General features: G+C 31.3%; 3 protein-coding genes and 1 non-coding gene across 8 annotated transcripts; 1 reads left to right on the top strand and 3 right to left on the bottom strand.

The window, feature by feature from the left end:
- Positions 1-9,251: 9,251 nt before the first annotated feature.
- Positions 9,252-11,761, bottom strand: LOC125874851 (cyclin-D4-1-like). The gene is made up of 6 exons (XM_049555886.1): positions 11,329-11,761; positions 10,796-10,882; positions 10,472-10,570; positions 10,036-10,237; positions 9,807-9,928; positions 9,252-9,590 (listed from the first exon to the last, which is right to left on the bottom strand). The coding sequence occupies exons 1-6, from the start codon at positions 11,623-11,625 to the stop codon at positions 9,360-9,362; spliced, it is 1,038 nt and encodes a 345-aa protein (XP_049411843.1). The 5' UTR covers positions 11,626-11,761; the 3' UTR covers positions 9,252-9,359.
- A 13,485-nt stretch (positions 11,762-25,246) lies between these two features.
- On the top strand, positions 25,247-25,328 carry TRNAS-CGA (transfer RNA serine (anticodon CGA)). Its single transcript has one exon. It is a non-coding gene; the product is annotated as a tRNA-Ser (tRNA).
- A 4,445-nt stretch (positions 25,329-29,773) lies between these two features.
- LOC125875046 (protein LIGHT-DEPENDENT SHORT HYPOCOTYLS 5) lies at positions 29,774-31,256 on the bottom strand. The gene is made up of 2 exons (XM_049556112.1): positions 31,010-31,256; positions 29,774-30,667 (listed from the first exon to the last, which is right to left on the bottom strand). The coding sequence occupies exon 2, from the start codon at positions 30,612-30,614 to the stop codon at positions 29,937-29,939; it is 678 nt and encodes a 225-aa protein (XP_049412069.1). The 5' UTR covers positions 30,615-30,667; positions 31,010-31,256; the 3' UTR covers positions 29,774-29,936.
- Positions 31,257-41,990: 10,734 nt separating this feature from the next.
- Positions 41,991-59,555, bottom strand: LOC125873043 (uncharacterized). Of its 5 annotated transcripts, XM_049553890.1 has the most exons (23): positions 59,209-59,555; positions 58,551-58,594; positions 58,371-58,434; positions 56,937-57,051; positions 56,780-56,856; positions 56,556-56,653; positions 54,806-54,977; positions 53,929-54,151; positions 53,365-53,491; positions 52,007-52,116; positions 51,784-51,876; positions 50,977-51,108; positions 50,720-50,853; positions 50,014-50,103; positions 49,820-49,893; positions 48,554-48,740; positions 48,365-48,436; positions 47,240-47,279; positions 45,345-45,622; positions 44,603-44,780; positions 44,306-44,517; positions 43,739-44,056; positions 41,991-42,104 (listed from the first exon to the last, which is right to left on the bottom strand). In XM_049553890.1, the coding sequence occupies exons 1-22, from the start codon at positions 59,263-59,265 to the stop codon at positions 43,760-43,762; spliced, it is 2,874 nt and encodes a 957-aa protein (XP_049409847.1). In that variant the 5' UTR covers positions 59,266-59,555; the 3' UTR covers positions 41,991-42,104; positions 43,739-43,759. The 5 variants fall into 5 exon arrangements, with proteins under 5 accessions (XP_049409847.1, XP_049409848.1, XP_049409849.1 ...); XM_049553891.1 differs by lacking the exon at positions 41,991-42,104 and having other exon boundaries at positions 43,575-44,056; positions 51,784-51,873; XM_049553892.1 differs by lacking the exon at positions 41,991-42,104 and having other exon boundaries at positions 43,575-44,056; positions 50,053-50,103.
- Between the last annotated feature and the right edge of the window lie 1,393 nt (positions 59,556-60,948).

The raw sequence follows: 60,948 nt of genomic DNA on the forward strand, positions 1-60,948 counted from the left end.
ATGCAAAAATAAATCAAAATGACTTTATATTATTTCTTGGCCCATGCTTAGTTGTTGTTTCTGATAAGTCAACCATTTAGCTATTGAACTCTTTTCTCTGTTTGTTTTGTTTGCTAAGAGAGAGCGTTAAAATCCTTATTTAGGGTCGTTTCGATATGTGAGATGGAATCCTGATTAAAAACTAGATTGATTTAGAGTTAACGTTCTGTTTGGACATACAATTTGGATCTTTAAATTGTATTTTCTCTCATAGACATGAAAATCTCACACAAGTTGTGAAAACTATCAAAGTTTCTTCGGTTCTTATATAATCTTATCAAATAAGCAAATTACAATTCATAAACAAAATATTGAATATCCTAAGGCGCCACAATAATACATAGCTGTAACGATCCGAAAGATCATCTTTGGAAATTTTCGTAAAAATTACCGTTTTACTCCTCCTTACATTTGCCCCAAGTCAATTCAAATCAGTTTGTGAAGTTGGTTTCGAAATTTGAGTAAAAGGTTGAGATTTTTTGGAAGTTTTAGTTCTGAAAAGCTTAAGTTGGTTAAAAATGGTTTTTGGTTTTAGTTTCGAACCTCAGAATGAAATTTCACCAGTTCCGAAATGTGGAATTTGGTCTAGGAGAGTTGTCGGTTACGGATTTGGAGTTGTTTTGCGAATTTGAGGTCTTAAGTTGCTAGTTTATGGAATTTTTGCCTTTGAGTTAACTTTGATCAATATTCGAAGTTCGGATGCTCGGATCGGATTTTCGAAGGTTCCATTGGATTTAGAAGATGATTTTAGGTTCAAAAGAGGTCTTGGTTGAATTTTCAGAAGTTCCGAGCTTGGTTTGGTCTTTTTAGGCGTTATGTTAGTCTTTTTCAAGTTTCACAAGTGGTCAAAGAGACCTCAAATTTGTGTTTCGATGGTTTCATTGAGTTCGGAACATTGAATTTAGTTGGGTAGCATATCTGGTTTGTGTACTCGGACTTCCGAAAGAATTCTGAGGATCCATTCGGTGAATTTTATGTCTTGGGAGAATTGCTGGTTTTCTAATTCTGGTAAAATGATATTTGTTCATCGCAATCACGTGGATTTGCTCGCGATCGCGAGCTTGTGTGTTGTTGTGCATCGTGATGTGTGGATGACCATTACGATCGTGAAGCACTATTTTGTTGATCATCGTGATCGTGTGGTTGGTTATCGCGATCACGATAGTCAAATTAAATGAGTGGATCAGTTTTAACTCAACTCGATCGTGAGATCTTGTCACTGCGATCGCGAAGAGCAATTTTTGAATGAACAAAAACTTTCCTCAAAATCGGGATTTCTTCATATTCTCCCCATTGTTCAACCCGAGCAGCTCATTGTAGCAGATTTCAAAAGGAATTTTTTATTTTCTTCGATTAGGTAACTTCTTTTAACCATAAATCCTCATTTTTCGGTCATTATATAAGTCTTTAAATCTTGCTTTTGAGTTATAAATTGCAATTTTTTAAAAGAACTCAATCCTTTATGAAAAATGGTGATTTAAGGCTTGTTTGAACTCCATTTTTTGAATAATTATTAAATATTTTGGGTAATATATTTATGTAATAATTTCTAGATTTACCCTTCATTTTATGAATCAGATTTTTTGGGTCGATTTGACCCTGTTTAGAAAAAATATTGATATGGGTGTTGATAGTTCCAAATTCTTATTGTGATTTTGTATTTGAGTAGCTTGTGTTAATTTGGAGACTCAAAGAAGAGGGAAAGCTCAAGTTTTGGAGTGATTGATTAAATTGTGGCAAATGCATGGACTAGAATGTCCTCCATGGATTCTGGACTGAAATTCAGTGGATGTGTATCGTAGGACAGACATGCAACACTTAACTTGACATTGCATTGCATTATACCTCATTTATCATTTGTGAACTTGTGTATACTTCTTTGGTAACCTTATGATTGATGGACTTGGTGTTGATGTTGATAATTGTATTGTTGAACGGTTATTATTGAACTATGTGCTACTTGAATTGTGAATTGTTAGGTTTGACTGATTTATGTGTGGGTTGTAGTTTGTAGTGGTTGGGTGTGAAATGAGTACTTGTATTCTATTTTTGTAACGACATGTTCCTGTCGCTATAGAAAAGCCAACAGGGGAAAATTTGGGGCCGGAAAACTTTTTCGTAGTATTTGGATTTTTCCAACCTTATCCAAATTTGGACGAAATCAGAGTCCTTGAGGTGTAGGAAAATCTGGTAACAATTGGGTGAAGTAATTATGATTTTGATTAAATGAGTAGTTAGATAACTCGATAAGGAATCCGTACGACTTTACGAAATTGAATTCGGGCAAGTAGAACTCTTGAAATCGATCTTAGCATAAAGGGTATTTACTGAGCGTCGTGGGATAGAGGTGTGTTGTGAAATGGGGATTTTGAAATTCTTTAAATAGCTCATTGGTTCGAGAATGCCGTCTTGGCGCCGCTTTGCCTCTTTGGCGAGACCGTTATGGCGGGTTAGTGGTCGTAGTGACAAGCCCGACGCGACTTAAGGTCGTTAATAAATCCCTAAACGACCTTATTTGACACTTTTTGATTTTTAGAGCTAAGGAACGAACTCAGGCGACTCCTATTCATTTTTCACCATTCTTGAGGATAAATGTAAGCTTTTTACTCCCCGAATCCATTTTTTGATCCGTAGAACGTAATAGAATGGGTGAATATTGATAGGGGAGGGTTTTGTTATAGATTCTAAGGTGGAAACAACCCTAATTTGGATAATTGGGATCATGGATTTGATCTAGGGTTCATAAAATTGTTAGTAATCCAGGTAATTAATGATGATATTGTATATGTTGATATATATGCATGTGATTATAATGTTGTTTGACTTGTTTATGTTGCACTAGTGGGATAGCCGCGTGATCCTACCAGTACATTGTAGTTGTGTACTAATTTTGAACTTGATATTATTTTTGTTGAGTACAGGACATCTTCAAGCGGCTATTGAATGACCTCGCTTAGTAGATCAGTGATCGTCGTTTCAAATTCAAGGGTGAGCCAATTCTTCTGAGCTGCCATGGAATTCTCTTTTGTCTATGTCCACCATTTCCGGACTTAGACATTTGTTTTAGCTAGTTGATTAGTTCATTAGTTAGGGTTGCATCCCTTCTTGTTTAGACTTGGTTCATTGTTAAATGTTTTGGTACATTGACTTTCAGGTTCTAGGTTATTCTTCCGCATTGTTAGTTATTATTGTTAGACTTTTGTTAGAGTTTATGGGAACTCTATTTTTATTTTTCCTTAGTGTTTGACTTAAATGTCTTAGTTAATGATTTAGTTGCTTGGTTTGGGTTGTAGTAGTGGTTCTCCCACCGGAGAGTTAGTGTAGGTGTCAATCACGACGATCTGGGTCGTGACAATTTTGCTTTACTCTGTATTATTAGTTTGCTTGTTGAGTATCGTGTTGTTTGGTACTCACCCTTGCTTGTACACTTGTGTAGGTTTCAAATTTGGATCTGCATGATTATTCTCTTCTCTACTTCGTCTAAGGCTTTATTTGGAGACTAGATAGGTAGTTGTTTGTCTCTTCGGCAAACCCTCTTGTTCCTTATTATGTTCTTGTTCTACTTTAGAAACAAAGAAATTTGAGACTTGCATTTCATTTCAATTTAGTTGTAATACATTAGTGGCTTGTGCCTGTGACAAGCAAATTTTGGGTATTTATAAGAATTGGCAAAGTTATCCACATTTATGTTTATCGATAGTTTAGTTTCTGCATTTCTATTGTTATATTCGGATTTTAGGTTGACTTGTCTTGGTAGGATGAGACGAGTGTCATCACACCTATTTTTAAGTCGTAACAATAACATATCTTATTGTCTTTTATAAATAAATATTTGTGATTACGAAATTCAAATACACATAATTTTATAAAGATTCACTAGTGAATAATATATAGTAGTAACTAGTTATTCTTTAATATAATCATTTCATATTTCATATCTTTTAAAAATCCCTTTAACTAATGAGAAAGTTAAATAATTTTTTAAAATCTTATTTTATCAATTAAAATAGAATAACCTCATACTTAATTGATAATATATATCATATATATGGATTTGGCTCCCCTTCATTACCCTTTTCCTCCATTTCGTCAAGTGCACGTCTAGATTAGAGATATGTGTCATATTTAAAATTTAAAGGTCAAGATTATATCATATGAATAAATATCATAATCATAGTTAAGTCAACTAATTTTAGAAAACTAGTCTCCAAATTTGGTAAGAATTACAATATATTCCATATAAAATTTGATATTTATTAATATCTTAAATTTCATCTTATATTTTTAATTTACAATTTAATATTAAATACAAAAATATAATATGAAATTAATAATTATAGCTCAAAAGTCACTCAACTATTGATATTTTACTTAGAAAGTCACTCAACTATTGATATTTCACTTAAAAAGTCACCCAATCAATTTAAATGTTTTTTTGTTCTAATTTTATTTTAAACTATTTTATTATAAGAAATAAGAAGATATCTATTTTATTTATCTTACTAATCCACTCCAATTATTTAATTATTATTTTTTTGAAAAACGTACTGTAGCAATAGACAAAAAAAATCATTTTCCGTTCTATTAATTGTTTAGTAGAATTAAATAAGCTGAAAATAATCCCAAAAAAAAAGGAGAACATTGGAATTGATCAGAAGTAATCAGAAGAACGCACAATAACAATCTCTTATGATTTTTAAAAATAATTGGTTTAAAACTAAAAATTTACAATTTAATATTTAAATACAAAAATATAATATGAAATTAATGATATTAATAAATATCAAATTTTGTATAAAATATATTGTAATCCTTACCAAATTTGGAGAGTAGTTTTCTAGAACTAGTTGACTTAATTATGGTTATGATATTTGTTAATATAATACAATCTTGACTTTTAAACTTTAAATATGACACATGTCTCTAATCTAGACGTGCACGTGACGAAATGGAGGGGAGCCAGATCCCATATATATATAAGATTGTAGTAGCCCCTTCATTAATTTACATTTAGATGCGATGAAATTCTTTTTTCTAATGAAATAGTAAAAAAAAATTATTCTTAACCTTTTCCAAATTGAATTAGGATAAACATTAACTAATATATTCCTTGATTTAAAAGTTTAAATATAAAGGGTCAATTGTATTTTTATTAAAGATATTTTGTATTTTAAAGCAATGTTATGATTTTTTGTGTTTTATTACATTATAATTGTTGTATGTTAGGTGTAAAGTCAAGGATTATATAAGCAAAGGTTTATTCTTAATCAATTTCAAAAAAGATTAAGAATAAAAAATATTTTCTATTTTGTTAGAAAATACTTTTAGTCGTTATCGAAATGAAGATTAATGATGGTTACTATAATCTTGTATATATGACACATATTATCAATTAAAAAAATATATGAGAAACATTCTATTTGAATCGATAAATTGAGATTAAGAAAAAACATACTTCAACTTATTATTAGTTAAATAGATTTTATAAGAAAATCGTTCTTTAAAAAATAATATTTTTAGTAGAAAAAAATATGTTCAAGAAGAAAAATAATAATACGTTTATTAGGAAAGTGGGCATTGTTCACCCAATTAATTAAATATAGGGGCATTTTGGACCAAATTTCTATTGAATGACATTTATGTTCAATTTCAATTAGTTTAAAGACATTTTAAATCCTTTTTCAATAAATAAAAGTATTAGTTTCTTACATATTCAAAATTTTAGATGTTGTCGTTCACGTCATATGTGCAATTACAATACTACTTATCAGACTCGAGCTTTAATTAATTTCATAATTTATGAAGACAATTTTTTATCGTTGTTTCGAAACTCTGCTTTGTAAATATTAGTAAAATATTAACAATGAGCACCACGTGTGATAAGTCAATATGAGAAATCATTCACATAAGCAAACAATGAAAAAGCATATAATAATACCACACTGACAGTTGCCCATGACACCTATTTTTATTGCATTATATTCCCAAGGTTTCTTTTTATGCTTCAAAAATGCCTTGTTTTATGTCAGAGTGTCAATGAGCAATTCCAAGATTTTGACCAGTCACACTTACACTCACACTATTACATTTCCTGTTTTCCACAATATATATTTAAAATTTGTTAATTCATTTTTTATTTTAATTTATTTTGATAATGTCTCATTGTGTCAAAACTTTATTGAAAAGAATATTTCTATCCAACTATAATAAAGATAAAATATGTGTACATTCTAGTTTTTCAGATTCTATATATAAAATTATATTTAGTGCATTGTTATACTCTATAATAATGACTATTTTCTAAAGTTAGGATCGAAAAGTAATTAGAAGTATTATTTTTATAAAAAAAATTATGCTGCTCAAATCATTCCGACTATCTAATATAATATCCTTATTTTATTGGAGAATTGGAGTCTACGTCAATTAAAATGATAAAAAAAAAAAAGATAGATTAAATTTTTTAAATGAATGATATTTGTTACGGTCTAACCCACTAGATCGTGCGGACACCTACTCTAACACGTAGATAGGAGAACTCTCAACACCCAAAACGATCCTAACATGCAAAATATAAATTTAAAACATAATGTAACACCCTATGTAGATAGAAAAATACAATAAATTGATATACAAAAACCCTCAAGTTATTTAGAAAAGAGATCACTACTACTTCCCAAGGAACTAGTCTAAGCAGATACAAGACGACTAAGAAGATATAATGACTGAAAGGAAATACGACACGCCTCCCACCATAGGAAAGGAGAGTAGAAGTTGTTGGAGATCATCACCATATTCACATGTGGAACATCGTTGAATCCTGCAATCGAATTATGCCAACTAGCATAGCAAGAATAGTATCAGTACAAACAACGCATATTGATAGGCATCATCGACCTATCCGAACCTACCACATAGTATAATACAAATAATCAGGAAACATGAAACTTAATTACAAATTAAGACCCCGAATCACCCTTTTTGCATGCTTAATATAGACTACTTCGTGAAACTTATACATTTTCTCTTAAGTCGCCCCGCCTTCTTTCGCTGCCAACTCCATCATTTTGGTTTTCATAAGGCTTCTCAAACCTACCCTTTACACCACCTGATATCATATCATAACCTTACCCCTTTGTTACATAGAGACTTTATGGATACACGACCACCATCCACTCTATTAACCAACCTACTAATTTTCCTCAAATTCTCATGCCAACTCCTGGCCCTTGACCTATTCTAATAAACCACATACAATACTAAACTGTCTTGTCTCAAATCCCTTTTACCAGATACGCTCTAAACACCGAATCACCCTATCCAGTCCTAACATTTAAACTGTGCACCAGACTTTAGTCATCAGGCTGATCTAGTAATCACAACTTAGTAAAACAGATAACTTGCAATTAAAATCACAATCATAACACAACTTAGACTCTCAGTCCTCACCCAGAATTAACGTTCACATGAAACATGTCCCACATGATCATACATAAATTCATACATGAGTCCAACTCATTTTTCAAGTAAATTAGACCACTCAAGGATTCAACATCCAGACATCACATTATACAAAGGTAAACTTCATTCACACATAAACTGTTAGTCTATCCGTGCAGCACCCGAGTCAATCAATCTTAGTATTCATATCAGGCGTAGTATCCAAGTCAACTAGTAATATTTTTGTATCGGGTGTGGTATTCGAATCAATAACCAATCACAAATAACATACATAATCATTGCGTGAGATTATCAACATGATGATATTTCATATTCTTCCTTATGTTTTTTCAACATGCATCGCATTAGTGATACTATAAAGCAGTAGACATGCATACATACATAATTTAGAAAACATACACCCATAACCTACAGAAAGACTATAACCTGATCATTCTAAACTAGCCACAATTCTCCTAGGCAACACCCAATCATACTATGGAACAATCACCATTAGCTAACAGCCACAACCTAACCACCTTAGCCACAAGCTTAATTGTTTAGACTCCTCTTCCAAAGGCCTATTCATGCAATCTTTGAGAATCCGCAAGATATCATGTAGTAAAAACAGGTCTAACTATCCACTTCAAGAAAATCTAGCCTACATGGTCGCTTAGCATCATCTAATGAACCTTTCCTGTGAGTTTCCGATTTTGTGAGAGCAAACCGTGATAAACGAGGATCGGAATTCCTTGAATTTTCTCCTTCTTTGTGTTGTAATCTCCCCCCCTCCCCCCGCGCACTTCATTACTCCCTTTCTGCGGGTGCCTTTGGAGGATTTTTGAAGCAGCCTTCGTCTATTTTTTTTCCTTCAAAAGTGCGAGGAACAATAAAAGAAGCCGTATAATTAGGCTCTAGTTTCCCCTCAGTGTGCTAGAGCGGGTTGACGTGAGCCTAGCTCATTCAAGCAAATTAATTTCATTTTGTGCTCAAATTTTCAAATTTGGCATTGTATTTTTAGAATTTTAGAATTCTGCACGAAATGCCCTTAAGTAACGACGGATCGAATTATTACAATTACTATTTATGCATATACACAAGTCATGTAATTTCTATAATAATGTTTAAGAAAAACTTTTAGACACAACATAAATGTTCAACATTTCAAAATACAATGAAAATTTGTGACCTTGCACATGTCATGTCATTTTTAAACGAGAGTGTCCTTAAGTGTGCAGCAATAATTTTAGAATCAAAGAATTTGCAAAACATAGAAAAATGTGAATGTTTTTTTGAATAAAGGAAATTATATATTTATATTTAGACAAGACTTTTGGTTTGAACAAGACATTGATACCATTATAAGCATAGAAATAATTCAAGTTTAAAATGCCTTCTTGAATTAGTATTAGGATTTATCTTTTCCTTAACACCTATTTTACTTAATTCCAAGAAAAAATGGATATATGGAGCACCATGTAAATGCATTTCATCTCCACTATAAATAGAACTAATTATTACTATAATCCACTTAGCCTCCAACTACCTTTTATTCCTTACTTTTTTTTCCCATTGTATATGTCTTTATTTGAAATTACAATAGTAACCCAAAAAAGGCATAAGAGCAAAAAGTATATAATAGATTGCCCTTCTCAAAATTCCATCTTTACCCCTCCACAACCTCCTATTACTACTACTACTATTGTTGTTTGACATTTCAAAATTGTTATTAACATCTTGTGACAATCCTTCCTTGTCTTTTGTCTTCAAAGGACTTATTTTTTTGCATAACCACACAAATTCTCCCATTTAGCCAAAATTGTTTGGAGGGGGGGGGGGGTAAGGGGGTGGGGGTGGGGATGGAATTTCAAGATTCATAACTTTTATCTAGTCCCCTCCTCTAAAGATGTGTCAAGTTTCCTCCTTTTATTTTCTGGACTTGTTTGTGATCCAACTATGCTCTCATCACTTTTGTAGCTCAAACATGCAGCTTCTAACACTCCATTGGGACTTTTAGGTACTGAGGCAGTAGTAGTAATAGTTGTAGCAGTGGTCATAGTCCCACGAACCAATGTCAAAGCTTGAATCAGTTCAAGACACTTCATCACTCTGCCCTGCAAAATCCAAGAAATTTTATTTTTTTAACAAAAGAGAACCCCACATAAACCAAGTTGTTATAAGTTATTGCCTGAAGAATCTAATCATCCTTTATAACAACATTTCCGTATAATGAAAGACTTTTTCATGTTATGTTATACTAATAAGAACAAGTGACAATTGTTATAGAGAGGTTTGACGGTATTTAAGTGGGCTGCCCCCACAAATTTTACCTTTTGTACATGTATGAAACAAGGCATTGCCTTGTCAATGTCATTAGCTTGCATTTCCTTTGAAACAGATATTGCCACTGCTGCTGCAATTTCAGAAGACCTGAATTCCAAGAAATCAATACCTGCATTCAAAGCACCAGTCAAAAAACTAGTAGACTTAGGACCATTTAGTACAATAGAAATCAATTCATCATATCCAAAGGATTCATTAAGAGTGAGGTGAGAAGACCTCTTATGGAGCTTAAGATCAATTGCATTGCTTTAGAAATCAAACGCTCCGATGGGATTTGATCGTCATTCATCTTTCTTACAAAATAATCAATGAATGTGCAAGGTGTATAAGCTAGCATTCTCCACTTCAATGTGGTTAGTACCAAAAGTTCCATTCTTTGTATAGTTTTGCCTTCAAATACAAACTTAGGATTCCCAACCTGTTCCATAAACTCTAGATTATACTACACAATCTAGTTCAAGAATATATATAAATTGTTAACATGACAAACGTGTAAAGAACTTTATGTTGCTCAGACTCTCCAAATATGTTGCCACACCCGTGTTGGATCCTCAAACAATGTACTACTTTTGGAGGATCCAACACGCACCCGATGGCATTTTTTGAAGGATCCGAACAACATAGGTAAGGAACAAACGAAACTATTTGTCACCTGCAAATCAACAATCAAAGGAACATGAATCTCTTCCATTTTGGCTGCAATTGATAGGCAGGCCACAGCTAACAATTGAACTGCCCAAGTTTTACCTTTCTATACATATCCAAGAAATGCAAATCAGCAGAATGCAGACAATCAGTTAGCATTCAAACTTCAAACACTCTGAAACAAAATGCTATAGTGAACTAAGTTGCTCGGACCCCTTAAAAATACTGCAGGCAGCACTACTATCGAATCCTCTTAAACAGATAGCTTATGGAGGATCCAACACACACCGGGCAATATTCTAAGTCCGAACAACATAGATTATGAACTTACAGGCAATTCATATAGAGACAGAAACCGATCCAAGTAATTAATCGACAAACAAAAATTCAGCTTCCCATATCCAAAGTGCATACAAGCCTGCAAGGCAAAAACACACGAAACTCAAATCAGAAAATCACTATAGCAGAATTCTTCCTATTTAAAACAGATTAAGACATCATATAAATAGTGAACATACAGAAAGAAATCACATTTCAATCAATCAATCGCCACTGATATTATCCAAACTACTAACACCAAGAAAGTTACACCAAACAGAAATCTCCATTTCAAGAATTGGTTTTAGAATTCAATGAAAATTCCAGCATTTGCCAAACTAGCATAAGAATAAGAATGAAAACAAATTAATGCAAACAGGAGTTGTTAAATTGAGGTGGGGTTTAACCAAGATTCTTCTTACAACCTTAACAATCAATCATCATCATAAATAAATACAAGCAATAAACCAATGTCAAAACCACAAATAGATGATTAATAGTATTGAATTGATTAAAAGAGTTAATTAAAACCAATAAAAAAAACACCTTCCAAATCCAATCAATAGCCTCTCTTCTCACACTCAAATCCAAGTCCCCACTCCTCAATCTCTTCAAATAATCATCTTTAGGCAAAAAATCAATTTCCCTTTTCACCATATAGCTAAAGCTTTCTTCACTTCTCTTTGGCAAATCAATCAAAACCTCTGATCTACTACCATTTTTGCCAAAGATCAAATCTTTATTATTAATTTCATTCTTCTTTTGACCTATAGTCAAAGAATCAAGATCATCAAAATCAAAACTTTCTGTTTCTGTACATAAAAGGTCTCTATTCTCATCCATTAAACCAAAACCAAAAAACCCCTCAATGTATCTTTTCAAGAACAACAAAAAGGAAGAAAAGTGATGTGGGGGCTGGAGACTACTCAAAGAAGAGGAGGTTAATGTAGAGAAATGAAATGAAGATTTGTGTTTAGGGTAAAGGAGAGATTTTGGGGTGAGAAAGACAGTGGATTCTAAGTGGAATCCTAACTACACAAGGAGGAAAAAAGGAGAGCCAAAAAAGCCCAAAAAAAGCACACACACGCACACATGGTGTGGATGACATGTATAAGGGTAGAAGGTTAGTCGGTAATTAAAACAATTGAAATTTATTGAAAATCAATGTTTGGCGGTGAAATTTTTTTGAAATTTAAAAAATATCCGAACTATGTTTTCATCGAAACGCCTTCAGAAATATCTCTTACTTGTTTTACATGTCACGTGTTTCTCCTCGTTCTACCGCGTGCATAAGCTATTCTTTTACCCAATACGACAATTTTTACAAAAGTATTTAGTCCGTTTCATTTTATTTGAATCTATTATGTTGTTCATTCGTAAGTCGTATTTATGTTACTATAGATTATAATTGTTAAAGATAAATCAGAGTCCTTTAATATTAAACAATTTTTAGTTATTAAAGCATAAATGTATAGGGCCGAGTGTTGACTAGTCAAGAAGTTTCATGTTTAGAGCATGTCGCGAAAATGAGGATATTAAGGTGGATGGGTGGGCATACAAGGAGCGATAAGATTAGATATGAGGATATCATAAAGAATGTGGGAGTGGCCACCGTGGTTGACAAGATAAAGGAAGTGAGAATGAAATGATTTAGACATGTGAATAGGAGATGCCCAAATGTCATAGATGAGGATGTGCGGGAGGTGGTTATAGTAGGTACGAGCAGAGGTAGAGGTAGGCTGAAAAAATATTGGAGAAAAGTGATTAGATAGACATGGCGCAACTTTATATTTTCGAGGACATAACCTTAGATAAAAGGGTATGGATGATGCGTATTAGGGTAGAAGGTTACTAGGTAGTGAAGTTCTGTTGCTTTTCAAGGATTTAGGCATGTTGGTGTTTGTCTTTGTACTAGTCGTATTATTGTAGTTCTTGTTTTTATATCTTTCATCGTTTGTTGTTTATTGTATTCCAATTATTGCACTATTTTGTTATTTTGTTCTTTTCTTGCAGGTTTTCCACTATTTTTCTTGTTAGTTGTTATGTTTTCTGCATTGTTTTCTCCTTCTTTGTACTTGGATTTGTTGTGTTTGAGCCGATGGTCTTTAAAAACAATCTCAATATGCATACATTTTACTATCTCCAAACTTCACTTGAGGAAATTAACTGAATATGTTAATGTTGTTGAAAAAAACATATTATCTATCTTTTAACATTAATTTACCATATAATAACTTAGTAAATTAGCATGGTTTAGTATAAGAACTGGTCCAATTAAGCTGCTTCTTTTTTTTATTGAGGCCAGGGGTGGCTCAATGCCTTTAAAAATGAGGCATATGTCTTAGGCCTCAAAATCAAAGAGCCTATTTTTTCAGTAATAATAAAATTATTAGGGAAAAGGGTCTGAAAAATATTTCAACTTTGGTCGAAATTGTTGTTACAATATCAAACTTTGGAAAGGACCTTTTACTCCATGTACTATTTAATAGTGTATTTTAAAGGTATATATGTGTCTACGTAGACATCATAAATATTTCATCATTTTAAATAGTAATGTGTCCACGTGGGAACATATATACCTTTAAAATACACTATTAAATAGTGCAGGGGGTAAAAGATCCTTCATAAAGTTTGGTATCGTAACAGCAATTTCGGCCAAAGTTAAAGTATTTTTCAGACATTTTTCCCAAATTATTATAAGCCTTTTTTAACAAACAAAAAAAGATACTATATTTTCTAATTTATTTGTCATTTCTTTAGTTTGTTTCGAAATATTAAATAATATTTCTTTTTTATGGATCAATTTTTGAATTTAACTTCCACATGATATGTTTAAGACCACTAGATTAAAAAATATTTTGGTATATATATACATCTTTAGTTTAAGACCATAAAAAAATAAAACTTTTTTTATTAAAAAGAAAGAAATAACTTGAATCTCAAATATAAAAAAAAAACAATTAAAATTTAGGCCTCCAATTTATTTTTGACTTTAGGCCACTAATTAGCTTGAGCCGCCACTAATTGAGGCTAACTACATTGATAAAATAGAAGTACCCAATTTTTTTTTCTAGTTTTCCTATTTAATGAAACCTTGCTCCTAAAATTCTTTTAATCTTTGATTATCAAATGTAAAAGGTATTATCACTAAATAAAACTAATGCAAATCATTAAGAGGTAATGCAAAAGTTATATATGGATAGGCTTGATCCTAAAAAAAAGGGATAAAGTGATATATACAAGATGTTATCATGATATTGGTCTAACAACTTATCAAAGAGGTTAGGGTCATCTTAATCTTGATGAAAATTAAATCATTATGGATCTCCTTGATAAAAATTTTTTGTGTATTTATCTTCTTCATATTTTTAATTTTCTTTATGAAAATTTTGGGATATATATATATATATATATATATATATATATATATATTGAATCTTCTTAATAAATTTTTTGGCTTGATCGCTTACTATTCCACCTAGGTCCTAGAATATATATTTAATAGTTAGCTACCTACTCAAATCTATATAAAATCAATTCAATTATATAATTAAGTGATCGAATTAAGTAAAAATATATCCTGATTATCATAATTATATAAAAAAAAGTGTATGCAAAAATACACATCATATATATAGGAAAAATTATTGAAATACACGTCTTATGTTTCCCTAATTTTCAATATTTCCTTCTTTTTCTAAAAACCTCTAAAATCCCTTATTTCTCTCCTAATTTTAAATTATTTCATAATGTATTCAAGCTAATTTTTAATGTATCTGAGCTACATATTATGTATCAGATTTATTTTATAATGTATCCGAGCTAGTTTTTAATGTATCCGATCTATAGATTATGTATCCCATTCATTTTATAATGTATCCGACCTAGTTTTTAATGTATTCGAGCTACATATTATGTATCCGATTCGTTTTATTTTTTCAGGAATTAATGTAATTACAAATTAAATAGGGATAAATTGTAATTTCATATTAAAATTATGTGATTCCTAAAATTTATACTATTATTAATTTGATATAAACACTCTATGCGCTGATAAGTTTTCACCCCACCCACCACCACTAAGCAAGATGTTGTGCCTCGACATCTAATGTATCCAGAACATTAGGCGTAGCTTTTGCTACTCCACGATAAGCGCTGATTATTATTATTTTTTTCTTTTAAGCTGAGTTTATTTTTTATATATATATATATATGAATTATTAGTTTTATCTCAAATTATTAACAACCTTAAAAATATTAATTTACTTTACTAACTGAACTTTAATACACCCCTATCTTACAACATGAATGAAATATATCCCTAAATTATCGTCAAGTTTAGAAGCATTTTCAACACTTTTTTCAATTTTTTATTAAGAGTCGCATGCTCCTATAAGAGTTTTAAACCACTTGTTTTGTCATGTGGCAGATTGGACAATACACTCTGATCGTAATTCTTGAAATCCTAAATTAATTTGGGAAGAATTATTAGGGAAAAGAAAAGAACCAACATTGTATTATTGTTTTATGTGCACGGTCACGTACAAATGTTACTTTTGTACCTAAGTCCATATGGTTCTGTCAAACGAATAGCCAATACATTATTAGTACAATTATTTTTCTTTCGAGGGGGAGACACATTCATGAAAATAAAAAATAAAAACCAATCGTTACGGATTAATTATTTATGAATAGATTTTAACTCTAATTCGTATTGTAGGTCTATTTGCTATAAAAGACAAAATTCTAAAATATTAACATAGCCCATAGGTCCTCAAATAGACATAAAAATGGGAGCCAAAAGAGTTTTTTATTTTTCATATGAAAAGAAAAAAAAAAGAGTTTTTTATTTTTTAGTGGTTGGGTCAATATGCAATGGTGAAATTAAAAATTTCATTAAAGATATCCAAAAATTAATATAAGCTCACGAAAAGTTTATGTGTTTTATATTCGCTCGATGTTTGTAAGGTGGATCGAAAGATGCTTTTTGAAGTCTTCCTCCTTTTTTGCTGGCTTAAATTTTTGCACTATTTTGGAATTAAATTGGCATGATTAGTTCCCCTTTATTATGGACCTCTTTATATTTTGTTTTAAATAAAGCTCCTTTCATTAGCGAATTTATTCATTTTTCTCTTTACTCTTAGAAACTAAGATCATGATATCACATGTACCGTTATCAAACATCATAAAAGGATATATTATTGATGTGTTAAAAATTGTACACTGAAAATAGAAGAAATACTAGATTAATCAAGTTTCGAATGTAACATAAAATTGTTTTTTTTGAAGAAATTTAGTTTCTTCATAATTGTTCAAAGTTTGGATTAATTTCTCCCATAATAGAATAAAACACTATTATGCGATATTTGTAATAGAATTTGCAAAACAACAATGGATCATATGTTGTTCAAATTTTATTACCTTCATACCAAACACACTCTAAAAGAAACTTAATTTGTTCAAATTTCGTTTCCCTCTATTTCTCAATTCACATTACGCCTCGTATTTAAAACCCTACGGGAACTAAAGGCAGTAAAAGGACAGTAAGAAAAACAACATATTTAAAGAATAAGGACCATATGATCTGATTTTTATGGTCAAAAGTTTAACTGATTCATAGAGGAAAGAAAAGGAAAGGACATATATAAATGGTCACAAGCATGATTGGTTTGAAGAAGAAAAATATTTATTATTTGGACCATAGTAAATCAGAATTGGACATATTTATGATCTTTGCTTATACATTTATTCAAGGAACATAGCCTTCTGCCATGTTAAGTTAAATGAAATTTTTCCACTTATGCCTTCTTTGAAATTGCCCGCCAATGGTGTTGGATTTAGAATTTTCATTTAAATTGCTTAGAAATAAGAATTTTAAGGTTAATTTTGAACTCCCTAAATCACTGAGCTGAATTCTTATTTTGTGTTTAGGAGATTCAGAATTTACCTATCTATCTATATATACATAAAAACAAAAAAATATATACATTTATATATACAATGTAACATTTTATCGAGTGTGTTCGAATGAACATTACCTTGTTTAATTCGACTCAATTCTCAGCTCACGCTACCTAACTTATTTGCACCGTTCATAGCTATTATCAATATAAAGTCTGGGGTCGTTTGGTAGCTGGTTAGAATTATGCTTATATTACTAATGTAGGAATTACTTGTGAGTAAATTTATGTATTATTTTATGCAGGTTTTAGTTACGTGGGGATTAGTTATTCATGTAAATAGAATAAAATAATACATAGATGCTCTCGATCATAACATATACAAGTATTAGTTATGCGGGTTTCTAAATTGTCAATTGAACGTCATATTAATTTTATACATGAATAGTGTATTTTCTATCTACCTACCAAACATTGTATAAGTTATACAAAAAATAATATAATAATGAATCACTTGAAGGAGAAACTACACAATTCGACATATACTCTATTACCATATATACTATTATAGCTTATATTTTCAAATTAAAATATTGCATATCTTACCACTAATTAAGAGTTTTCTACCATATATTGATGAAGATACACTTAAATACATGTATTTTTGCTACCAGATATACTAAAATAGGGAGAAAGGCGAGCGAGATGGGGAGGGAGAGGAGCGAGATAGTTATGTATCCTAGATACATGTGAATCACATCTAGTGTGGTTAGCATTTATCTGGGATATCCGGATACATGGAAAGTGGCGAGCGAGATGGAAGGGAGACAAGGGAAGTGAGTGAGATTTCTTATATATCCAGATACATGTGAATCTACTTGGATATAGTGTATCTAGAACAAATTACACCTAATTTTGACTCAATGTATCCCGAGTTACATGTATTTGTACGTATTTGGATGCACCAAAATCTGATAAGATTCGTAATATTGCAAACTAAAGTGTATCCAAGTAATTAGCTCCTAAACTAATTATTAAATTTATATAAGTTCCCTAAACTTGAATTATATCCAGGTACCAAACAACCCCTCAGTGTATTATCAGTTATAACTTATTATACAAAATGTATATGTACTAAAATTTATTTACAAAAAAAGATTGGAATTATTATTTTTTGTCATGGCCTTTGTTGGATTGTTGGGTAGTATAAAAATCCCAAACTAGTAAGCTATCCAGCCTGCCCAAATGATGGCTAGATATACATGGATCAATTTGGGCTATTTAAATTAGCCCATCAAAAATGTTACTCAGTAAATAGAACTGGACAGCTTATGTATAGCTCAAATTTTTATATTTTATTTTATTTATATAAAGGAGAAAATTTCATTTTAAAATTTGATTTGTATCAGTGATACAACTTTTTGAAATTCACTTTATATTGTAGAAAATATCGTTTTTTTTTTGTTTTCCTTTCTTCACTGTATATATCTTGTTCATGGAGTTTTTGAATTAGCGTTGTTTGAAAATCATATCAAATCATCATGGACCCACGATGAGCATTAAAATTATTTATTTTAAAATGGTATATTTAAATTTATAAACATGGATCAAGTACACACGGATTGAGATGACGATTACATGTTGTTCTGTATTCTCCATGTGTATTTATAAATTCAAGTCATTATTCCTATTTTTTTTAATTTCTACTTTCTCATATAAAAATAATATAAAGTAAGGTTACAAAATTGTTAGTGGTGAAATAGAACATCAAATATGGGATCACATGACATTAAACTAGAGTGAAGAACATGTACGATTCTTTTGTTCTTTATGGGTTACAACTATAAATTAAAGGAGAAATTATATAATTTAACAATATACTTTACTGTCATATATATTATTATTATTATTATTTATACTTCAACATATTACGTATTTTTACCACTAATTAAGAGTGTCCTACATATCTTACACTTAAATATATGTATTTTTGCTACCAGATACACAAAAATAGGGAAAAAGACGAGCGAGATTCATATGTACTTCAGATACATACAAATCACACTAGATACACTCTAAATACATATAGCTGGTCAGTGTAGGTAGTGAAATGACTTTTGCATATTCCCCTTTGAAAACTTTGGGGAAAAAAAATTATTGACAAGACAAGTTATTTTGGTAATTATCTAGAATTAACTAAAAGTGGATCCAATATCTTGCAAATCTCCATCAAAATACTAGAAAATAGAAGAGAAAAAAAAACTTGTAGAGGATAATGATCCCTCAGCTTTGCACCTTAATCATATCGATCATCTCCTTAATTTGAATTGAACGAACTTAAAAGTACAATTATTTAAGGTGATTTTAGTGTCCGGTGATGCCTAGGAAAATATAAAGGATAGACATTGCTAATTTAGCGATTTCGATTGAAAATATTATTAAAAACCATTAAATATATACGTAAGTTTAGTTTAATTAAAGTATATGCGCAATTCAGCTCTAGAAAAACTTTATTTTCCATCAACGGTCCTTGGGCTCCACCTTATAATTCAAGCTCATCAACCAAATATCCTAATACCAAATGCAATGCATAACAATAACATCACAATAAACATGTAATTATGTTGCCTTTTGGGACCCTCAAAACCCCCTCTCAATTATTCAATAATAAAAAGTAATAGAAAATTATTGGACACATATATAATGAAAAAAATATTCCTACACTGTTTTATTTCATTTTGAGAAGACATTATATCTATCGTAAATCAAATTAGTATCTTAAATTTTGTATTTAATATTTTCACATATAATGAAACAAAAAGTTATTGGTACGTGTTATAAATTTACTAAATGTTTGTTAGAAACACATTAGAAATTAAGATTTGTATTATGACAAGTTGAAGTAAGATTGAATATATTTAAATCATAGTTAAAACTCTATTCTCTTTATTTTATTAAGATTCAATACAAAAAGTTTTTGCCTTAACTTTGCCTTAGAGAAACTTTCAATTTTCTGTTTTTTATCAACTCTAGTAGTAGTTAACAAGTTTTATTAAAATATACTTTTGACTAAATTTGCATCTATCTATTCCTTCGCTCTATGTTAATTGTCAACATTATTAAAATTATTCATCTGAATGACGTGTAAAAAGGAAATATGATAACATATATATATATATATATTAAGAAGAGGGAATAATCAACCACAACAACTCAACATGTGTTCCAATAAGNGGCCCACCTACTTTTATTTTGTTTAAATCATATATCATATATATTACTATATATAATATAATTAATATTAATATTACTATATAAGAAGAGTGAATAAAATGCACTCTTCTTTTGACACGTGGCACCATGGCCCACCTACTTTTATTTTGTTTAAATCATATATCATATATATTACTATATATAATATAATTAATATTAATAAATATAAGAAGAGTGAATAAAATTCACTCTTCTTTCGACACGTGGCACCAAGATGGCCCACCTACTTTTACATTTGGTTTTTGAAGATGGCCCACCTATCACAAATATGGCCCGCCTACTTTTATACACTCCTCTTTCATTATATTTTAATTTTTTCCTTTTTAAATAGTACTAAAAAATAAATTTAAAATATCACAAATTCGATTAACTCACAAAATTTTACGCGAATTGTATAATTAAGACGAAAGGAATAACATATATTATTTGAAAAATTACTATATAATTACTACTCTTGTTATATAGTAATATTTTAATTTTTTCCTTTTTAAATAGTACTAAAAAATAAATATAAAATATTACAAATTCGATTAACTCTCAAAATTTTACGCGAATTGTATAATTAAGACGAAGGGAATAACATATATTATTTGAAAAATTACATTAAGAATACCATAAACCACAATACTTAACAACTTACAATATTTGAAAAACATATTAACTCTCAAAATTTCACATGTGTCACATAAATTGGGACAAATGGAGTAACATATATTATTTGAAATTACGTTAAGAATATTATTAATCACAACTTAAAGTATTTAAAAATACATAACATATATTATTTGAAAATAATGTAAAAAATATTATAAATCATAATAATTAACAATTTAACGGATATTGTGCCCGTGCTTCCATTTAGAAGTGAGAATGTTTAGGAGCTTAGGGTTAGTCAGTCAATTGACCGATTTGCCCTTCTTCTTCAACTTCCTCTATTTACTACAAAAATAGTACTAAAAATCAATTTAAAATATTGAAATTTTGGTTAATTCTTGAAATTTCACATGTATTGCATAATATAATAGAGTGAGTAACATATATTATTTGAAAATTATATAAATAGTACTAAAATATAGTTTAAAATAGTACTAAGAATTTGATTAACTCTCGAAATTTCATATGTACTGCGTAATTGAGATTGAGTGAGAAATATATATTATTTGAAAAATAGAATAAATATGTGATATTATTAGAAAGAGCTTTAATATATATTTTAAAAATTATTTTGTCTTCCGTATATGATTTTCTGCATATATGTGGAGTTTTAAAGTTTTTAACATTTTAATATAGAAATATGATTATTTGAAAATTTTAGTACTTTCTTCATTTAAATTTTTCCTTGTTTTTCTTTTAATTTGTTCTAGATTTAAAAATTACATAAAAAGTACTTAAAATCACAATGTAATAATATAAGATATTAAAAAAACATAATTAAAAATCATAAAAGAAATTTTATTGACTCTTTAATTCCATATTGAAACAAAAGAAGTTTGTTTGAAAATAACATAAAAAGTAACGTAAATTAAAGTAAAATAACAACTAAAAATATTTAAGAATCATATAAGAAATTTAGTTGAGTTTCGTAAAAGTACCTACGTCACATAAAATGGAACAGAAAGAGTAATATATATTATTTGAAAATGATATAAGAAGTGCTATAAATCACAATAAATTAACAACTTCAAAATATATTGAACAAAATCACATACAAAAAATTATATAACTCTCCAAATTTCATCGGTGTCACATAAATTGAAACAAAGAACTACTCCCAATTTATGTTATTTACTTTCCTTTTTAGTCAGTCCCAAAAGAATGTCACATTTCTATATTAAGTAACAATTTGATTATAAAATATTTATTTTACCCTTAATGAAATAATTTACAGTCATACAAATTTATATCATTCATTTTGGACCACAAATTTTAAAAGTCTTCATTTCTTTTTTAAACTCCGTGGTGAATCAAACTACCTCACATAAAATGAGATGGAGGAAGTAATATACATTGGGCCCGCGCTGGCGCGGGAACCTAATAACTAGTATATATAAAAGAGTAAAACAGTCCAGTAGGACTATGCTATGAAGGTGTCTCTTTATTTCTTAGTTGCTTAAATTAATACTACAACCTCTCTCTCTTCTTTCTTTTTATTTCTTCTTCTTCCCTTCGGTAATTTGGAGTAATTATAATGATAAACTATTCCTTTCAATTATCTCTTTCACTATAATATGGATTCGTTACAGTATAATTTACATAAATCACATAATGTTGAGCATCCAGCCTCTTTTGTGCCTCCTCAATAATGGTGCCATATATCGGCCTTGTTGAGAGGATCACGGTAGCGGATTATTTATCCATCATAACTCGTAAGTGTTCAATTGGGCTTAATTTGCTTCTTCTTGACAATCCAGCCCACAACTAATATAACATGGGCTTGGATGAAGTTTTGATATATGAAATCTTTAGACAAATAGCCTTTCGAATTCAGTTTTTTATTTTTTAAGTGTATATATGTGTTATACTACTATATTTATTGTATATTCATCAAAAACTTTTATTTTAATTGGTTAGGTGAACTAGAGATGGATTCCTAATTTAATTGTTAAAGTTCTTAGTGTTGAACTCACTGAATTTCTAAAATTATGCGTCCAAACCTATTTACTATCTATTACAATATAAATATTTTTTTTATAAATAAATTTATGTTCCACACCAAAAGTACTAAACCAGGTGTTTGCATGTTGCATTCACCATTGGGATGGACACTATTTAAGTAGGCGTTTGACCATATAAATTTCTAATATTTTTCATATTCTTTTTAAGAAAAGGAGGAGGTTAATCAAATTGAATATGCAATGATGTGATTTAAAGGTCAAAATGTGCATTACTCTAAACAAAAGAGAGATCAATTCATCTTGAATCAACTCGGATTAGATAACACCGATATGGATGGGACTAGAGGAGAATCATATAGAAAAAATTATTTTAAAAAATTGTTGAATATTCCATAAGATAGTTTTCAAGAAACCAACAAACATATGGCGTAATTTTATTTTATTATATGATAAATCATTTTTAGCAATAGCATTGTTTAGTCAGTATTAATCAATTAATGAAAGAGAAAACAAACAAATTGGAAAGTGATTTTGAATAGGTCAAACTCAAGTGACGCGATGACTCACTCCTCAAAAACCTCTAACTCATAATGAATATTCCTTCTTCTTATCTTCTACTATATATACTTCTTCTTTTTTTCATTCGATTCGATGTCGGTATTCAGATGGTATGAGAGTTCAATTGAAATTTAATTGCATATTATTATAGGACTTATTTTGAGACAGTATTTTTAATAAACTTGAATATGAGACGTTTAATTAAAAGAAAGGAACACAATCATCCCACTCAATCCATGTTAGATTCGACTAGTTATTTGACCAATGGTTTTTCACTACACGCACCTCATGTGATTTAATTTTCTCCATCAACGTGATTGTTAGGCTTAATTAAGTTTTACGGAAGTACTAATTATAATTTGTAAGCACATAATTATTATTTTGTGTGAAGAGTCATACATCTGTTGTTTACGGGATGCGTGATCTCTTTAATATGACTTGGACAATTCTCATCTCTTGAGCTAGTTTTTATTGTTGAGTTAGACTTAACGAAATATTTGCCCTTGCTGTTTGCAGCATGGCAAACTTGGATGTTTGTTGAACACTGTACAGGCTTGTGCGATAGATGTGTGGCCAGATTTGGTAAGTTATGCAGTTGGTTGGCTAAATGAATTTTTGGTATCAACTTTTCTCTATTCTGGTCTGGTTGATTGTTTAAATACGAAAATTTTAAATTTGTGATGTAGAATGAATACTTCCCTTTCATTAAATGTATGGAAAATGTGGTGTTGGATAGTTTTTTTATACAAAAGGAAGTATCCTCCATGGAAAACATGTTTTGAAAAGCTGAAATTAGAAGCAAAATCTGTTACTGATTGCTTAAAAAGTGTGCGTGGGAAAGAGGTGAGCTTTTTTTTGTTGATCATTTCTTGGTGTTATATTTCTGAAATTAGTTTTTATGTTCCGCGATTGAACGTTATGTAACGTTATTTGCAGCTCGAATTCCTCTATGCTGCTGAGACAATAGCCCTTCAACCTCCTCATACATATGTGCCATGGTGCATATTTCATATTTTTTGCACTTCCAATTTTCATATGTAGTCAAGAATTTCTGTAATTCTATTAAGTGCGCGAACAAAGTCTTATATTGATAGCTGAAAAGAAAAAAATAAGCTACATATAGTTATATATAGTGTAATGGTGTGAGACCTTTTATAGAGAATCATATGAATCTGGCCTAAAACAAACAATATCATATTATATTAAGAGTATCTTTGAACCAGTTTAACCGAACAATTATATTTGTTTCACTTTTGCAAGACTCTGAAAATTTCATAAGCTACATTTGTAAAGCTTACAAAGGTACTGCTGCTGTTCCAGCTTGCAATGCAATTCAAAAGGGTAGGAAAATTAGGCCTTTTGGTTTCACAAAAAGAAGTAATTCTAAGTTATCAACTATAACTTCAGCAATTTCATCATGAATGAAGAAGCTAAGTGCATTATTATAAGTCTACATGCTGCTTTTTTAACCCTGCTTTTTTGTAATATACTCTGTTCTATAATGCTGGGATTTTGTGAAATTATACTTGTAAGTTGTAATTAGTTCATGTAGAAGTTTGTGTATAGCAGAAAAATACTTATTGTATATTTAGATTTTAGAGAGAGAGTTGCTTGATTGTAATGTATTAATTGATTGAGTATAAATATTAAATATGGGATGAAAAAAAATAGTATGAAATATGACCTTCGTACATCCATGGATTTTGTTAACAAAAAGGCCACCAATGTGTTTGAGTCCTCATTTTAAAACGGAGTATCCAATCTCAGAATATGATAATAGGTGCACTAGTTCAAAATTGGAATAAAGATAGTTGAGCATCTATTACTTTAAATTACTAGACTCGTTAAACTAGTGAGATTGTCATAATACTTAGTAGAGAATTGTTACTTCATTAGGATTTGTAAGGTAAAATCTAGTTTTCCTTGCTTGTACTTATTCATGTTGAAGATTTTCTTTTATTATTAATAAAAAACCATTAGATAGAGACACTTTGTCTAATGTTATAAATTCGTCGGAAAACCAAAAAAAGTTGTCACAATAGGTTAATCAAAGAGTGATAATTGAATAGTCCAATTTTCTAAATTACATTAATATTGTTAATCAGAAAATGCAATTACGTCGATATGTCCGAGTGGTTAAGGAGACAGACTCGAAATCTGTTGGGCTTTGCCTGCGCAGGTTCGAATCCTGCTGTCGACGAATTTTTTTGCCAAGCCCATTGCTTAAATGGGCCTATCAGCTCATCTGGCCCATATTTTGGGCCTGTTATCTCATCTGGCCCAATTTTTTCCAGAACTTGGGCCTTTCTGTTCATACGTCCGTTACATTCCCATAGGAAAATGTGTGTTTTTTTCATGAAAAAAAAACTTCGAAATTTCTTATTTATTTTAGTTTTTAGCTATACGTAAAGGGGAATGAAAAGTGAAATCTCTATGGAGATTATATGGTATAAATCGAATCTTCACTAATAAAACAAAAATGCAAGCAACCAATCTACTGAATTATTAAATAGAAGAACTCTCGAGCATTTAACAATCTCAAATATGTTACGTAAACATTTACTCGAGATCTCACGTATCAAATTTCTGACAATGTGGGTGGTGCCAACTCAAATTTGATAGGACAAAATGGGAACAACAAAGGAAACTCTTCATGTTAAATGCATAGGAATCCTATTAAATGAGAAGAGTGGCTAAAGACCGTCTGGTGAATAAAAATACGGTACACATATATTGTCGGCGACCTTTCATACACTTGGTCAAAATTTACCCTCTTTAGTCTTTTTCCCCATCCCTCAAATCTCCCTCCCCCAACTTTTATCTTTTTTGTGTGGGACCTATAAATTTATACGTACTCGATATTTACATATTCACATTAGATATATTTAAAAACATACATATCATATAGTATATTTTATTGATTTGGTACTAGTGGCTATTGTGTGTGTGACTAGATATTTTCCCCTAACCTAGTAAAAGTAGCTAGTATGACAAGTTGCTTTCTTCTAGAAAGCAATAATAATTAAAGATAAACCCAAATTATGTAATCAATTAGATAACCTTTCATTTCGAAGATTCATCACTACCCTACACTCATGAATATATCAATATATAACTACTCTTTTATTTATTTGTCTTGCTTAAGCATTGAGTCACATTATATTAGGAGAAAACAAAAGTTCATAATGAATGTTTCCTAGGACAATTTTTTTAAATTTGTTTGGTGTGATTGTCCTGATTAATTACAGCGGTGGAGTCATGATAAAAAAAGGAATTTAAGTGAATCTCTTTTATTGAAATCATATTGCAAAAATAGGATATATGATAAGAATTTAAAGTTTAGGAGTTCTGATAACTTTCATTTGCAACATTCTTTTGATCTCAAATTGATTTTTTTAATTAATTTATAATTTTGTACATATATATTTCAAATCCTAAACAATGTGCTCTTGTTGTTTTATGATGTGTTGTCAATATTTTTTCAAAAAAGTACTTCGTATATAGACCATGCTTTTCTATAGTTATAATATATGCATGTATTGCGCACCATGCTCAATAAATATTGTTCACGAGTGCCATGAACTTTTGGACAAAGACAAATAATTGCTCAGTTACTTTTACCTTTAACAAATACTATTACTGCTCTTTCATGTTTCATTTACAATATCATGACCCTATTTTATTTTTTAATCAGAGAGATCTCACATTTGAGCGTTAGATACAGAAAAAATCTTGTTAAGCGAGCCACAAGCATTTGCAATGGATTTTATGAAATGTGAATCTAAATTAGTGAGAATATTAATATGAATATCGAACATCATGTATCTAAAAAAAAATGTTTTTGAAAGATCAGTAATATTCCTTCAAACATTTTGACCACTCATTTTAATTGAATAAATAAATATTGAATACTTATTATTTAGGTTAGACGAGAATAAGTTGACAAATGGAGTAATAAATTAAGAATAAGAAAAATAAAGTTGAGCAATTCTCTTACAATCACTTTTTTTTTTCCTCTCTAGATATTATTCTAAAGTCTGACGAGACATTTCTGCTGTAGAAGGTTGGCTAGAAAATTCATTATTTTGGGGAATGGACCAAATAATTGTATGTATCTATTGACTATTCACTTAATTATCATCACTATTTCTGCCTTAAGCCAAAAAGAATTAATTTAACCACATAGAGCTAGAACTCAGGAAAAAAGGTACTCTCTGTCTTATTTTATGTGGCACTTTTCCGATTTTAAAATTCAAACAAGTCTAACTTTGACCGTAAATTTTTCATAAATCTTTTAAACATTTTGAATTATCAATTGTTGTGACTTATAGTACTTTTTACGTAGTTTACAAATATATAACTTTCATTTCAAAAAAATTGAAGATTTCATGCGCAAATTTCCGGTCAAACTTAAACTGTTTGACTATCAAAAAACGAAAAGTGTCACATAAATTGGGACGAAGGAAGTAATATATATGTTGAATTTCAAGTAAAAATGTTTGAATTCTATCATATATGGCTAAAATCAGAGGCGGAGCAGGATTAGGAATTTGGAGATTCTAAATTTTAGGATATAAGAGAAAAATATTGTAAAACATGTTTTTTTTTTTTTACAAAAAAAAAGAGAAACTCTTGATGATATAGTGGGGTTCGAATCCACAACACTAAAGTACAAGCATTTCCACGGCTCATTCCTTACCACTGAGCCATCAATCAACTTTTTTTTAGGGGATTCACTAGTTAATATACATATATATTTATTTATATTTCTAATACAAATACAAAATCTACGGAAAACTATTGAATTTGTCTGAATCCACGAACCCTCACTAAGCTCCACGTCTCACTAAACTCAGATAAAAATAATTGAACTTCATATATATGTTGATTTTCAAGTAAAAATGATTGAACCTTAGTCATATATGCTTGAACAACATAATGAGCTTTTAACCATACTTTAAAAATGTTAACCTAAAAACTTAAGTTGAGTATTCAAATAACTTAAAATTTAAATAAGATGGCCAGACACTTCAACAAATAATGAACAGTCCTATTCGAATTCCTTATCAAAGGACAAGGTATAGCTGCGAGCATAAAAGAAATTTCCAAGAAATGAGGGATAGTTTTATTTCAGCAGTAAATAAAAGAGAAAAATCAGTAAATAAGTAAGTTATTGTTAGAAAAATGAAAGTCAGCTGGAAAAGGGGAAATAGAAAAATGATATAAAGTGATCATTGGATTACATCAATCAGATTTGGATACATAAAATAATAAGGCATAATAATTCTAATAATTATAATATATATCGGAAATAAATAATCAAGAATATTATTGCGTACGTAGCCTTGCACAGGAGGAGGAGGAAACTTTTGTTTGTTTGTATAATTGAATGTTATTTTTTAAACAAAGATATGATAATTAAAAGCCAATGAATAGATTTCAACAATAAAATAATTAATGGATTTGAACAATAATTACTTCAATAATAAAATTAAAATAATGAATAGAATGGAAGCAATAAGCATCATCAGTTGGCTGAGGGTCCTTTTCGCACTAAAGAAGGTAGTGCCCTCTCCTGTTTTTTTTTTTTAATTAAAAAAAAGTATACAATATATTATATTGTACTTTTATTATTATTATATAGTAGCTAATTATTCAAGGATGCCCTTATATTGTTCTTTTATAATTGCAGTTGATATCACCCCCAATAAAACCTTTTTTACGTCTCATTCTTACCGAAGAAGACCTCAAGAACAGAAATTTTATTTTTAAATCTGGTTTTTATATTATATATTATTTCTTTTTTGACTCGAGGTAATACCAGATTATATCTTAATGTTGGAATCGAAATAACAATTAAAATTTGAAATAAAACCCTAAATAAGTGTGTATATAACTTAAATTCGTTCAAATAATGACAGAAATTCTTCACATTTTTTAAACTAGTACAAATAATGCTAAAACTTGCAACAACAGTAACAATGTAACATACATACGGATACTATGTAATAGCTGAATTGTGACTATAGGTCTATAAAAAAATATATATACTTTCAAATTACTCGAAAGATAATTATATAAAATTTTAGAATAACTATTTATTATCTCATTGTTAACTTGAAAAAAATGGAGTACATACTACTTATCATAAGTTACTACATTCACTGATAAATGTAAAAAAAAAATATTTAATTCAACTATCAATAATCAATATACACATAAAAGTTAAAAAAAAAAAAACCAGATAGGGTAACAAAATCTGGGGTAAAAGAAGGAGGCACCTGAAACTGCAAAACGTCTGACGTTATATTTGTATGCTGCAGTTTAAAGACACACACACGTGAGGATATACAGTATATTTTTTTTCCATTTTCAATCAAGGTAAAATAGGGGACCATATATATATCAGATCAATTTTGAACTACTCACTTCACTCATTCTTACTGGTAAAATTGGTAAAACGTGCTTAATGTTGTCTAAATGCAACATTAATTCAATCTCAGATGCAATACTTTTCGGATGATCATGGTGTTCAGATTGACTTTCGTGAACCAAGACTAATTTCACGAGATATCTATCACCTCCCATCAACAATATCATATCAAAAGTTACCGGACAGAAAGGAAGAATACCATTACCAATATATAGAGAGAAATATTCTTACCATCATGAATGATAATTCAACTGTCACTAAATATATTTTAGAAAAACAAATGTGATCAGAATTAAATTTGAATTCGGATCACATAAGATTTAGATAATTCACAATTACTAACTAAACTTAAAATTGAAAATGAATAGTATTGTACTATACTGTTGTATTAGGAGCAGTAGGTGGCTGCTGACCAATAAGACCGTCTCCGCCACTGCCACCACCACTACCTCCTGCTTCTGCCGCGATAGCACTGCCAGCTGTTGCAACCGAACTCGATGTACTCGGCCGTTTACGTTTCTTCTTTTCATAAGGAATTCCTCTTGCTTTTGCTTGACTTTCTCTAACTTCCCTTAAATAAATTCTAACAGCTTTAGCACCAAATGGATTTGATTCAGGTTTTCCCCCATTTTCTTCATAAGCAGCTCTTAGCCTTCCAATTAGTGCATCAAGGCTACCCCAAGCCTGTTTCAACGGACAGGCACAAGGTGCTGGTGGATTCGGGTGCCCGAAATACGGGCACCCGGTCACGTGCACTTTTGTTTTCCCAAATTGATCAAGGTACTTAAGGAACTCGATCACGTGAGCTCCGCTGCAACGGGCTAGGGTTAACGGCGGTTTGTGGTTCCTTAAGTACTGTAAGAAAGTATTCCAATCTCGACGTTTCTGTGACTCGTATCGACTTGGTGGTGCTGCAGACACCGTTGTTGACTGTCCCCCCTCCGTCGCAGCGCTTGCTGATGATGTACCTGTACCTTCTCCTCCTCCTACTACTACTCCTTCGCTACCGACAATGTTTGGGTCGGGTTGTTCAACTCTAGATGTTGAATCCATAAAATGCTAGAATTTATGAGAGTAAAATATTATTGATAATTCCAATTTCCAACCTGTAATCGCGACGATCCAATTACTAACTCCACTGACTAGTGCTTTTTAAAACCCCAAATTGCAAGGATGGAACTTTTACATCCTCGTCTGACAGTTAGCTAAGACAAAAGCTGTTACAAAAATCGCCTTGCAACGATGCTTCATCTATTTTAATAGTTCTAGCTAGTACTGAATACTAGATAGACAGACTGGTCATCAATGATTGCATAAGATATTTCTTTTGCTTGTCTAACTCAAACCCAGATAGTCACAATCACTCAAAATTGTTATATATGAGGAAGTGGAACACATTCAAATTCAAACTCAAATTAAATCAAGTAAAAGCGAAAAGAAAACCTTACTCAACAAGGCGAAAAGCGATTTCAATTTACCCTCTTTGTTTCTACAGTTTGAAGCAAATCTTCCAGAAAACAATATAGTGAAATAATGGATAGAGCTCGATTACTTCGGAATTTTTAGAGAAAAGAAGAAGTAGGAGTATTTCAAAGTTAGATAGATGATGATGCGACTTAAGCAATACACTGAATGTGCGAGAGTTAGAAGTGATGGTGAGACTGTTTTTTTGATGAAATTGAGAGAAATTTAAGAGAGAGAAAAACTATACAGTATATAGTAATTAGAAGAAGAAAGAGTGAAGAAAAAAAGAAAATAGAGAGTAATTGAGAGGGTGGTGGGGCCTAGCGGAGTGAAGTGGGGCAGAGGGGGTTTACTAATCACACCACCGGCGGCCCCGCCACTCTCAATATGCATTTGCACTGTTTCATTATCTTGTCTTCTATTAGTGTTATCAAATGTATTATGCACCCACTCACTTTGACTTACGGTACGTACCCTTCTTTCAAACCACATGATTTTACCATCTCTGATTTACTACTTTTTTTCGTTTTACTCCCTCAATTTAAAAAAGAGTGACGCTCTTTATTTTTTAGTCTGCTTAAAAAAGAATAATATATTTCTCTTTTTGGTTACATTTTAATTTTAATTTTTCAAATGACATGTTTAAAACTATAAAATTAAAGGACAATTTAATACAATTGACATAACTTTAATTTAGGATCACAAGATTCAATTTTATTTTATTTTTTAAAACTTCGTGTCAAGTCAAACTAGACCATTATTTTTTAAACGGAGGGAATACTTTTTTTAGAAATTAAACTTCAAAAATATGTTTAACTATAAAATTTTGAAATTTAACTTGAAATTGAATTTCAGAATTTTAACTCTAAATTACTCATAAAAAGTTAGAAACAATACCAATTTGTATTCATGGCCAACTACAATTTTCAATTTCAAATATCATTTTTCATTTTCAAAACAAATATTCCATTTATTTAAAAAATAATGATCTACTTTTTTTTTATCTATTTAAAAAAGAATGACACAATTTTTTTTTGCAACACTTTAGTTCTTGCTTTCTATGTGGCATGTTTAAGACCACAGTATCAAAGGACATGTTGATACATTTGACATAATTTTAATTTAGGACAACAAAATGAATTTTTTTTTCTTCAACTCCACGTCAAGTCAAACTAGGTCATTTTTTTAAAATAGAGGGGATATTTTTTTTTTCACACACTTAATTTGACTAGGCACAAATTTAAAAAAAGTAAGATTATTTTTAATATTTTTATCTTAAATAATATAAATATGTATAATATACTAAATAGGGACACATGACGCAATCTTATCTGTCGATAAATATCGAATTGGTAGATAAGATTATGACACGTGTATGTCCCTTAGTATAAAGGGTATATATGCTCCAGTTTTTGGACGGCAGGGATACCAATGTGCCAAAAGTATGACGGAGGGTATTTGCATACCATTTACGATAATTCGAAGATATATTTATCTTTTTTCCCAAAAAATAAATAAGATAGACAAAATTGGACCGGAGAGAGGGTACAACAAAGGAAAGAATAATTTTCACACGAAAGTAAGTATTATTAATACAACTTGTGATTTGTTAACAATTTTATTGATACAATTCGACGACTCACGCAATGTTTGTTTTTTTGGAACAAAACGTCTTTCATAATTATATTAATCATGCATAGTTTACGCTGACAATCTACACCCCGCCTCCCCCCGAACCCATCACACACACATAACATAGTACTATTTTATTTTATTTTAAAACTATTGAAACTTATGGGCAATATATTAATTAATAATATATGTGTAGTAATACATTTATTTATTAAGAATAGAATAAGAAATTTAAAGTTAATCATTTTAAATTATAGAAGTATAGATATGTATCATCATTATTCCTTATTCTTCCAAGTAGAAACAAATAAGAAAAATATATCACATAAAATGATATAAGAAAATATGTATAGTAGAGTAGCATTTTTATTCTGAACCAACTTCTAAAGGAACAAATAAAATATAGTAACAGATAGATCTACAATTTTAATTTTATAATTTTATAATTATTTATTAAGTTAACTAATTTAAATTTGCATCATATAAAATTCATTAAAAAGCACTCTCGATCAGGATTTATTTTATTCTTGAGACTCGAAATCTAAATCAGTTACAATACTAGAACGGTTGATGTTGCAGACAATTTGATTCTATGAAATCACACTGAACGACTTGTGAAAAATAATCTCTAGCATTGTAAAGCGACGTATTAGAATATATAGATCTTGTGAAAAGTTGTTACTACAGATACATAGTGGACAGATATAAACTAAAGTCAAAAGGTCCCAAGTTATACTTTTGATAATAAAACGTTAAGGATTCGAAGAGGAGATTATAAGGTGAAAAAGCAAACGCTCATTAATAAAATAAAAATTCAGATAAATGAACGTTCAAATTGTCAACTAAACTGAGTTATTAACTTCAGAAATCCATGGTTTAATTTGTAATTGAATGGTGCAAATATTCATTAATTATTTAACTATCCAATTCAGAACTTCACATCACTAAAAGTATAAAGTACGAATATATACACACACTATTTATTTATACTGATAGATACTATAAACTTAACAGGCTCTATTAGTTGCACGGTTAATGCATTTTCACTTATGCGTAAAACTGATAAATTATCACTACCTTTTACTAATATATTTTAATTTGCTGTGCTTTACGAATTCTATTGCCTCTGTCAGTGGAGGAGCCAAGATTTTTAATAAGGAGGTATAAAATCTGAGAAGTAAACACATGAATTAGTGGAAGAGAGTTCGACATTTATTATACATACCTAAAAAATAATTTTAACATTATATAAATAGTAATATTTTCCGCCGAGGGGATTCGGATGAACCCCCCTAAGTATATGTTGCCTCCGCCCCTGGCCTCTGTCAACGTACAACTTTTGCCGTCTTAATTTATGTGATTTTATATGATTTGACACAATTTAAGAAAGAAAAAAAATACTTTTGAAATTATAGTTCAAAATAAAAATTTTGATATTTATATAGTTATAATTATAAAATCATCTAATTAAGAGTAAAGAGAAATTTTAAAATTAAATTCTTTGTAATTATATAAAAAGTTACATTTTTTGTGGGACGAACAAAAAAAGTCAAATGATCCATTGGAACGAAGGGTGTAATTACTACTCCATCCATCTCAAAATAAATATTATCTTAGAAAAACTCACGTTCATTAAGAAATTGAGAAATTTTAGTAGCTCAGTTGGTTGACTATCTAAACTCCTACATTGTTGGTGAAGGTTCGATTCCTCACATTGTAATCCCCCTCCCCTACCCCCAATTTTTAAGCCCACCAATTTTAAAAAAAAAACGTTTATTAAGAAATCAATAAATATAATATGTAGCTTAGTAAATGGTCCTTGTTTTTATTCTTTTATTTGTGTTGCACTTGTATAGTTCTTGTATAATACACATTATTGTCATTGTCATTTTATTTGTATTGCACTTGTATAAATCTTTTCATGGTAATTAGTTACTACTGTAATCATTTTATGAGCATTATATAAAATTACATCATTGTCCATCACACTAAATTATTAAAGAAATCATATATTTTTTAATATTTATATTTTCTTATTGGTTAAATCGAAAATTAGATTATAAGGATAAAAATTGATAAACCAAAAAAAAAAGAGATATCTTATTAATTCAGTAATTGATTTACCATATTTAAAAATAAAAATCTAATAAATAAAATTAATAATATATAAAATCGAACCAAACGACCATGAAAGTATAAAACAAATGTGAATAATTAATTTTCTCCTTTTCTCTTTTTAATTAATTGTCACTTGTGTGTGGTGCACATAGAATTGGTTAATGGTAAAATGGCATCTTGAATTGGTCAAGGAAGTGTGGGGCCACTGTACGAACTTTACTTTTGCAGTGGGATTCCAAATGTCAGAAATGCCAACCAAATTATGGAAAGTGCCATAATTTTAGCTCTATGTACCAAGTTATTTCCTATCGTGGCCTATATGATTTTTGGAAATCCTTTTGGCCATAAAAATTTGATCATAATTTTACCAGAATGAAGAAAAGACATTTTCATATTATAAATTAGTTTATTTTTAGATAGTTTTATCCTTTAACTTAAATATTAAATATATTTTTTAATTATGTTTTCAATACATTAAAAATAATTAGTAAGATTAATTATTGATGATTTCATAGTTAAACATGGAAAAGGAATCAAAAAATTCACCAAAGAAAACATAAGTCTCACACATTCTTCTCACTTGAAATTTTCAAGATCTAAAAAAATAAAAAATAATATATATATATATATATTACAGCAGTAGTAAAAAAATAAAAATAATATATCTCTTTTTCAATTTCAAATTTTTCCCCGTTTTACTTTTTTTTTTTTGTGTATTTATTTTCCATTTCTTATTTCTTAATGATAAGAAATTTTTTGAAAAGTATAAAAGGGAGTAAAGTGTAGATTATCTATTTAAATTTATAATTTCTAATCGTGAAAAGATAATTTATATCTAAATTTAAATATTAAAACTTTATATCAACAACACTCAAAAATAAAATCTGAAATTGATCGAGTTGGCTAAACAATTATAATTATTTATTTAAAGGAGTTATTGTTACGCATTGATTTTCTAGAAAAAAATTAATGATAAAAATATATTTTATCCAATTATACTCAGAATGTATGTGAACAAAATATGAAGATAACTCAAATTACCATCATGTTTCCTCTTATGTGATTGTCTTCATATCTTCGATTGCATATGAATCACATCATACATACTCATTAGAATTAGTTTTTATTTATTATTTTAGTACTAGAGACATATACAATTTTTTTTATGGTGCTTCATTGAAAAATTATAATAACACGGAAAGGATATAGAAAGTTCTTTATGATTTCAAAATAAACTTTTATAAAAAAAAATTGAAAAAAAAACATCTTCATAGTTCTCCGATGATAATGACAACACAAATTTGTCAAGCATAAACTAGATTAAAGTTTCATCACATATATATTTTTCTTTATTAGTATTATTTGTTGTTTTATAAAAAAATATTTGTTATTAAATGATATGCTAAAATATTGAGTATACATAGTTGTAGTCACAATGTTATTATTTATTTATTTTCTCTCAAATTAATATTTGTTTCAAACTGATTAAGAATTTTTAAAATTAAGTAATTTTATTGCATTTATTATATAAATAAATTTAAATTACCTATTTAAATAATTATTTAAATTACATTTTAAATAATTTTTTTATATATAATGTAAAATGGTTCAGTAATAACAATCAAAACTTAAAATACTTTAGAATTGGTAGACATCAACACATTAAAGAAATACTAAAAATCATATGGTTCATAAGTGTAGATCTTATTTAACAATAACCCAAGATAGTTACACATTGATGTTGTAATATTGCATATTTGTTAATTATTATGTTTTGAAAAATTAAACTACATATATAAATTTTATGTTTGGTTATTATGTTTTAAAAAATTAAACTACGTATTTACAACTACATATTTAAAAATTAAACTACATATTTAAATAAATTAAACTACATATTAATAATTTTTTTTATGTATTTCTATTATGTGCCGATGTCAATCAATTCTTAAGTATTTTGAGTTTTGATTATCGTTATTGAAATATTAAAATTCTACATTAAATGAAAATAATTTTAAAAAAATATATATCCTAGTTATGTTATACTTTATTTATATACATTAAACATATTGTAATTTATTATATACATAAAATACATCTATTTTAAAGTGTTATAATTGATAAGTAGGTATTGAGTGATCTTTTATTCATTTGTTTTGAAATATCCACTTAATTATTATTATTGGAATAACTGAATTTTTTATTCATGGTTAAAATTAGTGAAATAATTTCACCATTTTCTATATGTTAATTCTTGTGTGGAATGATTATAATATTAAAAATTAATGTATTATTTATGGCATAGTTATATATGTCTTATCATCAATTATTTTTAGAAATATCTAAATTTCAAATAATTTTTTTCTCTTGAAAAACATCCATTATATAGACTAATCTATTTAGTTGATTATATTTAAAGATTTTTTTTAATTAAACTTTGTTAATCTACGCTTAATTACTATATTTTACTAATTTTGTATTACAAAATAATTAAGTATAATCTTAAGTAGATAAGATAGTCATGTAGTTATTATTAATGAGAAATTTAATTGTCTCTTTTCAATAAAGAGGTTTATTTTAAGCGAAAAAATAATTTTTCAAAGGTATGCGTTGGCACCTTATGATCATAATTGAGTTCAGGGGAGGGGTAGAGGAAGGAATGTATGTTATGTATATATAGAACATAATTTGGTATATAATGAAAAAAATATTAATGTATAAAAACAAAATTACATAACTATTTTTTTAACTAAAGCGTACAATTTTTTTATTAACTAAACAATATTTATTTTTAAAAATAAATCGGATAAACTATACACACACAAAAAAATATACACAAAAACATTTTTTTTCATTTTCCTTGGCAACCAAATAGTCTGTGTTTTAGTAGTTCAAGGAGTTTGAGAAATATAAAAAAGTTAGTTTTGTTTGGAGGGAAAAGTATTGAGGAAATAAATGCAAAAATTAAAACCAGGATATTCTAGTCTTTTTATATTTCTGGCCAAATTATGGCCAAATATTTCTGATCATTTAGTATTACCCATGATTTTTACCAAGAAAATTTATTATCCAATGCAACATCAGTATATAATGTATAAAATAATTTTATTATTAATTTATGAAAATATATTAATTTTTTTTATGAACGCTCGCCTTAAATAAAACATATCCAAATAATATTTTAAAAAATATCGTAGTGAATAAGCTATGTCAAAAATAATACAATAAATAAAGTAAAAAAATAATATGTAATAATAAAATCAAAGAGTAAGATAGTAGGAGAGTAGTACTAATAATAGTGGTAACGGAAATTACTTGACAACACTCAAGCACCTATTAACCTTCTATCATAATTAAATCTTGATCTCCATATCCTTCTATTTAGGGTCATGTCTTTGGTAAGCTCCGGTCTAATAATCTAATCTCTAATTATTATTTTTGACCTACCTGTATTTTTCCTTAGACCGATCATAAACAACCTCTCACACCTAATCACTAGGATATTTGTGCATTCTCTTCACATACCTAAACCATCTCAACTTCATCTTTCTCATTTTGTTCACTATGAAAGTCATTCCCATCTCATCTCAAACATTTCATTCTTAATATCTTTCTTCTAATATTACCACGCATTCATCACTATTATATACGGAAATATATATATATTAAACAATCTCTCTATGTATAGTGTGTTCTAAAGGTGAAAGGTGTACAACGCTTCGACCCTCGAGCTTCGCCACTAATGTACAATATAAATACTATATATATACTTCTTTTAAATAACTTGCTAAGTTAGTTGCAATTTCATGTTAAAATCCTTTTATTCTTAATAAAAGATTTCAGGTTTAATTCCTCAAAATGAAAAAGATCTTCCTAGTGACACTTCAATGAATTTAGTCGTCTCCCAATTTAAATACTGAACACCGAAAGTTTTTTTTATTATTATTAAAAAAAATACACTAAAAAACAAAGGATGGGTTGGGTAGGGCTTGACGGTGGGAGTTAATGCCAAAATGTGGAAAATGAGCCATCTCGTGTGACTCCATTTAATTGCATCTCTCTCTCTTTGTTTTCCCCCTTTGGTCCATTCATTCGAAACTCACACGAAATTTGTCCTCTTTATTTTTCAAAATTTAAGAAAATGACGTGACAAAATTGTGCAACATTTCAAACGATAAAACTAGAAACTTATACTATTCCCCCGTATACTTTTAATTATCATAATTTTCTTTTTTAGAGTCAAACTATAAGAACTTTGACCAACATTTTACGATGTATTTTTTCATTGTATTGATATGCAAGAAATTGCAATTTATAGTACTTTTCGTATAGTTTTTGAATATCTAAATTTTTTATTTAAAATATCAAATTAATGTTATCTAATTTAGCTTTGAAAATTAGTCAAATTGACTTTCGAAAAGTATATCATGACAACTAAAAGTGAACGGAGAGAGTACTAATTGATGATCAAGAGCATCAACTTTCTTTTGTGAAGAAATATTTGTACAGATAAGAGTTGTTTCAAGAAGGAAAAAAAAGAGAGGACATTACTCTCTTCATCGGTCTGTTCCAAATTAGTTGTCATATTTTGCTTTTCAAGATTTAATTGGCTAACAACGTGAAATTGAATTAGATCAATACAATAAGTTATAATTTTTCTTATGTCAACAAGATGGAAAAAATATATTTTAAAATATTAATTAAAATTGACATAATTTAACTCTTACAAAGCAAAACGTAACAACTAATTTGAAACAAAGAGGATACATGCTCAAAGACAAGTTATCAATCAATGCTTATTACGATAACTTACATGTAGTTATTGTATAAGTGACTTAATTGGTGTGATTATGTAACTTAACCTTTTCAAACCTTTTGGAAGAAGGTTTTGCTATCAAAAATTTTCAAAATCCACATCGTAGGATTCAAGTTGGAAGAGATAAATTGACCAAGTATGATTGTATATCTCTTATTGGAATATACTATTATACCTAATAAATATTTATTTATACTATTGTTATATAAAACTTAATTTCTAAACGATGAGGGAGATACACAAGATAAGCTCCTTGGGTTTATATGAAGTCAAAATAATAGTGTGACTTCATCGTACAGCATCTTGGAAAATTTCCCTCCTATAAAAACTATCTTTGTATATTTTATTTTGCCTAAAAGAAAAGGTATCCGATGCTTCATCCCATTTATATAAATTCTCAGACATTAACTTTACAATGTGTACAAAAAAGTCAATTAATTCCAAAACCCCACAATTTCCTTAAATTAATAATTTTAGAAAAGATTTAATTGATTTTAATTTCAGATCATTTATGCCTTCACACTAAAGGGATTCCTTTTATCATCATCTTCTCAAGCAATCAAAAGATAGCTTTTTAAAATGAAAATTCTCATAGGGTATATCCTATAAACAGCCAATTCTAAGATGGATGAACCTTATTATTAAATAAATAAAAAATTACCGTTCGTAAGAAAAAAATAAGATGTATGATAGAGTACAATCATTTGAAGTCATTATTGGTTTTTTTTTTTTATATATAAAAAAAATAGGTACTATTTTCAAGGAAAATAATGAATAATTTCAAGAATGACATTAGAGAAAATTGATGATGATGATCATAATAATTGAAGATTGCATTAGGGGATTTCTTCTAATTAAATTATAGTTAGTGATAACGAAAGATATAATTTTCCAGTATATTACATCACGACTAGGGACCTACTGTTCATGATATTAAAATATTGTCTAGTAGCGGTTTGAAAGTTTTGTTTTCTGAAATTTATTGCTTTTTACATTTAAGAGAATTAGCATCCAAAATAATGTTAATTTAAGAGAATTTGCATAGGCAGAAGGTTAAGTGATTTAAGTGAAACTCGTGCTATTAATATCTGAATCTAAAACTTTTAAACTACTAAATGATTCGTGTACACGAGAAGAGAAGATGCATACATGCCACATCAAAGAGGTGTGAGTCTGTGAGATGTCAGCTATGGTGGATCTAGTAGAGATAAGTCAAGAAAATATTGGAGAGAGGTGATTAGATGAGATATAACTTTAAATACGAGGGTACGAAGGTTGAAGATTAAAGTTATAAATAAGAGTGTTTCCTAATTCTCCTTATGATTAGGATTATTATATGATTACTCTCCTACTACTTTATTCTTCAATTTTTTTTATTACTTGTTGCTTCCTTTATTTTGATTGTCATATTATATGTTGGTGCTATTGTCCTTTTCCCCATTATTTCTACATGACTCTTTATTACTGTAATTTCATTTTTTTTTTACTGATTTTAATATGATTTACGTGAGCCAACAATCTCTCTATCTTCACAACGCAGAAATAAAATTCCGTGGACACACTCTCTTCATACTCCACTTATAGAATCACTCTGAATATATTATTATTGTACTGATATAATTACTGTTTTTTTTCCTTGAACTATAAAGTGTTGATATGAGTATATGACAAAACAGGAGAAGAAGTGTGTACGCATGAAATTGGTCTATTTATTACTCCCCATCAACCATCCATGTCTGTGTTCCCATTTGGATGTTGGGTCTATTTCCAGCTGATAGAGACCCAAACCTCGTGAAAGCTACCAATGCCTCATGCTGACATACGTATATTTAAAATAAATTGCCCAACACACTAAGATTTCGCTACGTGCAAGATCCAATAAAAATCGAACTACAAAAAATTGTGTATATGCAGTTTTATCATGCATTTCTGCAAGAGTCTATCTTCACAACTCAAATCTATGACTTCCTGATTACTTGACATCAACTTTACCGGTTACATTATCAAATGTAATTTAGTATGAAATAGTACTTACTACTTAACTACCATTTTTATCAAGTTATTAATCAATATTAACGATAAAATTTACATTTAATTATCTTATAGTAAGTGATATGACAGTGTAATATCTTAAACCATTCGACAATACCTACAGGCTCAAGCAAGGAGAAAAGGAAATTACAACAGCAGTTGTTTATTTGGCCTATATAATGCGACAATTCACGCTTGAATTTGGGGACTTTTATACCCTTCACAAGAAAAAGGACCACTGAATATTTCAATTCTCTGATTCACGTCGGTGGAATATAATATTTGATCGTTATTATGTAACTATAATCAAATAATTCGAAAAGAAACCAACAAATATCATTGTTCAAGTCCTGGTGGATAGATTTATTCCATACCTGTATCGATGAGAGGTAGCAAGTATCCCGTAAAATTAGTCAAGGCTGTAAGCGGACACAAATATCATCATGAATAATATGTGTCAAGGGTGTTTAGCTTCATGCTCTCTAAAATAAGAATCAAATGTGAAATTATTGGTATTTGAAAACACCAAAAACTTTGAAGGTCAAAAGTAAATGTAGGTAGTGGAGTCTATACGTTCATATATCTATCAAATACTTTGAGAAGAATTTTTAAAACGCCTATAACCGTTGTTGCTCAATTTGCAACTTTTCAAAAAAAGGTATTTCCCCTTTAATACACTTCATCTTTATATTATGATTGATGAATTAAAAAATGGAAAAAGATGATTTCAGGGAGAAGCATATAGCAATAGAAAGAAACGTATGGAGATTATATTCCCTTTAATGAAATGACCCTTCAATAGATTTGGATTCTTTAGAAGAGGACCCATCATAATTATCATCATCATTTCTTATTACTTTTTCCTCCCATTTCTTCAAAGCAATTGCAATTAGCCACTGATAGCCAGATGTTTTTTTGGGTAGGGTCATCCCCCTGGTTCTTTTTTTTTTTTATGACTTTCGCACTGCTCAACTAATTCCACATGATACCTTACACTTCCCACCAGCAATAGGTTACCAGTAACTCTGCCACCAAGGCTATCATCCTAGTTCTTTTAGCTTTTTCTTTTGATAAGCACATTTTATTATTATTATTATTATAGAAATAAGAAGGTTGAGGAGGTTATCCTTCATTTTGTTTTTGTTTTTCCTTTTTCATACCTAGTAGCTGGTCTTTTCTTTTTCCTATAAGGCAGGAAAGAGAGAGAAAGAGAAAGAGAATTATACAGTATGAAACACTCTTGGGTGCTCAACTACATATCTTTCCTTGTAATCTTACAGTTCTCTTTTCAACGCCTAACACTAAAATGGACCTTACAAGACGACGCAAATTTGGACTAGTTGGATAAGTGTCAAACTTGGTGAAAGGACAAAAGAAAATAAGCCACATACAGGGCATGGGTCTTGTCTGCCAATCATGCAAACCGTCTGATTGGTTGAAAACTAGAAAAACGTATGGAAATTTTATTATACATGATGTCTTTGTTGGAGGGCGTTTGATTAGAGAGAGAACTGAATGATTAATGATTGATGGTTCCCGTCTGGACCAAAGTATTGCAAAGTAGTCGTATTAGAACTAAGAAGAATGATAATAGGGACATGCCATATGCAAGAAAACTGAAGAAAGACGATAGAGATGTTTCCCATTTCACAATCATCAGATTGAAGTCTGGCGGCAGTAATTACGGAACAAAAAATATCATATGAAACATGAAAAACCTCAAAAAAGAATTTGATAATCATGGAAGGTACCGGATAACTCTATCCACCAAGGCTTCGACATATGGAAAGAAATCACCTAATGTTTTATTTCTCCTCTAGGATTTGAACTCGAGACCTTATGATCCACAACCCACTTCATTGGCTACTAGGCTACACCCTTGGGTGCATATTTTTTTTTTTCATAACCTTGTGGAAAACCATCAAATTGTTCCCAATTAATAAATTTGGACAGCGGGAAAAAAAGGAAACTGTATTTCAAGGAAAGGCTGAAAAGAGGTGACAATCAAGAGCCTCTTTCAAACAAATTAGAAAATCTAATAAGCTAGCATATCTATGGTACGCGAATGAAAGAATCGCTGGATATATACTAACAAAAGAAATAACAATAATTTTACCTGGTTCCTTTAATGACGAAACTAGTCACAAGAGGCAACTGCTAGTGCCACACTCAGATCATTTGAGGTTCCGCATATGTACATTCTGTATGTTTCTAGTTCTTGTTGGTAACCCCTTGGTGCATGACTAGCATAGTAATTTTCGCTAAGGTGATCACGTTTGGAAAATATGATCTCTCGCAATGTTGGTTCATGGCCATTTAGAAGATTTCCCATGCTTAAGACTTTCCTCCATGATTGATTCACAGTAGGTGGAGTGAACATGCTTGCAACTACCTCTCTTTCTTGTTGCCTAACTTCTTGTTTCTTATCGAAATCCTAACATAACAAAATTGCACCGTATAAAATGAGAAAGCAAGAGATAAAGGCACAGGTAAATTCACCCTTGTTTAAGGAAAAATATTAAAAACGACATCTTCAGCCACAAAGACTTAAGCGAGGGGACGAGAGGTATATGCTGTTAAGCAAGTTAGGAAATGTGTTAATAATTCTTGAGTCTTGACCAAGACGTCAATCTCTCATTCTAGTGATAGAAAAAGAGAAAGAACAAGAGATATAAAATCATACCTTCTTCTCATCACCACCAATTGATACTGTTCCCATTTTTGGTAGATAGAAGTTGTAGTAGTCATTGAAAATGGATTCTGATAGACGTGGTGCTTGCAAGAACTTCTGATGAAGAGATGCAGCAAGTGTTATCAAACTCTCAACATGTCCAAAAATTGCACAGAGTCGCTTCAGGTCTTCAATATCTTCAGTGCCAACAGAAAGGCTATTTTCTGCAACAAAAAAGGTCAACCTGTTAATTTACGAGCTCCTAAAAACCTACTGCAACTCAATAACATACTAGAACAGAAAATATACTTTGCAAGCATCTGAGAGTGGCTGCCATAGTGAGGTAAAGTTGTCCAATTCTGGTGGTCAGCTGCTTTAGGCCTCCAAATGACGTTCTGTTTAGTGTGTCAGCTGCTGCTTTAAAAGCAGTAGAAACCATTTGTCCCAACAATTCATATGGACGCAATGTTTCCAAATAATGAAGAACCTACACAAGTTACACGATACAAATTACTTCCAATCAAATCAAGAAGCTACTCCATAAAGGTGCAATTTTAAATGGATTGACCAAACTACATAAACATTTTGCTATAAAGCTTCCCTCGTGCCCTTTCTTAGTTGGTCCACCTCTATGCCCTAAAACCCTCCCCAGCCAGAAAACCCGACTCGAACTCTCAGGCAATATACTGCAAGTGTTCAAGGAAGTCAGAGACGATGCTGATTTGGTGAAAGATTACAAACGTAAGGAATCATCTGTCTGGATTAAAGAGGGGGCAATAGATGAATAGGGCAAACAGATGGAATAGGCTTGTTGAGTTATTCAATAGAGAGGAATGCTCTGGGGTCTCCAAATTTTAGTCTCTGGAGGACCAAATATTCCACCTTCAACTAGTCTGAGGGAAATAAACCCCACAAACTCTACTCCAAGGATCAAAACCTGCAATTTGTCTTAACTAATTTACTGAAATTCTCATGAAGAATTATGATGGATCACTTATACCAGAATATTATAAATGAGCTTGGCTTATGCAAGTGTGCAATCTCAGTATACCTTTTCTCCTTCTTGATTTGGATCCAGAAGGGGCTTCTGGTCAGAAGCTGGCAATGGAGGTGCCTCATTCCAAATCTTTCTCCATGAATTCCCATGCTCGGACATTCTTTCTGAAAGTTTTCCACGAGGTGGCCAATCGTTTGTTGACTCTACTACTGCATTGGTGTTAGATTCTACCTTCTCCATATTATCATCATTCTCCCAGTCTCTGGGTGAATGCCATCGAATGAAATCTTCAAACACAGCATCGGGATTTGCTGCTTTAAAAGCAGACATATCTGTTGCAGAATGCGAAGGATAATAAAAAAGTGAATAAGGAGAGAAGATTAATTCTTCAAATATCAGCAAGCAAAAAATAATTGGAAATGAGCAAGTCTAGTGTGATCCATACAACCTGCTACAGCAGAAACAAAAAACTACATGGAAAAAAAATCAAGGATTTGATTCACTTAGACAATTAGGAAGAAATTGTTTATGTACACTTTCTAGAACCGAGAGAAGCTTGACTAAATCTGATGAAAAAGTTCTCAATCTATAACATTTTGGCCTGAGATACTTGATCCATTTAAAAAATGCTAATAAGCTCATAATTAGTACAATTGCTTCCTTGTGACCTTTTGACAATTTTTTTGCGAAGGTATTTCATAAATGATCAACACTAAGAAAGTGATGTCCAAATCTGTACATGTGCAGCAAAAAAGTAACTCAACAAAAGTCTAGTCCTTCTAAACATGTAAGGATTCTAACCCCATTTGACACTTATTAAGGTGTCATATCGTCTAACTTATGGATTCCAATTAGGAGATACTGTTCATAAAGGTGTATTACAACCCTACGAGTATGCTGTACAACTGGTTGGTTGGTTTGTCGCCAAAACACCTGACTATAGATTCTGTTTTCACATCGAGCACCAAAAGAACCATAATGTGCTGCCTTTCCTTCCACAATTAGATGACAATATAGACAATTAACAAACCCATCCACAAACTTTTGACCAAAGATCCTTAATTATTTTAGAAGACAGCCCTTAGTCAACTGATGTTTCAGCCAGTGAAAAACTGAATTAAGTGTTATTTCAACCCGAGTAACAGTGTCTTGTTCCAATAACTCTTGAGGTAAAACAGAAGAATGTGTTAGCTATTGTGGTTATGCACAAGGCATCACAAGATGCACATCCATCTATTTTTTGCATTTTCAAACTCTTAAGTATCTCATGATCTCAGCACACAACAGCCAACAAGCTGAGATCCTCAAGATGCTCACTTGATGCTTTAGTCAAGTGAGAAGAAACCTATAACTTGCAGTGGAATTTCCTTCGGATTGAGCTGACATCCGTTACGGTCGTCATTCAATTGAAAGAATCTCCGTTCCAGAACCGTACGTGAGATTTTTCACCTCATACGGCTCCTCCCTTACGTGCATAATGAGAATAATACATAGAATCAAAAAAGATTCAACGATGAAAATATTCTCATTATGAACTCAGCAGGGCTAGTGTTATTACAAGAAATCTCTAGTCAACCGACTCGATCATCAAATTATAAGTTCATAACCCTAGTCCATTCCCATTTTGGGCGGAACAGATCTACTAATTCTTTGATTCCAATTAGTAAGAGGGATCTTGAATTAAGAAATAGACCCTAGAAGCTAAAAAAGGCTATCCTCAGCAATTGCAATTGACTAATAAGAACCATATAACCTTTGTTGCTTGATCCTTCAAAAATGTTGTCGGGTGTGTGTAAGATCCTCCAAAAGTTATTCATTTGGAGGATCTAACATGGCTGTAGCAACATTATATTTATTGAGGATCCGAGTAACATAGTGCTTAACACATACAAATGTGCCTAAGACAGCAAGAAAGCCTTTAAGAAAATAGAAGGTACAGAAGTTCCTACCTGATGACAATATGTCTTTCTCTAGTTGGGCAGAAAATCTCTGCAAAAAAGCATTAGACGTTCCATTGTCAGATGAAATAATACCAATAGTGGAAATGAGAAGACTTTATGAAGTAACTGATGGATAGCTTAACATAAAACAACTGTTTCCCCAGGAAATATTGCAATAGAAATCTATGGATATGTCCTTCAAGCAAGACTAGGATAGTCAAAAACACAAACCAATACCAAACAGTCCAAATAATAGAAATTTGCCACACCTTGAGTGATTTTTAAAAAACAATCTTTAATTGTTAACTCTAGACGTAGCTATTGAATACAAAGTGGTAGCATCGTTTCAAAATTTTCTCAAAAATAGTAATAATGACGAGAAAACTTTATGGTGGCTCAAAAGTGAGAGAGTGGAGTTTAGTGAAGAGACCAAAACCTATAATTGCTGAAATCAGTAACGGGAACATGGGGCAAATAAGTTTTAGAAATTCAGGAGAGAGCAAGGTAGTTATTCTAGAGTTTTCAGTTTATATGCAGTTTATTAGTATATATATGAATTACAAATTTTCTATTATATATCAGGCGGAAAAGAGACTACTTCACCATGATCATGCTGTTTATGCCATATCATTAATGGAATGCAATTGAATATTTCTTCATATTCAGGATCATCAATAAGGATGATTCTCTACCTGAGACATGTATACGGATTTAAGTACCTAGAGAGCCCTTTAAGCTCCTTTTCCAAATGCCATCACACAACCAATCATCTAGGAGATCTACTTGCAATGTAGTGCAGTGCTTGTTAGCAATTTCTTAAGCAGAAGATGTAAGAATTGGTGGGAATTACAATGCCATTTCTCTTATTGAACATGTTTAGTACTAAACAAAGCGAGAAGTCATAGAAAACATTATCATGTGTTCTATATGACCTGAAGCCAGGATTCACGTAGCTGATTCACCAATAAACCATTAAATTGGCATTCATATATATGGATGGACTATAGACTTCTTATAATAGCAATCATTCTTCATTCATTTACAGTATGCAATGACTCTCTACAAGAATAGTAACAGCAGCAAATTTCATGATTATCAGAAAAATGAATATCTATAATAGAGCTTTGAGCTCACAAAAGATTCACCAAGGGCCTCAACGGCGTGGAGACGTTCTTCATGCATGTCTTCAGTCATAAGTGGTGGATCCTATAAAAAAAAAAATTAACATCAAAAGGTTGCCATTATATCATAAGCAAATGTGGCAAGAAAACAGAAGACTGATAAAAACAACAAATATTCAGTCAGCAGTACAAATAAATCAACCTGTGTAAATGGAGCATGCATGTTCTGGTAAGATTTCAGAAGCATCATAGACCCCACAATACCAGCCGATCCCCTCCTGATACATGCCGAATGCTTTGGAATTGGATCACCTAACTTCACAGCATCAGAATGTACAAAACTAGAAATATCACTTTCAGGATCATTTGGATGATCTGGTGTTGACAGACTGCAGAGAGAACAGGAAACCAACTCAGTTCAGTTCAAAGGGCAGAAATTCAAACTAATACAGATTAGTAGGTTTTTGAAACATAATACTAACTCCGTCAATTTGTTTGTCCGGTTTTGACTTGGCACAAAATTTAAGAAAATAAAGAAGACTTCTGAATCTTGTGGTCTTAAACTAAAGATATGCAAAATGTACCAAAATTCCCTTTAAACTTGTGATCTTAAACATGCCATGTGGAAAGTTAGAATTAAGGAGTTGCCAAAAAAGGAAAGAGGCATTCTTTTTTAAACGGACTAAAAAGGTAAGTAAGACAAACAAATTGAAACAGAGGGAGTATACCCACATATTGCACAAAAGCGCATGCATTTTTCCCTGACTAAATTTAGTCCAATGCTGCAACTTTAAAACCTATGGATCTCCGATCCAGATGTAAGCCCTAGACTAGGTAAGCTTGCCCCAGCGCCAAAGCAAAACCCAAAATAAAAAGATGAATAAAAGGAGAAATGGCCAGATCATTTTGGATTAGCCTATCTTCCTTTAGGAAAGTATAAAGAGAAAGTCAGACACCCATTGTGACCCAACATCATATTTAACTATTTAGATAAAACATTGCCTCAAACGAGCCTCATTTAAGTCGAAAATGGGTCCAAATCAAGCATCTGGACTTCCACCAATACCAGCAAAAATTGAAATTCCCTAAGGGTGAAAAGAGGGAATATTCTCATTTAGAGTCAAAACAAACCATGACAAACATTAAAAAAATTTAAGTGCTAAAAACAATAAGCAAGAATAAATGAATTAATGAATCAGTTCAGTTAAACACCATAAGATACAGCTTATAGAGTGTAGACTGCCGCGGCATAAATCGCCAGGTTTTAAAATCATAGGTGCTTCAATTCCTCCATCATGACAAAAATCATAAGACTTGACCTTCATGCAACTTAGCATTGTAAAATAGACAAGAATAGCAGTACTTAAAATGCAGAAAAACTGGAATGACATAGTTTAGAAAAACTAGATTGGCTGACAATCGACAAGCATTCAACAAGTAATACAAAAAGTTCTCACTTGCTTTTCACCTGTCACATTCAAAAAAAGAAGCCTCAGTATCTCCATCTTCAGAAGATATGTCACTCTGGATCTGAGAGTCTCCCTATATTACATAAGTTAATCAATATCCTGACAGGAAATTAAGTTATAACAATCCATTGATGTTCTTAAACGCTTAAAAACTTTCAGATAGAAACAATGTAGACAATTGTCATAAAAGTACCTTAACATGAGCGGAAAGGAAAAAATTGTTTTCGCCTGCCTTTGGACACTCTTGATTCAACTGACGCTTTTTATCAATGCAAATTGAAAGCTACATATTTGGGAGATAAACCAAAGTTAGGCCAGATAGATTATTTACCGTTGCCATATCTTTAAAAGAGACTATCAAAGAGAAAGGGTAAAGGAAAGTATCATTCACTAGTACCCATGAAACCTCCATATTATTCAATTTAGAATACCATTTTATTGCACTTTTTCTTAGAAATATTTCGTTATTCAAGACTGATCTTGGAAACAGATTTATTAGGAAGCTCATGACAATCAGGATAACTACAAACTAACAACTTAAAAAAAATCTGAGACTTCGATTCATGTTTTTGCAAGATATAAAATAAGAAAGCTTGGGGATTAAATCTATGCCAAAAAATTGAGGTACACTGGGCTTCAACAAAACTGCTACAATGAAAATCAAGGAAAACAGTGGGAAGACAGCGAGAAGGCAGTGAAAGAAAGGAAATACGTGAACTGGCAAAATATTCAGACACAATTTACATGTTGAAAGATAAAACTAGTTATTGTGGCATTTGGAGATACACTATCAAAAGCCAGACAGGTATGGAAGTCCTGCTCATTATTTTCTTTATAAAAAAAAAAGTCCTGCTCATTATTTTCTATTTCTCCGTCAAGCATTACTGCAAGTGACTTACCATGTGTAATTTCTGGTTAATTAAACATGTAGATAGGTCGACTACACCACTGGCTTGCATTCTAGGTAATGGCTGTGACTCTTCCCAACACCACCGAACTTCTCGGACAAACTCTATCCAGAATGCCGCAATAGCTAAATAGACATCACAGAAAAAATATGCCTTAGGGGGGGAAAGAATGCTGAAGTAACTTAATGAAGGAATATACTAAGGAAGTGATTTCTTGAACTTTTTCAGTCCATTGAGTCAGAAGGTACCCCTTATATTGCAATCACCAAACCAGAGAGAATGCAGACAGAACTGGCCAAAAAGTGATTCAAGAGGAGCGCCTTTAATGGTACGAGAATTTTCATGATCTCCTTCAGCAAAATCAAGTTGCAGGGCACCAACTGTATGAAGAAATTGAAATGAAGACAAGATAAGTCAACCGAATGTTTCTCCCTCCATTATAAACTAAATTTGGAACTCCAACACCATATTGACCAATTATATTCTGAAGAATACACTTCTCATTATGTCTGATTTCTAATTCTCTTCTTGTTGTTAAAAGAGACTCGTCACTAGTAGGGTAAACCAGATCAAAGTACTCTGCCTAAATATGGCTAGGTCAGCCAAGAATCCAGCTGGATTAACATATCTCCACATCATTTCTCTATGATGAATGAAACATGTATCTAACTAGTGAACAATAAGAGGAATTAATTTGCTCTATCTAGCTGTTGAACTTCATGGTTTTCAGTTATACAAACAACAGTTGTTTTTTTGGTAGTTAAGTGCGTTTTTAAGGAATAGGAGAATGTACAGCAAAAATTTAAGTTGATATGAAATAACACTAACCTAAGCCATTATCACTCCCCTGCCTCCATTTTCCCTCAATCATTTACATCTTGCAGATTTAAATGTATAAGTCATTAATCATATGTCTAACCTACAGTAAATAAAATTAGGTATAGATCCATCAAAATTGAAACCTCAGGAAGCAGCAGTTACCGTTTCAGAATTGCAATCCAAGTGGGAGACATAGAAAAGGCTACACGTAAAGAAAAAGAGAACTCGTGATATACCTTCATGAAAGAGGTCTTTAAGAACTCGATCAAGGACAGTTGGGGGAGGTATAACTGCAGTAGACTTCAAATTCTCAGGTCCGGGGTTCTCTACTGCACCAAAAAAAAAAGGAGCAGATTAGTGAACAAATGCATCAAATCAAAATCTCCACATTTATACAAATCTGATATTGCAGCCCAATTGATCATAAAATTGCAGATGATTTGTGCACAGTTGTAGAACCTGAAATAAAATCTTCCACAAATTTAGCGTCCAGTGACATATGCAAAGCGTCAATTAAGAGCAGCAACTGTGATGCGAATCCAATTCTCTTTCCGCCACAACCATCACTTCTGAATTCACCAAACGTGTTTATGAAGTGAGACTCCCAATTAGTGCGCAAAGTTCAGTCCAAACCAATCAAGATTGAATCAGAGGAAGATATTAGATAATATAAAGACCCCCCCAAAAAAAAAAAAAAATGATAACTAGGACCTTCTAGAGAAGCTTAATCTTGCATAAAAACATTTTTCAGTGTTTTCGACGCAAGTGGTAGTCAGCCAATTACATGTTACCTTCTCAAAAAGAAAAGTATTAGTCACTCACTAGTCGACAATTTAGTTGAGAAAGTTCATCTACCTAACTGATGAAAAGCTGTGTGAGTGGTAAAATACACAATTTAAGATATCTTAAACTACTGCACAGATAAACTGACTTAGCTTTACTATTCACAGGTTGCTGGTCAAACATTAGCCACAGCGACCCATGGGAACGAACAGAAAGCTTGCACTTTTGAGTAGTTAGCATCCCGTTCATCAAGTAATTAAGCCCGCGGTCAAAATTTAAGTTCAGCGGGGATATCCTGTTGAACTATATAAGCTTCTTGTTGCCAATTTTATCTACTTTTGGAAGGAAAAAAATGAATGGAGAATTAATTAACGATCTTGCCGATGTTATATACTTCAATGATAATCAACGTTTTTTTGTCACAGCAAAGTGGCTAGCAACTAGTGTAGAGAAAAATTTTCAAAAATGATCACCTGTCTTTCACTATATTGAATCATTGACTACTAAAGGAATTTAAAAACATTATATGGATATATGGTGATTATATTTATTTGTGTGATGTAAATGGCTGCAGAGACTTTGATAGGAACACATCTCACTGAATAGTATGTGCAGATCTTTTTTCTTTGTTGACAAGGGAACCCATAGTCGCTAATCTTCAGGTGTGCACAAGGAAACCCCACTACAATGTAATAGCCCGAGGACCTCACACAGGAGAGGTAAATCGCACTAGGCAATGCCCGTGCAACGTGCTCAACAGAGAAAGCAAGCAGGGGGTTTCGAACTTGAAACCCCCCATCTGGGAGATCACATGCTCAACCAGCTCGGTCACCCTTGACAACAATCCATAGAGCTACCATTACATGCACATAGCAAACAAGAATCTCAATGAAACACACCCAGCAGGCAAATGAACACTTGCTAAATCACAAAATTTACCAATATAATTTGTAAGGAAGTGGTGGAGAAGACCCAAGTCTGCCATTTTTGATGAAGCAAGAGTGAAAAAAATGTGAGTATTCGTAGTGTCTTACAGAATCTCAGATAAACATGGAGATATTAACCACTTCTCAGCCTCAAGAGGTGACACATTTTCCAGCTCAGCCATTTCAAGTGAACTCTCTATCGCTTTCTCTGACCATACTGTAAGCAGCTCAAACCCTGTATCGTTAACAAATACATCTAGTAAATCAATAACGCAAATGGACAGAGAATTATAATTAAACTAAGTTCAATCTCTTGTACCAAAAAATATAGCAAAAAGTAATAGCTGGATAGAAAAAGCTTATAATACATTGTTACAACCCCCTAAAAGAAAGTCATTCTCTCCAATTAAAGCCTCGAGGTACTCACGAATAATAGTAAGAGCCAAAAACCATATATGTTGATGAAAAAAATTTGGCTGATTTATTCATAAATGTTGTACTAAGAAGAGCTCCCAGTTGTAAGCAAAGATCCAAACACTTAATTATGAGAACTTAAAGCAGCAACTCTGCAAACTCAGGTTAAGATGGGTCTTATGTCACTCCCCCTGATGAGCTCCGACCAGATCTGATAGTGCAAAATACAGTTATTAATCTCCTCAGCAACACAATTACCTCTTAATGGGTCCTCAGCAGAGTACCACTCACTCCAAGGACAATTATCATCCCACTGTGTTCTACTCTGATGGTTGCTTTTGGGACTCTCCCCAGATTCGGTAAAACCTCCCTCAGATTCTTGTACATCATCATCCTCACTGTAGGGAAGTGTACGATAGGTCATCTTCATCTTGAGATTTACTTGGAAAAGATGCATGGATAGGTCCATATTGGAGAAAGCCTTGAGCAAGGAATTCAAAATAGGTTATATTAGAAGGACATTAGTTGAAGATAATTAAAAGCTAATACAACTAGTAACATAATTCCTTGAAAGCAAGAACAATGCCATTGTCGAGAACATATCATTCATTTGGCTAAAAACTGGGCACGAACATTGTAGAGCCATCTGAGTAAGCCATAAAAAGCCAATTTTTTTTATGTTTTATTGATATTGGCAAACCCCACCCCAAACTTTCCAATGCAGGGGCTTGGCTACTCAAACCCCCAACCCTATAGTTGGAAATGGAGGGTCCTTACACCAAGCTGTCCCTCCTTTGTCGTGTCACAAAAATGCCAACTAAACAATGTGTATAAAGAGGGATATTGTGAAATAAAATTAAATGNGGGGGGGGGGGGGGGGGGGGGGTGTAAGGAACTGGGCATGATATCAATATGCTGCTCTTTCAGAATCCAAAATGTAACTATCATCTGATTTAAAGAAGAAAGCACAAAACTGAGACCAACCAATTGCAAACTGTGCAAAAGTAGCTCATGAAGCATGAAGTTTATGTACAGCTTAGGAAATACAGCAAGTCATCCAGAATTGTAAGATCGACAAACCATCAGAAACTACAAATCAATTGGAATATCAAAAGTCTACACGAGAAGAACTTACAAATTTAGAAACAAATAGCTCATACAATCCCTCCAAATGCATAAGCTTCACTGGCACCTGGCTACCTATACGATCAGCTTCAAACCGTCTAGTGAAGAGGGTTCCCATGTTCTGGATGCCAATGTATGCTTTCCGAGAAGGATCATGCACTGGAACAAATGCCGGCCAAAAACTGCATGGTCTGAGCATATCAACCATTTCCTACATTGTTCACTATAGAAAGGAAGAAGTATAACAAACATAGAGCCAAGAGTTGAGTTCTCCTTGAAGAAAACCTAAGTACCGATATGATATCAACTTATTCTTTTCCGCATTTTTTTAACCCCCCCTTTTATTAATAAAGCAGGTTTCCCAGAGCCCCTTTTTAAGAGATAGAATGAAAGGTGTACTGAAAATTCTGCATTTTTTAATTGGTTGCCACTTTTACTAGTTACTAGCATAATGACTTTTCTTATTGATGGAATCCACTCGTTCACATAACTGGTACAGCTTTCCAAGTAAAAGTTTCAAGCTAGATAAAACATTACTCACAAAAAGCACCACGAAAGTGGTTGAGGTTTACAATACTACAAATTTAGCCTCTCTTTAATAGTTTAGAGGGCTAAGAGAATCGAATAGTGTATCGGGGTAGTTTAAAGTATTTTTTTTAAAACAGGTAAATATTGAGTATATTAATAATAAGAATAATAGACAGCCTAGCACTAAGAAGGTACTAGGACATTACAACAATAGAAATCTCCCAATACAAAAAGCAAAAAGATGGATTCCTTCTGTACAGAGTACTATTCCTGTAGAGAATCTATGAAATTTAGCATGCTATTTTCATCTTTGACATCCTGTAGGTCGCACGAAAAAACTAAAAGCCATTAACATCTGAATTTGATCTTCTGCATAGCATCTACTTTCCCTTTGAAACATCTTGCATTCCTTTCCTGACACCACCCAACAAATACAAGCAGCTATTGTATTCCAAATCTTTCTCAAAAGGTTTCTTTACTACCCCAACATCCCAGCTGCTTAAAAGTTCCTTTACTGAGTTAGGCATAATAAACATACAGTACTGAATAGGTTGGAAAATAAGGACCAACTGACTTGTCACTGGACAATGCAGAAAAAGATTGTTGCTACTTCCCTCTATGTTTTAACACAAAAAGCACCTGCTGCATAATGACAAACCTCATCTCTGTAATTTGCACTGAGTCAGGCAGGCCTCATGAGAGACCAAACACATAAAACAACAGATCTTATAAGGGGCATTGTTCTTCAACGGGGTATTTTAAAGTAATTCAGGGAACATTTGAAACATCAGCCGCATGCCGCTTGCTAAAGGGAAAAGGCATGTCACATAGCTTTTTCTTCTCATGATTCTCAACAAGCCAACATTTCTTACTTCACATTAACCGCAACTTACATACATTCTATTCAAATCTATATACTAGAAGCGGGAAAATATTCTGTTTCTGTTTATCAATTTCTCCTTTGTTTCAGCCTCATCAATCTCCACGGGTTTTGTTTAAAAAATTAACCTTCCAATATAGCGCACCTATGTATGATCAAAAAATAAAATCTCACTGACAGAACATCAATGCTCCACCAAAATTTATTAGATCTCTCACTTTGATTTTAGTGCTTTAGCACATGATTTGGAAAAAGAACGATGAGTGCTTCAATTACCAACAGGAATAAAACCTAGGCTAATAACTCAAAAGTAACGAAGTAAATAGAATGGTACCATCCTGTGACAACATACCCCGAACAATTTGACAATGCAATAGCAACTGCACTTAGAAGTTTGCTGGCCTCCGGTCCATCAAGAACCACGCCACTGGCACTTTGAGGAGCAATCACCTAGAGATGAGCATTACGAATTCAGAGAGAAAGCAAAACATTATGTACTAGATGAAGGTACTAAATACACAAGAAACAGGTCATCTTTCTGTGTGGACATGAATGAGGGAAAAAAGATAGAGATACCAGGAACTCATTCACTCCAAAAGACAGTTGCAGATTATGCAATTCACAACTCCAGTCATTTCCGTTTCCTCGACCAACTAAATTCAAAAGATTGGTTAGATAAGTCAAACATGAAAACACCCTCAGATGGATTTTTGCAGCTGAATTATGTGCATACCATCATTGTGTGTTCCAAAATAGTACTCCATGCAATAGCTTTTCATCGCATACTTCAGGTCAGTTTTGACCTTATATAGGCCCTCAGCGATATTCAAACTGATAGCACCCTTTCTCTGTCATTAGATAATATGTAAGATACACAAACAAGAAATTCATGAACAACATCCGAGGACCTGTTGGTCATACATCTACCAGAAGTATCAACTCAATGTAATATATAGTCAAGAAACTCTATCAATTATAATTCAAGTCAAAGCATCACGACAAGACTAAGTCCCACGTCATTTGAATTGAATAGGAAATATACATATGCCAGTGTCCGGGAATATCATTAACATTTGAAAGAGATGATTGATCTGACCAGCAATTACTCCAGTATCAAGTACTTTAATATAGTAATACAACCAAAGTGCACCAAACTAGGAGCAAAATAAAAGCAGATAACTATACCAGGGTATCCATTGAACTTTCGGGAAGCTATTATAAATACTTTCAGACTTTTCTCTCTGCAGCTCTCTATGGGTATAGTTAAAGCAGTTCTTTGTAAGATGTTTTAGCAAACATCCAAATCAATCAGTCAACTATGACCAAACTAGTGACTACAAGAAGCCTATATATCCATACGGCTCTATTTGGGCTCATTGCTTTCCAATACTCTATAATATTTCTATTAAGACAAATTAGAGGTTCTCTGAAACTAAATGTTATCCTATCTAATACTTACTCCAACACTGACATACAAATGTCTGCCCAGACTTGGGTAAACACGAGACTTAGTGTAAGTATAATAACAACAGCTAAGCCTAAACTCAGACTATATGGATGCTAATTCCTATGTAGATTCATTATACTTTGACTATCTTTACTCTAGCTGTCAACTTACCACTATTCCTTGAGATGGATGCAGTAAACAGCAAAATTGCTACCTCAATTGAAGAATAACTATAGCAACCTTTATCTGAATTATTTAATAGACTTATTATTCAGTCTACTAAATTTGAAACAGATGCTTCAAAGGCCCAGTCCCTAGCAAGATTTTGTTAGGGGCCAGACTAATAACTAAAGTAATGGTAGCAATGCTAAACTATAATCATTAGCATTGTTGCCTAGTGCGGGTTACCTCTCCTATGTGGTTTGCGAGCTATTGCATAGGAGCGGGGGTTTTACCCTGTGCGCACCCAAAGGGTAGCGGCTGCGGGTTTCCTTGTCATCAAAAAAAATAAAATAATAATAATAATAATCATTAGCATTGTTCAGCTCTCCTGAAAGAGATTGAGAGGGAGAATTTGAACTTCTGGTATAGTATATGTGCACTATTTTGAGTCATATGTATTGAGTCGAAATTATAATCACTCGGATGCAAATTTAAAATGATAAACTATGAATCGCCATGTTAAAATAATCTGAAGTAGGAATTTGAAAAAAATCATACCAACAAATTCTTGGTGCCATCAGCCAACCACTGCCGGCAAACTGCCTCTATCTCGGATATGAACCTACAGAAATAAACAGTAACTTCAGATTCTATGCCCTGTATATATCATGATCTAAGCTTTGAGCATTGAGGACACAATAAGTAAATGTAGTAACTTGTTATGGTTGAAGAAAATACCTTTCCCATGAAGAAGCCAGGGTAAAATCATCAAAATGTTCAAACTGCAATCAAACAATTAAAACAACATAAAACCTTCCACCAACATTGAAACACAAAATCTAAAAATGAACAATCTTTTGAAGTTTTGCAGCTAAGGATCTACAAGTTCCCTCCTTTTTCTTGCAATCCACCTATTACTTTCCTTATGGCAAATACATCTCAAATGTCGCCCATTGACTGATAAAAGCAATGAGCATCATACAAGTTTTAGAATGTCCAGAAAAGAGCCAAAAATACCCATAAACTTCTCAAAATAGGTCAAGTTTATCCCTCATTACGTTTTTGAGTAAAAAAATTCCTTCACCATTATAATTTTGGCTTTAAAATACCCTCCAACTATCCGAACGGATCAAAAATAGCCTTCCTTCTAACGGTTGTTCCAAAACATGACCAAATTACTCTTGCACTATTCCAAATGGACAATCAGTACAAACTACAGAATACTACTTTAATCTGGTTCAAGTTAGAAACCTAGCTCTTTGACAAAATTGCACAGAAATCCCAATTTGTATGGACGATTTATCAGATTTTAGGCTTAATGCGTAGTATTATAAAAAAGTCGCAGGATAATTAAATTAAATTTATCAAAAGAAAAAAAAAACAATTATGAAAGTACCTCCTCTTGTAGATCGTCATCCTCAACGGAGCTAGACATTTTGCTAGTTGACGCCATTAATTTTTCGCAGAAATCAAAATCTACAGTTCTTAATTGTTAATTACAAGACGATTAATTAGGGATTCTACCTCGAACTATAAGGATTTTTGATCGAAGACTGTGAATTACAACTCGTAAATTTAAATTGGATCCTTTGCTAGTATAATTTTTGAAGCAACTCGTGCAGATTTTTGGGCGTCGATTATGGGTAACATGTGCAGAGAGAGACCTGGAGAGGGAAGAAGAAGATGACGGTTTGGCTATGACGGCGTCACTTTACGTTGAGGTGTTCTACTTAACGACATCTTCTTATTCGCTAGTGACTGACGGAAAGAACCCGCTCTATATTCCTATCTGATAGTGTAATTAAAAAAAAAAAGCAAAAGATGGCAGGAAAAAATTGGCCATTCAATGTTTATATTACGCAAAAATAATTTATAACTCTTGTATAGTTAAATTAATTGGATAATATAAGTTAAAGTACAAGTGTGAGCAAATGACGCTGAGCTAGCAGCCTAATGCTTCGATTACTAGTTGATTGAATTCATAGCTTTTCAGTCCTATTTTTTATACGGTTAAATTTATACAAATTGTAACGTTAAAATTTAATAACTTTATTGAATTACAATCTTAAAATTATAAACTCTAATTCTAACTTCACTTTTGCGATCAATTTTTTTTTTAAATCAAGAAAGGACTAAGTGGAGTGGTGGTTGGGATAAGAATTAATGATGAGAGACATGGAACTAAGGAAGGTATCATTTGTCAAAGACTTGATGGATTAAAATAGGAACAAATCAGATTGCAAGAATTGTATTAGGTCATAATTAAAAATTACTAGTATAACTTGCTACGTTTTATCACATCTTGTCATATGTTGATAGTGTCTAGCATTTATTTTGGCACATAGTAAGAAATTGAAAATGAAAATGAAAATTCTTCGTAAGCTACTTGCTTAAATTAATAATTAGTAAAAATTTCATATCTTTAATTGCATGTTTTTTCTAAAATAACAAATTTCTTTCATGTTTATGACCTTCGTTTGCCAATAATCTACCTAATTTGTTTTTCTTTAGAGTTCAAACGTGTTAATATCCATATTGATGATGTCTAACATTATCAATACCAAAAGATCATAAGATTGAAGAGAGAGTAACAACAATTAAAAGATAGAAGGGGACACAACAAAGAATTGATTGTGCATTTCATTCCAAAAGATCAAACCATCGTACTTCCACTTCCACTTCCACTCCCACTCTCCAAAACTTATCATATCTCAACTTTTTATTCCATACCTTCAAAATTACAAAAGACATGATTAATATTTATGTTTTAACTAATACGTATAAAACATATAAATAGAAATAAAATTTTAAACTCGCGAAATGCAATGTGTTTTTAATGAATTTATTTCCTCACAATATTTTTGAGGTGTTGGATTATTTCCATAAAAAATAGAGCAAAATATATCATTTACTGAAATAGACGGTTTGATGCAAAAATAAAAAAAATCATGACTCGAAGTTTGTTTGGATAAACCATTGTAGAAATTTTACAGAATCAATTGTATATAATTTTTAAACAAGACATTTGGTACTACAACCAACGGATATGATGTTTATTTGTATAGCTAAAATATGAATTTTGATTTCACAAAAGATAATTGTTCAACCAAATTTGAAAGACAAAAACAAAGCTAAG

The sequence above is a fragment of the Solanum stenotomum genome, chromosome 8 (genome assembly GCF_019186545.1).
Source record: "Solanum stenotomum isolate F172 chromosome 8, ASM1918654v1, whole genome shotgun sequence".
In the NCBI taxonomy this organism is placed as follows: Eukaryota; Viridiplantae; Streptophyta; class Magnoliopsida; order Solanales; family Solanaceae; genus Solanum; species Solanum stenotomum.

Coding starts and splice junctions, on each gene's coding strand:
- LOC125874851 (XM_049555886.1), bottom strand. CDS start 11,625: ATGGATGAGAATAGAGACCTTTTATGTACAGAAACAGAAAGTTTTGAT. Junction 10,571..10,795: donor TGTCTCTATATGAATTGCCT/GTAAGTTCATAA, acceptor GGATATGTATAG/AAAGGTAAAACTTGGGCAGT. Junction 9,591..9,806: donor GTTTCATACATGTACAAAAG/GTAAAATTTGTG, acceptor TGGATTTTGCAG/GGCAGAGTGATGAAGTGTCT.
- LOC125875046 (XM_049556112.1), bottom strand. CDS start 30,614: ATGGATTCAACATCTAGAGTTGAACAACCCGACCCAAACATTGTCGGT.
- LOC125873043 (XM_049553890.1), bottom strand. CDS start 59,265: ATGGCGTCAACTAGCAAAATGTCTAGCTCCGTTGAGGATGACGATCTA. Junction 52,117..53,364: donor CCATGTTTATCTGAGATTCT/GTAAGACACTAC, acceptor TGGTGAATTCAG/AAGTGATGGTTGTGGCGGAA. Junction 51,877..52,006: donor TGTGGAAGATTTTATTTCAG/GTTCTACAACTG, acceptor TTTTTGGTGCAG/TAGAGAACCCCGGACCTGAG.